At 37.2% G+C, this 72,089-nt stretch overlaps 3 protein-coding genes across 4 annotated transcripts in view; all 3 read right to left on the bottom strand.

The window, feature by feature from the left end:
• Positions 1-17,195: 17,195 nt before the first annotated feature.
• LOC142340493 (centriole and centriolar satellite protein OFD1-like) lies at positions 17,196-55,839 on the bottom strand. The gene is made up of 12 exons (XM_075391068.1): positions 55,730-55,839; positions 55,026-55,283; positions 54,363-54,540; positions 42,440-42,653; positions 41,812-42,009; positions 24,725-24,857; positions 24,307-24,426; positions 24,030-24,107; positions 23,552-23,660; positions 23,229-23,299; positions 17,676-17,872; positions 17,196-17,412 (listed from the first exon to the last, which is right to left on the bottom strand). The coding sequence occupies exons 1-12, from the start codon at positions 55,799-55,801 to the stop codon at positions 17,196-17,198; spliced, it is 1,845 nt and encodes a 614-aa protein (XP_075247183.1). The 5' UTR covers positions 55,802-55,839.
• Positions 55,840-59,438: 3,599 nt separating this feature from the next.
• On the bottom strand, positions 59,439-61,057 carry LOC142340244 (sestrin-3-like). The gene has a single exon (XM_075390769.1). The coding sequence runs from the start codon at positions 61,015-61,017 to the stop codon at positions 59,650-59,652; it is 1,368 nt and encodes a 455-aa protein (XP_075246884.1). The 5' UTR covers positions 61,018-61,057; the 3' UTR covers positions 59,439-59,649.
• A 5,038-nt stretch (positions 61,058-66,095) lies between these two features.
• The window catches only part of LOC142339620 (uncharacterized), a 62,809-nt gene continuing 56,815 nt past the window's right edge, over positions 66,096-72,089 (bottom strand). For both annotated transcript variants that reach the window (XM_075389790.1, XM_075389791.1), the window contains exon 10: positions 66,096-66,651. In XM_075389790.1, the coding sequence (XP_075245905.1) occupies positions 66,585-66,651 (67 nt within the window). In that variant the 3' untranslated portion in view covers positions 66,096-66,584. The remainder of the gene's footprint in view (positions 66,652-72,089) is intronic.

The following is a 72,089-nucleotide window of genomic DNA, read 5'->3' as shown; positions in this document are numbered from 1 at the left end:
GTTAAAGGTGTAGTACCTGTTAGGATTAAAAAAAATCGAAAAGTATGAAAAAATTTCAAAAATTAGCCTACGGAAGTCCAATACAGCAGAAAGGAGGAGAGCAGTATTTCTTTCTAAGCTGGGTTTCAAATTAGTGCAACAAGTTATCTTCTTCTGTTACAATTACCTTACAAATTAAAAAATGTCAATAAACAGTACAGCAGAAGAGTTTATTCTGATTCCAAAAAAACGGGACCTGAGAATGCAACAAAAAGATGAGTCGTATGTTGGCAGAATTTTGAATGATCCAAATGTAAGACACAAGAACCATCAGCTGTCATTTCTATAGCGTTTACAAACACGAAAGCAGAGTTCAGACACAGTTAATCTTGGCTTAGAAAGTGAACCTGAGCAGTCAGCAGAGGAATCTGTTGAAACTGTGCCAGATGAAAAGCAGAGCTCAGGACAGTACGAAAAAGTACTTTTTGGTTTATCAATTCTTGAAGGTCATAAACTAGATAGGGTTCAAAATATACTTGAAATTGTTAAAAATTCTGATGAAATTACAATTGATGAAATCAGCGGCAACTTTGTTTTGACATCGCTTGGCGACACAGGTTTGAAGGCAACAACATTTCTGTACAACATTCAACAACCAACAAAGAGAATAGATAAAAACTTGACTCCCTATGAGAACATTTTGAATGCTATTGACATTGAAGAGGAGATGGTAATTAATAAATACGCAAAAGCTGTAGTCAGGCGAAAACTTGAAAGGCGAAACTCAATTGAGGTCAGAAAACGAACAACCTTCAACTTCCACGCGAAGTGAAACAAATACAATATCACTTGAAAATGAGTCCAAATTTAAGACCCAGGACGATGAAGAAGAAGATGAATTCAACGCGCCAAAGATAACCTCTTCACCTCACCAACCACCAGAGGAATCAAGCAATGGTTTACGTTCAAATAAAACGTCAAAAGTTGTAGCGCCTGACGAAAGATTGAAAAAATTATACGGAAAGGGTCCGGCAGCATACGGCAGTGTAAAAAGTCTTCAAAAGGCATCGAAACTCCCAGAAAAGACAGTTGAAAATTTCTTACACACACAAAACGATTATACCAAACACAAACCTTACCGTAAAAAATTTCCTCGATTAAAGGTCAAAGTGTTTGATCTGAATGAGATCTGGTCTCTGGATCTGGCCCACGTTGACAAACTTGCAAAGTACAATGGAGACGTAAATTACTTATTGGTTGCTGTCGATTGCTTATCTCGATATTTACATGTACAACCAATGAAGTCAAAGTATGCTACAACATGTATGGAAGCATTCAAAAAAATGATAAAAGTGAAGCAACCAAAGAAGGTCTGGGTTGATCAAGGAACAGAATTCAAAGGCTCGTTCAAAAATCTATGCGAGAAAAAAGGAATAGAACTCTACACAACTCACAGCGAAAAAAAATCGGCATTTGCAGAGCGAAATATCAGATCATTGAAAAACATAATCTACAGATACCTCGAGGACAAATGGACATACTCTTATATAACAAAGCTACAAGAATTTGTGAACACTATTAATGGTCGTACTAACAGGGTTACCAAAATGGCTCCTAACAAGATAACAAAAAGAGATGTGCCGTAACAACCTAAATATAGTGTTGGAGATTTTGTGAGGATTTCGAAAGCAGATACAACGTTTCGAAAAGGTTATAAGCAAACATTTACCGATGAGTTGTTTGAAATAATAGACATTCCAACTAAAAACCCACCAACTTACAGTTTATTAGACAAAAACGCTGAACCAATTCTGGGGAAATTTTACGAAGCGGAGTTGAATAAGGTTGTCGTGAAGAATTAATACGACAACGAAACAAAATTCTAGTTATCATACGATTCTGCCAATGAGTCGAAGAGATTTTGGAGAAGGCGAATTCACAGTTCATCTTGTTTCGTCTGCTTCTATGGGTGTTTTCACAGACAACAAACTTGCTAACTTTAAAAATTTGTTTAGTGCAGAAATCATTCTTGAAGGTGACTGGCGCGTGGCACTGAGTGAAGTAATTTTTCCTGCGTTTATTTATAATGTTGTCGACACAGAGGTAAGAGTGTATAGAAAAAAAGAGGAACTAGAAAACCGAACAAACAGTGAATTTACTGTTAGTAAACCGTACATTGGAGAAAGAGGAAGTGTTGTGAAAGGGGCCTACGAAAATGTTGAAGAATTGATTAAACAGCTCAATAATCAGTTGAAGCTGGAAATGAAAGCAAAAGTTAACAAAGTAACTGGTCATGTCAACCTAACATTCAAAAACAAAGAAGAGGGAATAACGTTCCCCACGCCGCAAATTCCCAGTCTGCTCGGTTTTAAAGGATCTCAAGACGGAGGGACAGGTTTCCACATTGGCTTCAAGTCAAAGCCTCATCTGCAGTTGACAAATGATCTAAATGAACACGACTCAGATTACCCTTTTGACCTCTCGGCTGGAATTGAACTCATGTTTATTTACCTCGATACCATCGATTACCAACACGTGGGACACTCAAAGGCTCCTTTGTTGAGAATCATTGACACAAAAAGACGATTGAAAAACGGTAACAATGGCATTGTTGAGCCGTCAGAGAATAGTATTCAGTAATTTGGATTACAAAAAGCTGTTAACAAAAAGTATTCAGTGTGTTGCAGTTCAACTCCGCAGTGAAACAGGTAACTTAGTCCCATTTGCAGGGACCGAAAAGTTATTCTGACCTTACACTTTAAAAAATTCTACCCATAGTTTTTGTATAGAGGCATACTACGCGCAACAAGCAGTATCGCCTTATTTTTCGGGACACTATAGACAACGAGGAAGTGGTTTCGGTGCTCTTGCTGCTGGAATTGGGAGAGCAGCCCTACCTATTGCCAGGAAATTTGTGCTACCTGCTGTTAAACGTATTGGAAAAGAGTTATTACTTCAGGATGCTCCCGAGTTAATTGAGGTAGCTAGCAAGCGCAAAACACCCAAACAAGCGCTCAAAAGCACCGTCAAGAAAACTGTAAGGAAACAAGTTGGAGGTTCGATGGGAGCTTACCGCGCAAGAAGGCGAAAATCAGTTCAAAAAAGAGTCAAAAGACCATATGGGAGTGGAAAAAAAGCACGGTTTTCAAAAGCAAGTAGAAAAAACAATTCTCCTACAAGAGTACCGACGTCAAACATTTCACGGAAAAAAACCAGGTCACGCGCAGTCGCTCTGATTTTTTCTCAAATGTGAACAATGATTGCTAACCTGTTACCATCCGAGGCAACACACACAACTCTAGATCTTTTCGAGAAGCCACCGCTTCTGGTTACTTTCGAGAACGCTTTCACACAAAAAATTGGAACATCTTTCTCGCCCAATGGCCCAGTCTTAGAATTTGAGGTATTGGGTGATCGAAATAACTTTATTGACCTTCAGAAAATTGTTTTGGAGATCAAATGTAAAATTACCCAAGCAAATGATGCTGACCTACGAGCAGGAACTGAAGCCGCCACCAGAGATACCCCATATTTTGTGAACAATACCCTTCACTCCCTCTTCTCTGAATGCTATGTTTCAGCTAATGGTATTAAAATTTCTAACACAAATGGTAAACATAACCGACTAACGTCGGGCGAATTGCTCTCAAACGACCGGCGAGCGGTTGGCTTCGTCAGTAGCTAGTCACGGGGGGGGGGGGGGGGTGCACCGGGGGCTGATGGGGGGCAACACTGGGTTGGGGGGGGGGCAACAGCGCGGTGGGGGGGGGTGGCGGCAATAGTGGGGGTGGGCGGTCAACAAGGGGGGGTCTCAACTTCTAAGAACCGCCCTTCACACCATTAGTATAAGTATAAGTCTCCATTAAAGTTTGAGCTGAAACAGAGCTGAAAGGCTCTAAGAGCACTTAAAGCCCGCTGGGCGCTACCTGTTTATCCCGTTTTTGAGGACGAAAAGTCAAAAGCGTCAGACGAAAAATTGGTCAAGCGAAAAATCGCATAAAAAAAAAGACAACAGGACTAATATAATTGCTACAAACTTCGTTTGAGAGCAATTAATTATGCACACAAGGGATTCATTGAAACTGAATTTTCTCATGGAGACAGTGCTAAAAACACTTGGTTGGTCTGTCAAGGATATTATTACGAAGACGAACCTCAGAAAGTTGACGGCGCCGATACCCGTGCAACAGATGTTGGTGAGCGTAAGGCACTGGTTTCACAGTCAGTTGAAGCCACTTTTATTGGTAAGCCGGCTTGTGACATTTTAACATGTGATAAACATCTTCTGAGTGGTGTAACTCTACGATTTTCTTTCCGAAGGAGCTCCAATGAATTTGTAACCAAAGAAGCAGCAGCTAAAAATTATAAAGTTAAAATAGTACAAGCCAACTTATACGTTAGAAAAATGACAATTACTGATAATGTTCTGGGAGCACATGAAAAACAGCTAATGAAGACACCTGCTGTGTATGGTTTCACAGAAGTTCTACCTCGAGCGTTTCTGGCTACAACAGGTGTTCAAAGTTGGCGTCAAGAGGATGTATTTTCGAAAGAACCAGTACGCCGGATGATCATTGCAATGACAACTAATCAAGCTTAACTGGGTACAAACAGGACAAACCCCTTTCATTACCGAGCCTTCAATTTATCCGAAGTCACTATATACCGTAACGGTTTACCTAATGTAGGCACTCCTATTTCAACAACACAGCGTAAACGAATTTACTGCAACACAATTGAAGCCTTGGATTTTCTACAGAAGGGCACAGGACATGGTATTCCTCTTGGAGATTATGATAATCATTTCATTATGGCTTTTGATCTTACATCTACTCAGGAAGCTTCTCACGATTTCACTCATCCAGAACTAACCAACTGTTCAATATCAGTTGATCTCACATTCTCCCGAGCACTAGCTGACAATGTAGAAATTCTTCTATTAGGAGAACGCAACTCTACGTTTTATATTACTTCGGACCGTAAAGTAACAAAAAATCCTCTGGTAACTTACCCAGGACATGGATAGTTTTGAAATTTTTGACTTTGTGCGAAAATGTTGCCATCTCAAGCATAAATTTTTGGGTGTCTTTGCAGCTGACAACTTTCCTGGACTCAAACCAGAGAGTTTCATTATTGTTAATGCATCCGAATCGTCAGAACCAGGAACGCATTGGCTTTTATTATGCAGACGCCAAAACAACGTGTACTTTGCCGACCCCCTGGGATACTCTCTCGAAAACTATCAAGAAGTTTTCAAGCGATTGTGTCAAATGTATTTACAAATTATTGAAGTATTCAAATCACAACCTATTCAACCCATGGACTCTGTTCTTTGTGGTCTTTATTGTATTTAAATAGCTCATATTTTGTTCGATTCTAAATTTTCATCATTGATTTTCAAGAATGACAATGATTTAATGCGATTTAGTAAACACATGTTGTAATTTAACTTTTGAAAATTTACCACTCTTTTCCAAAGTTACAAGAGGTAAAACATCCAAGGAAAATTTTAATTGAAGTTAGTAACAGTACTATCCATAGAAAATTGGAATCTGTAGTCATCAATCTTGAAATCAAACTCTCCATAACCACTTTAAAATTCTACTTAAAACTGCACTATGAGGAGAATTATAAAGAACATTTGTTATACGGTTGATAGTAACAAAAGGCAATAAGTTAGTTTGAGTCTGTTGAGTCCGTTTGCAGTTCCATTGGACACATACTTGTGGTAATTTCTTCTTGGAACGCCGGCACGGTGTTTCCAGGCTGTGATGACTATTGTATAAAACCGCTGCAGTCAATTTATCCATTATGGGTCCCACTGCAACGTGATCTTCCACATTTGAAATGAGTTCTTTAAAACATGTAAAAAGGCATGGAACGTTGAAGAGTTTTGACGTCAATGACTTTCGGTCTTCGGCTGAAAATTTTTCAATTTCAATCAGAATGTGATAGTGAAATTGACTGTCAAAATTAAATCCATTTTTAAAGGTGCATGTGTCATCCCTTGAGTGCTTTGAATAAGCATAACTAACTTCCTTGTTTGTTGGAGAGAACAACAATTCGGGCAACGTATTAGAAATACAAAACTTGAAGGACTTTTGAAATTTTCTTGAAAATTCTGGAGACTGTTCATACATAGCTTCAACCATATTGCGATAATTGGAAAACGAATAGCAATTCTCTGAGCACGATCTCACTTTATGTTTCAGTTTTCAGTAGGTGACAAATTTTCTTTCTCCTCATCTGACTGAATCGTTCTCTTTTTCAATCTTCCTGAGGATTTTCGCGGCAGTACTTTTTCTTAGCTCTTCATCTGGTTCCTTGAATTTCTGATGAAACTGATGGTTTTTCGACAACAAACGCTTTATTTTGTCAATTTTACTGCTAAGTTTTGAAACTCATATCGCCATCTTCATTGCGCTTGTATAATGTCAAGAACACGTATGTATACCATTATTATCATAAGTTTTCACATAAGCCCTTACAGTTCGTTTGTCGCTCTCACAAATCGATAAAGAATAGTCAGAATAAGCACAATCTTTTTCAATTGCCGATGTCATAGCTTAACTAAACCTTATCAATACAACCTACTTCAAATGTCTAAATTAAGGAAATGAATCATTTTCTTTGCTGTGATTCATTCGCTACTACGTTTGCTCTTAGACAAGCTCGTAAAACCCTGCACACATATAAAAATTCTCGGATCACAAATACACCTATACACACACACACACACACACACATACACAAACAACTATTCTTCAAATACATGTACTAGACACCACACCCTGTAAACGTCTCTGTTTAGCTAAAGGCTAGTCTAATTGAGTATTGTGCTACTTACAAGTTTAAAATTGTTCAATTCTAAATATTTGTTCGTTTTACTAGACAAAAATAGTATTCTCAGTAATGATTCTACAAAAAACAGGCTTTTTTCACCACAGATACCTATTTCTAGAAAATTATCAACGTCGGTGTGCGGCCGTCATTGAACAAAATCGCGAAAACAGTCAGTGGGTGAGCATTAATAAGATTACGCTACCAAAATACGTCTACGATCACTTGATCCTCTTCTTATCAGAAACCAGATCCTCTCTCGGAAATCTTGCACCGATCGACCTTATTCCAGGACTTGAAAGAGAATTTATTTCAGACCCCTCTTCTCTCAGTAGCTCAACTTTGAAATCACTGTATGAAATGGATTGTTCAACCGTCCCCTTTTGTGATAATCAGGAAGGGACAATTCGTGACTTACATCAGTTAGATTCAATTTATGGAATAAAAAACCTAGAAAAAGCAGATGATTTATTACAACAAGGGGTCTCAAGCTCGTGTGAGAAAAACTCAGTCGATGATTCTCAAAGAATTATGGACATCGTTAGTCCAACGTCACCCTCCCTTTTCGATAATTATACGCAAGACTCCCCAATTTAAACGTCTACAAAGCATGTCAACCATTGCTGACAGTTCTGAAGAGAGTACTATAGATATTCCGATGCAACGTCTGTCACCACTCAATGAAGAAACACCCCCCATTACTTATGCCCCGGCCAAAAAAAAGTTGAAGCGAAGTGATAGAGTCCTGTTCTACGAAGATGATGCAGGCAAAAAACGAAAACTCTAATCAAAACTATGATTAAAATTTGAATTAACACTGTTTGTGTGTCTGTGTGTTGCATTAAATTATTTTATGCATGAAAAAAACAAATTCAATTGATTTTTTTTAATGCTTCATCTACTCTATTAAGGATTTCGAGACTTGTAGTTTTTTAAGTTAATGTATCGAGCAACAAACTGATTGATTTCACTATAGTCAGAGTTTTAAAAGTACTGTAGAGGAGTCGAAATGAAATGTTTCTAATTCAATATATTGTATTATCTAAAAGACAAGCATAAAGGTTATTATTTGGTATAAGGAAAATCTGGGTTAGTAAATAAAGCAATTAGTTAGAAACAAACTACCATAGTCAGGATCGACCACAGGTCGAAGCAAGATGACCCCATCTACCACATCTGAGGCATAGTGGGCGGCCGGCACTCTGCATTTGAAGTACCTCCACTAGCCTCGCACTCTGCCATCCTTGGAATTCGATGGCAGCGGCAAGACGATTTTGAGAAGCAATAAGCCTCTCCATCTGATCGCCCTGCCCAATACCGTTCGAATTCCCATTCTCTCCGCCCACTGGAGTCTGTGTTGCAGCATCTCTACGTCTGCGATACGCAGCAACACCTGTTATGCTCCAGCGGGACGGACTTCCCTCTGATGAGGACATCTGAAAAAAAGAAAGTTTTCAAACATAATGTCTATTAGTTTTTAACTTAGTGCAGTTCTATGTTGTCCTATACTATTCAAGTTAGAATCATACCAAAAATTGTTTGTGAGTAATAAATGAGTAATCAATGCCTTGAGACCAAAAACATTATATCAACAAACACTTAGTTATATTTTCCTAACGTTCAACCGCACCGAAATAACTTTACACTCCTTCAGATCTAATATAAACAAGCACTTTATTTATGGTATGTATTCAATTAGGTGTGTATAGTTGTATGCGTAGGTTAAGTATTAACAAATTATCAGTGACTTGTATAAACTCTTGTCTCAGGAAACTACGGGAACTGGAATTAGAAACTCAATTCTTAGTCACTTGTTCCGCGAGCAAAATCCCACACAAAAATTTTAACTTCAAGTAAACAAACACGGATCCAGGAGCTATTGTAAAAATGATAATAATAATAATCAGAAGTTGATCACAAAAACTCTGAATTTCTCAGCAATCAGTTGGTCTTTCTCTTTCTTGTCGAAGAACACAGAAAACAAAATCACAACAAAATGACTCTCCCTTGTCCTGATTGCAATCGAGAACTCTCTGATAAAAGAAGTCTGCGAAGACATCTATATTTGATTCACAAAATTGACCGGAGCGTCCTACTCTAATTTGTAATCAATGCAATTTCCAAAGTCAAACCCTACTTGGGATCACTGGTCACTGCCGCAGCCGCCACAGAGGGAAAACAGTCGAGAGTGTGTGCATATACTGCAATCATTGCTTCATGAGCAAAGATAACTTTGCCCAACACATGAGAAACAGGCACGGACTACCTGTCTAGGATACAAATGAAGCAACTGAACCTGAATCTCCGAACCAAGCTGGACCGTCCCGAGCCCGGATGTTTGAAAGAGCACCACCAAGACAGAGGGACAGTTGGCCAAAACCTGTACATTCAGCCTTTAACGGCCCTGGTGTGGAGATTTACAATATCAAGCCAACATTGGAAATTGACCTCACCTGTTGGCTTATCTAAATTCGGTGAAGCCGGAGATAGATGAAATTCTACTGAACAAAACAAGTCATGGAGCTCAGAAAGTTCAACTGACAGCCGAGTTGAAACTATTGAAGCCACGAGTTGATGACGAAGACAAACACATTACAATTTTTGCCAAGACTGATATGAAAACTGTCTACTACGATGGTTTATCCGAAGAAGAGTTTTTCACAATGGCTCAACAAATGATCTGTGCTCTGAACTGCTTTGCATCGAATGGGAGTGGATGGGTGCTACAGAAAAATATCAATTTGGAATTAAAAGTTGTAAAGTTCAACCCTATTCGTGGCTCGTCCTATCTAGCGCTGCCATCAGAACTGGTGAATAACCGAAATCTACTAAACATCCGCAATATAAATGACTCGAAATGTTTTCTCTACTGCTACACCGCAGCTTACCCCATGAAATTCGGTCCTACTCTAGAGTAACTCTTGGCGACTGATTACCAGCCCAGCCCTGTATAACAGTACGAACGTGAGTGCTCATCAACCTCAAGGCGAGTATGAAATGCCAATGGCTGTCGACAAAATTGATTCCTTTGAGACATTTGAACAAGTAAACGTTAATGTTTTCCGATATCATAAAAAACAATTGTTACCTCTCAGAGTATCCAAGAAAAGATACAATTTTGTTATCGATTTGCTTCTGATTTCTGATGGCCAACGCTTTCACTATGTTCTGATAAAAGATCTAGAAAAACTGGTATCAAACATAAGAGGCACAATCGTTAATCACCGCTAGGCTCTTTGTAGAAACTGTTTCCACCTTTGCAGCAGCTCGGAATTATTGAAAAAGCATCAAGAACTGTGCTATGATTATGACGCTGCAATTATCACAATGCCTACGAAGAAAGAACTGGTCTTTAAAAAACATAAAGCGAAAATTTTTTCCCCAATTGTTGTGTACTTTGATCTTGAATCAATATTGGAAAAAGTTCATAGCGTGCCAAATGACCCAGAAAAAAGTTATTCCAGGTTAATAGAAAAGCATACACCGAGCGGATACTGTTTTGCTGCAGTTGAATACGACTGCTCAAGTCTGTTCAGATACCGACTGAAACGAGGACCTGACTGCATGATAGATTTTGTAGACCAAATGGAGAAACTAGCGCGTGACATTCACTACAGAAAACAACAGCATCGTGTATTTTCTGGAACTATTCCAACAGACAAGCAAAAATCAAAAGCAAAAAGTTGTTGGATTTGTGAAAGAGATTTTGATGACAGTGATGTAAAAAATTTGGACCATTGTCATTTCAAAGGTAATTTTCTGGGCTGGGCTCATGAAGTTTGTAATGTCAACCGAAAAACCCAAAACTTTACTCCTATTATCGCTCATAATTTGAGTCAATACGATTTACATCACCTATGCAATGCATGACACAATTGTCACTCCAGGAACAAGTTTACAATAATACCGAACACAGATGAGACAACTATCAGTTTAACGCTTAAAGTTTTTATAGAAGAACGTCCAGGCCGAAAGAACAGGCTTATTCAAGTTTATGAGGATCTTCGTATTTTGGATTCATTTCGATTTATGAACACTTCGTTAGAAAAATTGGTCGATTCACTGCCAGACGACAGTTTTAGAATATTGGATAAGCATTTTGAAGATTATCAGACGAGTGATGTTAAATTGTTACACGGCAAAGGATTTTATCCTTATTCTTATATAGACTCTTTTGACCAATTCAAAGAATCAAAACTTCCGCCTCTAAGCAGTTGGATCAATTCATTGTCAGGTAAAAACAACATACCGTCTATCACAAAATCTGAATTGGAAAAAGCACAAAAAATTTTTGGAAACTTTGATTGCTCCAATTTGGGTGACTATCACGATCTTTACTTGTCAGTAGATACGTTGCAGCTAGCAGATGTTTTTGAAAAATTTCGTACCCTACGCTTTCAAACATATGGGTTAGATTGTGCTCAATATTTTTCGGAACCAAATCTTGCAGGCGATGCTTTCCTGAAAATTTGTGAACCGGAACTTGAATTACTCACAAACAGAGACCATTTAGATTTTGTGGAAAACTTGATGCGGTGGTGTGGCTTCTGTGTTTGCGAAAAGGTTTTTTGAAGCCAATAATGAATATCTTCCCAACAGTTTTAACCCGTACAAGGAGCATAGTTTCGGTCTAATGATAGATGCGAACAACTTGTATGGAGGAATCATGAAGAATTTCCCACTACCTCTTGGAAATTTTGAGACTTACACAACAACAAGCCTGCAAACAATTCTCGAAACCAATGATGAAAGTCCATGTGGTTTCATCGTGGAGTGTGATCTTGAATATCCTGATGATTTACACGATGACCACAAGGACTTTCCGTTGGCACCAACAAAAGAGTCAGTCAAACCTTTCTGGTTGAGTGAGTATCAATTTGAACTTTTGAATGACATCAATCTGAAGGGTAATTTCAAAGTGAAAAAACTGTTACAAACTCTTTACAACAAGGAGCGATATACACTGCATTATATCACACTGAAGCTTTATGTGTCACTAGGTCTAAGGGTAAAAAAAATTCATCGTTGTCTCAAGTTTTCCCAGAGCAAATGGTTATCGGCTTATATTGATCTAAACACAGATATGCGCCAGCGTGCAGCTAAAAAATTTGAAGAAAATTTTTTCAAGCTGATGTCAAACTGTGCTTATGGTAAATGTTGCGAAAGTAAAAGAAATCATCAGTCAATTTCACTGGTTCGTACTGAAGAAGAATTGTGGACGAACACAGAAAAGTTTAACGTTAAAACATTAAACGTTTTCAATACCGATCTGGTTTCGGTTACAATGCGGAAATACAACATTTTTTGGAACAAGCCAACAATAGTGGGTGCAAATATATTGGACTTGTCAAAAATGTACATGTTTGATTTTCATTATAACACAATGAAGAAACATTTTGACTGTTTGTTATTATACTCAGACACAGATTCGTTGACCTATGAAATAAGAACAATCGACCTGTACAAGGATCTAAAGGAATCAAACGATTTGAATGAGAAATTTGACTTTTCAAACTATGAGCGGGACAACAATTTGTTTGATGACAAAAACAAGATGGTGATTTTGAAATTTAAAGATGAGGAAGGGACGACCGATGGAAAGCTTCTGCGCTCTCAAATCGAAAATTTACTCCATCACAACTGAAGGTTAGTTATCAACTTACTTTCTTTTTTATGATAGCATCTACGATATCCTAAGCAGTGTGTTGACTAAGGAAAGTTTTTTATAAAAGCAGAAAATTGATTAGATTTTTGACATTTCAAAACAAAAAACTTTTACATGAAAAAAGTCTGAAACTTGAAGCACAAAAACGTAGTCATGATACGGATAGCTTTTTATTTTGTTTACAGATGAGCAGAAAAAATCTGTTAAGGGAATCACTAAACACGCCCAGGCTCGACTCACCCACGATGTGTTTAAATCAGTTTTGATGGGGGATCATGGCTTAATTAGAACGCCAGACTACAGAATCGGTTCGATTAATCACCAGCTTTACACAATTGAGACAAACAAAATAGCACTGACCACCTTTTGTGACAAGCGACATTACATTGACTCAATACACTCACTCCCTTTGGGTCATAAAGCAATTCGGGAGAACGCGGTGTATCAAGAAATAGCACTGGATGAGGAATGGGGTTTGACAGACATTGAGGAACAAATTGAGGCAGGGGACCAATCTAACCCGAATGCTACATTTGAATTATCAGATGGAACCATTGTTCAGCAAGATGAACAACCTTTCTTCACACCTCCTGATCCAGGTTTCTATCAACAGATCAGTTACACTGAAAGTGAGTTAGAGGGAGACTTAGTAAACTTTGATGAAGAAAGTGCAACTAATATTAGTAGCGATAACAGTGAGGAGAGAAACCCTTTCATTATTCATGAAGCTATTGAGGAGTCTGGAGAAGAAAGTGAATTTAAACAACAAATAGAAAGTAGTCGTTCTAAATCTAGAAAAAAGAGAATGAAATCAACAGAGCAGTCAACACCGAAAGGGGAGGAAACACCAATTCAACAAAATTATAAACATAGTCGTAAACGACGACGCATCTATTTAATCGAAAGTGATTCAGATTGATGCTTGAAATGTATTTATTTTAATGACAGTTTGATTGATCTTAGCTCTATTAACGACTTAAAATGTGCTTGATTAATTTACTGTTGAAAATTGAAAAATTTCAGAAATCAGTTGTTCGGATTTTAAAATTAGACTAACGTTGTGAAAAGTGAAGAGACTATAAGCAATAAAGAAATTACCTTGCCTGCTGTGGCCTGTCTTTGGACGAAAGCTGTAGAGTTTTAAATAACCAAAAGTTTCTGAAAGAAAAATCAATGAAAAAGATTTGTTCGACTGACAATTACTTGTGAAAAATCTAGGCAGAGTGTTTGAAAATTTTGTCAGAAGAGCTTCTTGTGTTACATAGATTATCATTTCGAATAAAAGAAAAACTCGAGAAATTTTAAACATTTGTTGATTTTTGCAATTGCAATTCTCTTACACATTTCAGGAGAAACTACTATTGTTTGAACTTTTATTATCAGTGCCTTTTGATGTATTTCAAGACCTTGAAAAAGTTAGAACTTTTAAAATAATTGAAAATTTAACTGGAATACAAGTTAGAAACAGATAACTTGATACCAGTTAGGTGGTCCGTTCAACAGATATATTTAGAAGTAATTAAGGCCTTCAAACCCTATGAAAATGTTTGCTTTTGTCGGAAACCTAACAAGTTTTAGCATTCCTTAGGAGAAATTTTTTGAAAGAAGTAATAGTAGCGGTAAATTGTGTGACACTCACAATAAACAGTGTCTCTGCCTTCAAGCAGCTTAAAACCTCCTATCAAGTTTGCAGCTTGCAAAAATTTCGCTTTATCTTGCTTCTTTTAAACCTTAATACACAAGAATTCCCTTTTGGTACTATAGGCAGAGATAATTAAAAATTTGGGTTGCTTGAAATAGCTGCGGTGCTTAATTCATTAGAGACAAAACAGAAATGATTCACACTGTTTTCTAATTAAATGCCCGCAAACAATCAAATGTGTTTGCGCTAATAACAGACGGGCTATTTTGTTGTTTATCTCAACAGCATTCTCAAACCAGCGCGGTTACTTGTTTCATAGTACACTGAATACAGTTTTATTACACCCAGGCAATCCTTGTTTGAAGTTTTCCCTCGCCGCTTTCAAGCATTCAATTGTGAACATTCCACTTTGTAATTAAAAGAAAGTATTTCAGGCGAAATTGACAGAAAATTCCTTCAACTATAATTAGTAAACAAATAAAAAAAGTAGAACACTGAAATGACCAGAACGCAATTACAAAGTATTTGAGGGAATTATAAATAAAGTCGAGAGTTGAAACAAACAATCAAAACAAAACCAAATAACAAAATGAAATGACCGATAAGTGTTTGGAAAATTTGAAGGGAAAACCAGAAAGATTTATCCGCTTGTTATTACCATGAAGTGTACGAATACAATTTCTTTAGTAATAAATAGGTTCCCTTTTTAACCCATGAAAATTTTTTGAAAGAAATCGTGTCTTACTTGGCACGCAATGGGTGGCGGACATTTGGGTGTTAATGTGTTCGCAACGGGGGACTGTTCTCGCCAAAACGCCGAAAAATTACAAAAAATTGGGAAAAATTTTCGTGTCCCCCCGTTGCGAACACAGTAACACCCAAATGCCCCCCCCCGTTGCGTGCCCAGTAAGACACCTTACAACTGGCATTGTTAGAAAATATCTGTAATTAATATAAAAGGTCTGTGTGACATGTCCCGAAAAGCCTCAGTACGAGTGATATACCCTTAGTTCACACTCAATCCTCCAATTAAAGTAAGCACTTCCATTTTTAGAGTGAGGCACAAGTCAACTGTTTCAAAAAAAATTAAGGCGATTAAACAAGTGACAGCAATAAAAACGAAAAACGACGTCACTCACAGAACTAAGTGAATTTGATCAACACCTGTTGCGATAATAGCAGTTAAATAAACTGCGAGTGTAATAAATTTTAATGCCCGATCGACACTGGAAAAACACTTCAGCATAAGACTTCGAGTTTATCACACTCTTTTATCGCCACTGTTACTAAGTAAACAGTGGCGATAAAAGAGTGGCGATAAACTCGTAGTCTAATGATGGAAACAGTTTGATAAACTTGTAGTCTAAAAAACAAACATGATCGCAACAGGTGTTGATTAAAAAAAATTACCACACGGTTGTTATCGCCCTCGAAGTTATCATAACACGTCGACTTCGCCTCGGAGTTTGATAACTTCTCGGTGGCGATAACAACCGTGTGGTAATATTCATTTATAAATGAATCATGTACGCATTTCATGTTATGGAGCGTCCTACATTTTTTGCAGTTTCAGCTGTCCAATGTGTAAGCCTTGTATTAGATTTCGTTCTCTCAATTAAACCAGTAATTTTAAGCAGAATTCTTTTTTTTCAAATCAATTAAACTATGTATGATCAATAATTGAGCTCACAGCCAATTGAAAAACTGACTCTTAAGAATGACAAAATCTAATACAAACAACATTTGGAAAAAAGCCGAAGGTTTACAAGATAGCGACGGATGATAGATGAGTTTAACGATTTGACATTTGATTGATAGCCGGCGGATTGGCCTACAAGATTTGACCTTCGTCAAACCCTTCAAAAATTGACCTTCACGCCATGACTTTAAGTCTCCTAAGCTTCGGCATTTCGCATATTTAGAGACTGAAAGGCTCTTAGAATTGCTCAGCAACTTAAGGCAATCGGGATTCACCATTTTTTGCCATTTTTATGGTCAAAAGATGAAAAATTGAATAAAAGACATGACAAATATAATTGCTGAACTTTGTTTGAGAGAAATTAATCGAAAGACTAAAAACAATACGTAAACACTTAAGCTGAGGGATTTCCTCTTTCGGTTACTGATGTTGATTACGATCAAACACAAAACTATGGTCGGAAGAGCTGCTCTCCAGCGATTTACGTTGGCTGCTCGAGTCTCTTTTTCCTGCTTCAATCAAGCCAGGGGAAATGAGACGTAGCAGTGGTTCAATAAGTAAAGGAATTCAAATGATGTTATCAGGGGTTATAAAAAAGTGAGATTAAAAGTTAAGAAATGCAGACAATTTTGGCGCTTTTTTCATTCGACGTTTAGTATTAAACTCCCTCCAATTGAGTTGGGGCGCTTAAAATTGTGAAGGAAGGAGCAATTTAGATCAGGTAAACTCAAGCATGATTAATTTCACTGGAGAAGTAAAGATCACTGGAATCCGTCAGACAAATATGTACAACCTGACTACAATAATTCCTCCGAACATCGTTCGAGAAGACAATTTTAAAACATAATCGACTAAACGTCGGAAGAATTGCTCTCGAACGACTAATGGGAGCTCTAATCAATTGCAGACTGCTTCAGTCGGGGGAGGGGGAGCCTGAGTGGAACTAAGAAGCTCAATAGTGGGCTTCAACTAACCACATTAGAGGATAAAAAATACCACTATCAAGTGAAAAATGGCACCAGTTTCCGCCCCTTTTAGTATCAAATTGCCGCGAATTGAATTCAGCTGCTTGAAATTGTGATCGAGAGAGAATTTCAAATCACGCGAAACGCAAAAAGTCAAGGGCGTAAAAGTCACTCGAAAAGTCAAAACCGTCAAGCGGAACTTTTGCATAAAAAGACACACACGTTTACAATAATTGCCATGAACTTCGTTCAAGAGCAATTTGAAAAAACTAGAAAAACAAACAAATCAGAAGATGCGAGCCTCAATAAGCAACCACCTTGCAGCTACAAAGAACAAATTCAAACAATCAATGAGACAATTAATGTTTAAAATCGCCTTCCGCTGATAATTTTATTCGAACAAGGCTAATAATTTATTTGCCAGGTAGATACGAGAGTCGCTATACCTGATGACGTAGTAGATATATCCGGGAGGTCATCGTGAAGCAGAGTTGAGTCGTTGTGAATATTCGCAGAGGGTAGTGTAGGTGGGACTGAAGCTCCTACATGTGGCTGTACAGATGAGGGAGCCATTGCACTTGGACCTGGTGCCGAGGGAACGTGACTGGTAGTCAAGTGAGACCTGTAGCAAACACCATAATTATGAGAACCACAAATGTAACCTATAACCAGCGTCTCCATAACAGACCTTAAAATTTGTGAAGAACTGATTAAAAAACGCTTTACCAATCAATTTTTTCCCCGCTCAAAATTTATTTGTTTTTCATGATCACGTAATTTTGTTTAATTAAACAATTAAATTGTATGCCACACAGTCAAACCTCACGTTTAAAATTGCATGTACTTTTTAACCCATCAAAATGATATTGGGCGAAAATTTCTAACCCGGCCAATTGGTTAGGCAAGGGTGGCTGTTGCCTGGCGTTAGCATTCATTTGCATCTTCAGTTGAGCTAGCTCAGTTGCCATCTGTCTAATCACAGCTGAGGTCTGACTGTCTATCGAGGCTTGGGCAACCATTGGTCTGCTGCTATTTGCCTCATCATCTATGTTCAGAGGAGGCACACCTCGAGAAGTCGGTTTCTGTAGCAGATAGTGAAATTCAATTTAATCAGTCCCCCCCCCCCCATTTTTTGCTTTTATGTCGCATTGCCAAAAACAAGTATCGGTAACTATAGCACTCAAGTATCTGTAACTACAGCTCGTACAATTGATGTAATTGAAAAATGAAAATGGTATCTTGGCGTGTTTTTTTTGCTATATCAGGTCTTCTTTTACGACTAAACGTTAAATTGACACACACAAACAAACGACTAAACGAAAAAACAAGCCTGACATGAAACAAATTGTATGCCAATAATTGAAACAATAATCTTGAAATAATTCGAGAAACTTAAAAACCAATTAATCTGAATTGCTCTTAAGAGGAATTGCGGAGCACACTAATATTTCAGACTTAAATTTTAAAATTGCACCTCGACCTAATATTTGTTCAAGCAAGGCGTATAAAAAGGGATCGTGACTAAAATCATGGGAAAAACTTATCAAGAGAATTTTAAAGAAGCATTAAAAAACGCGAAGGAAGGATTAATGATTTCTTTTGCTAAGCTACCTGCGTGCCGTAGAAAACAGGGAGCTATAGTAGACATGAACTGATTTGATGAAGTTTCCCAAAAATAGTATTAAAACGTCCATAGTTATTATAAAAGATACATTAAATCGGTCAACCTATTTAAAAATTCAAATAATTACATTTTTTTGAAAAACCCAATTTAATTATTGAAATTGAACTGTGAGCTCCAACAGTCGTCTTCACTAAAAAGAAGCTCATTGACATTGAAAGAGTATACAAATAACTGTAGTAATCTCAATATTGAGATTAGAAACCTGTAGTAAAATCTGACCTCAAAATTTGAAAACTTTGTGACGCAACTCTTGCTGAAACGTAAACAGTGATGTCAACCAAAGCTTCCGAAGAGGGACGTGTTAGCCCTTTTGAATTTTGCGGAATGAAAGCACGCAAAACCAAAAATCAGCAACAAAAACACCCACTAACATCGGAAGCATTGCTCTCCAACAACAACTGGGAGTACTAATCTATTGCAGCTGGCTTTAGTAGGAGGGGAGGAGGAGGTGTAACTAGACCTCTAAGGATTAACTAGTCACTAAGGAGGGTTTCAAATGACATCATTAGAGGTTAGTAAACACAACTAATGAAATTAAAAGAAAAAATTACACCAATTTAGGCAAACTTTTCATATAACTTGAGGAAGTCTTTTTTGCGAGTGAGATAAGTCACGTGTTACCAAAAATTTAATCACGCGAATGAACAACAACACTCTCCACTAAGAGTAAAATACGACGTCACGCACGCGATTCGGCTGAAAATGCATGAACGAACGAACAAAAGCAGATTTGAAGTGATTGTGACGTCTTATGGGTGTAACAAAAATCCTGTTTAAATAAAAAACCAAGAGAAGGCCAGTAATATCCTCAGCTATCGCTTTGCGGCTACTAATAAACATGTCATAATACTATATGGAAAAACAGCTTTATTACGTAAAACTTATGTTGCCAAACTAATAGAACAGGAACTAATCTGCACTAAAACGCAGCAAAAAGAAAATAATAGCAACGGAATCAAATTTTGAACATAGCCGGTAGATTGCCGGAAAATAGCCGCCATAGACGCTTGTGGCCTTCCATGAACTGAAACAACCAAAGAAAACATAGCCGGCAGATTGCCGGAATAGCTGCGAAAGAATAGACCTGCGTGCCATATAATAGAGATAGAAACAGATACAGATCTAAATTGAAAAAAAATCGACGCCGCTCAAAAAACTAGGTAAAAAAAACATTCAGCGATAAATTAATAAAGTTTGTTAAAATTCAGTCCGCAGAAGCCTCTTATTAGGGCCCGTTATTACACATATGAGTTCCTTTGACCTTAAACAAATTCAAATTAAACTTAAGTTTTAAAGTGCAAAAGTCATTTTATTGAGTGAGGTAAGTCACTTGTGATCAAAATCTAAGAGAGTGTGAGAAATGACGTCACGCGCGCAAATGCCGCTAGTGAGAGGAAGAAGTCATTCAGAAAATTTGACTTTTTCAGCTTTGCTGTGTGAACAAATGTAAAACGAAAAAAGAGCGTCAGACGACGAAACAAAAAAAACCAAGAGCACCGCAATATAGCTACGCTCAGCTTACAGCTTCGCAGCTATAATAAGAGATAGATCGACCACCAGTCCTTTAATAGACCACTAGGGATAGATTCGGGCTGTCAATTTTATGACACATACGGTCTATAAGGCAAAAGTCAGAGAGCTTTTTCAAAATTGATATTCAAAATCAAAAACTCAAGACTAATACTCAAGAATTAGGGCGTATAAGTTTGGCACTACTTAGATGCACACTATTGGTCTTTAACTAAAATGTTCATGAAATTTAAAGTTCCATAAATGAGTTCAGAAGTCATTTTTTGAGTGAGGTAAGTCACGCAATTGGCCTAAAAGCAGAAATGACGTCACGCACACAAATTTTAACTGCAAAGCAATAGAAGCTAGTGAAAAAGTCAATTCCAAGAGTCAGGTCGTAAGAATTATCGATGGAGACGACGAATTAAAAAAAAACAACCGGAAGAATTCCGGAAGCGACTCGAAGCGTCAGAACTTCACTGACAAAACCGTAATTGCAACGGAAGCCACTACCTTTTGTATTAAACCATTAACTCACTACCTCCCCAGGTCTGCTCTAAAAATTGGTGAAACTTAAACCACTGTTAACAAGAAACAAAATGCAGCAAAATTTTTATATCATTGAAAACGTTTGGTAACGTTAAAAAATCCATAGTAATTGAAGTGGTCAAAAACCTGATAGTCTGAAAAAACTGACAAGGTTATCAATAGCCCTCAAATAATTCATGATTCTAATCTGAAAAAGATCGCGAAAGCAAACGGCAGATAATAATCTTAGAAACTAAGTTAAATCTTTTCAAAAAAGAAAGCTCAAATTTAAAAATAAGAAAACACCTATAATTACACTTCTAATCAATTCAATTAAGACAAAAAACAACACACACCTGTTCCTTCTAGACAAAATGATTTCATACTAAATCAAAAATAAAATTGATCATAGAAAAGACATAAGCAGCAGAATAGTCAAAGGCAAGAAATTGTTTTAAATAATACCAAGGCCAAAAGAAAGCTGTAGTAATTAGTCATAAGTGGAAATTTTGGAAAAAGCTTGCTATCAAACTCTCAGTACTGCCTTATGTTGAACGAAATCAATTGCAAACCAAAGAAATGACGAAAATCTAAGAAAAAGCCGAACTCATTCATTTTTTTACAACTGAAAAAATCAATATACCGGAAATAAATGTAGGTGCCAGGAAAAAGCTAGAATGATACTAACTAGAATGTAAATATGGGCACAATGTAAGGAACACCGTAACAAAAAGACATTTTTGATTTTTGAAAGTTGAAAATCAATTTAACAAATTCAAGAAAAATGAATACATTTCGTTGTTCAGCATTCAAGACATAGAAAAGATAACTAGTCATCCGATACAAAGATCTATCCTCCTGAAGAGAACAAAAAAAAGAAAAATCAGAATTCATAAATACGAAACATTGAAACATTTTGCAAAAAAAATGGTCAAAGAACTTTTAAGTTAAGACTGCATTTATGAAAAAGTTTTAACTGTTTTTTCAAAACTTAACACCAAAAAATGATTGAATTTTTATTGAAACAAAATTAAAGTCCCTCATGTTGCACAAAAAACTATTTCTAGCAATTACAACCAAAATACAAACGAAAAACTGCCGAAAATCGGAAAAAAAACTACCAAAATCGGATTAGCATGTGTACAATTTTATGAAACAAAATTACATCGAGGTAGAAAGACGCGCTGAGTATAGGAAATATCAAAGAGAAGTTGCCATATTAACTGATTTTTGACAAAAAAGACGGTTAATAGAGCCAAAAATGAAGAAATTAATATTAAAAAAGCCAAAAATTAGTTAAAAAATCAAGAATTATGTGCCAATTTTCAACTTGAAACACATTTTCAGGCTCTGCAAAACACTGTGGTATCAATTTCCGAGGTTGACAATTCAATATAGTATCGAAAAAAAACTATTTCTACAAGAAACCAAATTAAAAGCTAAAAAATTGGGCCACTTAGACGAAAAAACGGCTAAAAACGGTCATCTATATGTGCAATTCAGTCAAAAACTACTTTTTAAGTCAAAAAGTCATTCACTAAACGCAGCGCATGATCAAAAAATTCTTTCGCTTAGCGAAAATCTGTTCACTAAGACAGCTTTTCTCACTTTCGCTTTTAGGTCAAAATGCCGCGTGAACAAATCTACTTCCTGTAAAAAAAACCGAGAGAAAACCAATACTCCTCTTCGAGTCGTAAAAAACCACGATGTCCCCAATAATAGCCGCTATCGCTTCGCGGCTATTAATAACAAAAACTATTATAATTGGCCAAGAATTGATAAATATAACAGAAATATGATTGACTGCGATGTTTTTGGGCGAATTTTCTTAATACTGTTAGTTCGTCTGAGATATATATATATATATATATATATATAATATATATATATATATATATATATATATATATATTTCATCTTCATGAAAAAAAGTTGTGCCCGGAGTGCACTAAGTCGCTGAGCAGTCCTAGCAGCGCTCTACTAGCCTCTAAGAGCATAAATCCCAAATACTGCTTAAAATATATGAAAAAAGTATCGCGCGAGGGACAGTCTTTGCGGTTTAGACACCTTCACTTCATAACCCCGAACAATGCCCTCCTCACACTCACGAGTTAGTATGAGCAGGGTATTGTTGCTCAACTTCGCTTGATCAGTTGAAACGCGTCAAAACTATCATAGCAGTTAAAAAGATAAAATTAATCAACAAGTGCTTTCAAGTACCCAAAATGTTGAAAATTGCCGGACAATACTTTACAATACAGGCTAGTGGATCATTTTGGTATAAGTTGAGAAAACAAAAAATCTGATTTGAAAAGAAAATGCCGCACGTGAGCAAAAAATGTTTCCACCCAGCGGAACAAAAATTATTCAGAAAATCTTGTACTCTTCTCGCTGCTCTTGAATTTGACGCAGAAATTTGACCTAAACACTTGCGTCACGTGCGGCATTTCCTGTTTCCAATACCCTTCAACGAGTCGTAAAAAGAGCGCTTAAATAATAGCAGTTTCATTAGTTGACAAGGGCTTTTAACTATTGAGCATTTGAAAAATTAAAACCTCTGTTTTCGCTTTCGACTTTATACTTTGTCGTGAAAAAATCAGCACTGGAAAATCAACCCAAAATGGGCGAACAAAGGGCCGTAAAAAACCAAGTCATAACATCTATCCAAGTTCTAAACAATATCAGTTCGAATTAGAGCATGGTGATAAAGTACTCACCCTAGCAGAGGCGTATGAGCCAACAAGAGAGGGTCCCTGCTCTGATAATGCACGTGACATCATATTGCGCTCTAAAACGAAAAAAAAACATTTCAAGAGATATGCTCAAGAAATATGAATCGTAACCGCAAAATGTATTAAATGTAAACAACAGTAATGCAGCCTGGCCTCAACGTTCTCGAAGAGTAATGGGAACCGGATATACAACTATAAAATTTCAGCAACCTCAACTTTTTTCATACCACAAACAAAATCGTACCCAGTCTACTGGTAGCGAGTAGGGATTAATTGAGAACTAAGTGTTACTGAGACTAATAACAAACCAGTGTTTAGTTTGGATGCAGCTATGATTTCGTCCATGTTCCTCTTCAGAGTGTCTACCTCCTCATTCAAGTAGATATTGTCCTGTCTGATCTTGTGGTAGTCCGACATCTAACACACAATCAGCAAACAATTAACTATTTAACGAAACAAACAACAAACGTCTGAATTGTCTCATATATCAAGTGTCATTCAATTGTTACAAAATAACCAAATAACGAAACAAACCCTAAGAACCGCCCATCACACCATTAATCTATGTCTCCAAAACAGGTTCGTTGAAACGCACACGTAGAGTCAGTCCAGCAAGACGCCAAATCTCAAGGGTCAGACGAAAAATCGGTCATGCAAAAAATTGCGTAACAAAAAGACCACAGGACTAATATAACAGCTACAAACATCGTTTGAGAGCAATGAATAACGTAACTTTAATGACCCTATGTCCTATGTATGATCAGGTTAAATACATTCTTCAATTACCTCTTGAAGTCTTTCCTGATTGATCTCATTTTGCCTCATAGCACTGTCCAGCTCCACTTTCAACTGCTCCATGTTCAACTGAAACAAGACCATTATGAGAACCCACAAATAATTTTAAAAAACGCCTCCATCACTACGTAGAAAGATAAACATCCAAATTCAAACCAAACTAGCAGAATCGAAAATTCTCAGAATTGGTGACGCGGTTACCACTAAGCTTCAAATCAGATTTCAAGCTAAGGGACCGGTCAAGTTCAAATTAAGGTAAATTGCTGACCTCAATTTCGGTGAGTCGTTTGAGCTTCTCGTTGGATGCTTCGATGGAGCTCTTCTGTTGTTTGAGTCTCTCCTCTTCCTGTTCCAAAGAAGCCATCCGAGACACATACTCCGTCTTCACCTAAAACACGACACCGGTTTCGTCAGAAAAAATGTGAAACCAGAACTACCATTTCCAAAGTCAAATGATCGATTAAAATGCACTCAAATAAAGGCACTCTCAAATGTTTATAACAGAGAAAACGTCCACATTTTCAGAATGTTTCTAAGTGAAAAAGTTATACATTATCAGTATGTTTCTAAAAAAACCTCATACATTATCATCCCTGAAATGCTCCCTTTTTGGTTTCACTTATTTTCATGGCTTTTTTTCGAGAATATACCCCCAATGCAGAAGTGTCAAAGTCAACGGCTCTAACCTCATCTCGGATTCGTTTCTCGCCCTGGTATAGTCTCGCCTCGTAATTGGCTTCCAGCTGGCGCAGTGATGCTTCCCTAGCCTCCAGTGCCTTTTCACTTTCACCCACTTTCGCTTCCATTAAGCCAATGTTCCTAAATTGAATATCAAGAACTCAAAATTTCGTCATACTTCTTAGTTTGTCTATAAATGTGAGTCCAGCAGCTCAAACACCAAGTTTTTTATTGATTTCAAAAAATGATTATGATTGGATGATGTCACGCCCCTATTTCGTCCCTCATAGTTACGTGATGATATTCCTTAAAATATCCATAAATAAGTGCCTTAATCTAGTTCATAGTTAGATAGATCTCAAGGCCATATATAGCTAGTATTTCCATCTAGGCCTGTAACCCCTAATTTGTTTATGTTTACTAAAAACAACCGCAGATTGACAGTTTACTGATAAACATATCAAGTGCCTAAAAGCCACAATATTTACTTTTTTGAGTTTCTTGAAGATAAATTCGCATAATTAGTCAATAATTTTACGAGAGATTATTTACTTGGTGAAGTAATTATTCTGAAAAAGTAGGTGCTAATACGGAACTTGTATATGTACTTAACCAACATCAAGACGTACAAAAGCCGGAAATTGCCCAACTTGTAGATCAGTAAATATTTGCGAAGGACCAATACAATTCAAGGTACAGCCTGCGGAACCCACGCTCACCAGAACACCGGAGAACCAGCCTGACAATCAGTTGATTAACATCTTGAAAAACTTTGATAGAACTAGAGAAATTCTCGTTATTAATTGTTAACTTATTTTTGCTGAAATATTTAAAGATTGAACTGGATAAATCTTTATTAATTACTAAGTTAGATCAGGCTTCCTAAGAGCATAATTGCAAACGATTAAAACTCTGGAATACAAGGCCAACTAGTGGATATATCGCACATCCGAACCGCTCAATAAAAGGCTATCACTAGCTAAATTTATTCAAAATATATCGGCTAAAAATCGCACTGTGAAACATCTAAATAAGTCCTTGTAAAATGTTGATTATTCAAGTTAATTACCTCCAATATTAACCTCAGAAAACACCATGAGGAACACGTTAAAATCAGTGCGTAAAATGTTGACAGGAGTTACTAACTGTTTCCCGGTTTAGCGGACCAAAATTCCGAATAATTCTTTGATAAATTCGACATTTTCTTTCTTCTTTTGACACTTTCTTTATCTTCTTCCACTTCATTACCTTAAGAACCTTCAATCAGCTTCCACCACTTTCTTTCCGAGCAAGACGATAATGCAGAAAGCAGTAACAAAGGAAAGAATGGGTGGAAACTGTTTGTGTCTTTGGACAAAATGCAACAATAATTCAAAAGTGTTTGAGTGAGCAACAACTGGAAAAAACTCAACCACAGTCGTCACAACGGACAAAAACAACACAGGGTATTTGCAAACGGGGATATTGTGAGTAAATGAATTTGTAAAATTAATTTTGGTGCTTTATTTATGTCAATTTATAAAGAACAAATTCTCCCCGCTATCAATAATTTCGTGCTTCCCCCAATTTTATCGAACATATTCAAGGAAAAAACATCAACTACATTCAAAATAAAAAAAAACACAAGCTCATATATTAACCGCTTTCTCTTCTTCAGTTTATAAATCCATCGTAATTTATGTGCTAGATAAAGATGATAAACGTGTCGCAATTTATTGGACAGCAAAAAGTTTAAATCAAAAAGTTCACAAATTTGGCCTTATTCGTAACAAACTTCAATCTGATAGAGATATTAAACTTGACAACATCATTACTGATTACCAGATAACATCAGAATAAGCTAAATTTCTGAAACCATCACTTAAATATTAACTAAAAGAGGGCAAAACCTAAATATAAACAGAATAATAAAACAATTATATTTAATTTCCCCACCCAGCTCCGGAGGTTAATGAATCAAACAGTGACTTCGGTCATTATGCTGTTGCCTATTTGAGTGCAGCTTCCACAAGGCCTGTGCGGTTGTGGTCCCCACGAATTTTCCTAGACTAAGGGGCACTCTTTAATGGTGAGACTTCGGCGGCCCATACGGCTTCAACGATATAAGTCTGACGATTCGACCGGAGCTTTAAGTATAGGTTCATAAGCAGCCCATCTTTATTATTTTCTGACCGAATGGTTTCAGTAGTTTCTTTTTCTGATTTCTTGTGCTATTCATTTAACTTCTTTATTGCTATTAACCAATTAATCTCTCCCATTAAGTTAAGTTAAGTGTGCTATTTAATACTTTAGAACGAAAATAAGACTGATTGAACGATAAGTATATAATCTAAACGGGTAAAAAGCAAAATGGCACACGCGCAAATCAACATCACACCCTTCCCATCTCTGGATCAGAAACGGACAATTTCAACGAATTTGAACAGTTAATAACAGGTGCAATCGGAGTCGCAGCAATTGCAGCCGCGCAACAAGCGAATTTTCTGCAATTACATTTAAAAGGAGATGCTTTAAGATACTTTCTAACCCTACCAGAGGCTACCAGACTAGTTTTTGCGGATAGTATAACAGCTCTAAGAAACAGATTCACACAAGACGACTTGAGAGAGATCAGAATAATAAAGTTGGAGAACCAAAAGTTTAATCCAAAAACTGATAGTGAAAAATTTCTTAGTAAAGTTAAGAACTGAAGCAAATAAAGCATATCCAGCACCCGAAATAGTAGTGGCGGCAGCAGGAGGAGGTGATGCTTAGGCTCGTAGATTTGAAAGAGAGACAGCAGCAAGGGAATCTGCCCTTGAAATGTCAGAAAACAGGAAAAATGAACAGATAAAGCGCTTCTTCATTAAGTCTATGACAAACTGACTTAAGCCTAAGCTGTTAGAAAGGCCAGATACTGATACAATTGACCAATTATGCACCTTAGCTAGCCAACAAATTGCAATTAGGGAGATGTGTAACAGAGAAGAGTACTTTGACGATGGATTTAATGAAATAACTGAATCAAATACTGACAAAATGTTGAAAGCAATAACGGTTATTTCGAATAATCAGAAAGAACTTGAACAGAAACTTGAGCAGAGAACAGCAGCTAAAAATGAGCCATCAGAACAAGGCCCAGTAAACATTTTCACACCACATCACCCACAACAAGTCTACAGACAAACTTATAGGCAAAATTTCCGCCCCCAATATCAAAATTATCGACCAAATTACCCTCAATATCAGCCCAATTATCGTCAATTTCAGCAAAACTATCGACCCCAGCAACAGTATGCCCCACGTGCTAATAATTACCAAGAGTTTAGACCACAATTTAACGCTCTTAGACCATATCATCATAATGAACAGCCACAAACTCGGAATTATTGGACCGAACCTTCAGATAGCCCCCCATTTGTTCACCCAGCTTATGTTATTAGACCAATTTACCCTTTCCCTACTAAAAATAACCCTGCAAACCTTCTTCGACAGGGAATAGTTTATGATAGCCCAGCGCCAGCACAAAGCCGATATGGTAGTCAACAAGCAACTCAGTTTAATCGTGCAAGTATTCCTCAAAATAGAACTATGAGAGGTATGAACTATGCATTTAATCAAAAAAAAACTAATAAAGCCACCCAACTTTAAAATACAAAATAAAAATTATAAAAACTCAGTTAATTATTATAACGAAAGCACGTCCAGTCGTAGTTTAGATAAAGTAATAGAACCAGTTTATAAAGAAAGTAACAAAAAGCGTAGAAAACGCAAAAGAAATAGTAACAAAAGTAAAGTGAGTAAATATGTACAACTCCCAACACAATCAGCACATGTTCAGCAGTTATTCAGCATTGTCCCGCAGAACATTATCCTACGTTAAAGTTAAATTTAATGGAGAATTAGAAAGACGCGCACTAATTGATACAGGAGCATTTGCAAACGTGATAAGCCGCGAGTTTTACAAGGAACTTATTAACACAAATATCAATTCAATAACAGAAATAGAAAAGCCTGATCTAGATAAAGTTAAAATGGCAAACGGAAATATAGTTAAAATTGACAAAGCAATTAAAGTTACATTTAAATTGGGCACACAAACATTCAGTGCAGACTTCCTTATTTTAATTGTCACAACTCCTGTAATATTAGGCAACCCATTCTTTGTTAAACATAAAGTTAGCATCTGACCAGGACAAAGCTACGTTAAATTCCCTGATCAAACTCTGCAAATAAATGAAATAAAGCCAGAAAAGCAACCCAGAAAGGTAGTAAAGCGTAAAAAATTTATACACAGAAAAAGCAAGTATTACAACCAAATCAACAAGCAGTACTAGAATGCAAGCTTCAGGACAAACTAGAATCATTCACTGATCTTTGTGGGGTAATAATTCCAAATGAAATCTTTGAAAAAGATAGCGAAATAATATTAACGTCCTCTTTAAGTAAAGCTGCTGAAAATAATATTCTTTACATCTACGTCCTGAACATTACTGAGCACCCAGTGACTATAAACAAAAGTGAAAAAATAGCCAGATTCTCGTTCTTAACGTCTGATCAAGCTGAAAAATTGTTAGAAGTAGACCCACGGTTAATAAAAGTTGCAAAAATGAGTGAAAATTATTTAACAGAAATAAATCAACTAATTTAAGTCACAGATACTCCAAAAAGAAAGTCCAACCAGCAAAGCCAGCTCCAGAACATAAAAATTGTGGTTTCCAGCACCTGAAACGTGCCCTGATCCGACGAATTTGTCGCCCTTGCAGAGAGAAATCTTTGAGCAACTGTTAAAACTGCAAGAAATGGAAAAACTAGACACAAAGGGTAATCATCAGGACAAAATCACTTTCTTGAGCAAATTCCCATGGGAGAAATCGGCCCCTAATGATGACCAGAGATTGTAGTAGGCGCATTATTAGTTGAACTCAGTGATATCTTTGCGAAACACAGATCTGACGTTGTTTTTAAATACAGATTTAAAAATAAAGTTAACTCCAGAAAGAAGTATACCAATTTATGAGCAAGGACCTCCAACGCCTGTCCATCTGAGAAATGAGTTGCAAGTAGAATTAGCATTAATGCATTACTATGGACTGATAACAACTTTGGGTCAATCAAGATATAGTAGTCCGCTTTTCGCTCAACGGAAAAATTCAGGAAGACTTAGACTTTTAATTGACTTGAGAAAAGTAAATCATTTGCTGAAAAACGATTAGGTGAAAACAAATTTCCCAATTTCAAACATGAGTGATGCAATAAATAACTTTGCCGGGAAAAAGTTGTTTACAAAACCTGACTGTTCTCAAGCATACCACTGTGTGCAAATGGCAGACGATGTATCCGTGCAACTGCTAGCATTTAACTTTGCTTCGAGAACTTATGCTTATAAATGTCTTGCCCAAGGATTGAATAAGTCAGTAACTGGATTTAGCCATTTAGCCACTTTCATTAGACATTACTTGGACCCATGCCTAGCCTCAGGAAATTGTACCCAGTTTATGGATGATATCGGAAATGCAGTAACAAGTTTTGAACAATTGGTACCCTCTTTGCGAGAAATATTTATCTGTATACGTCAATCAGGACTGAAACTGTCGCCCGAAAAGTGTAAAATAGCAACAGATACACTGAAATTCCTTGGAAATAACATCAGTGCAAAAGGAATATCACCAGAAAAGTCGAAAATAACTAAATTCCTTGATAAATTTAAAATGCCGAGAACAACAAAGCAAGTAAAACGACTAATCGGCTTCACGCAATTCTTCCGCAAGTACATCCCTTACCTAGGTGAAAAACTAATGTCATTTTACAAGCTCCTGAAGAAGGATGCAGTAATAGAAACCACAGAAGAACATGTAAAAGCATTAGAAGTAATAAAGAAGGATCTAATGGAAGCAACAAATGTAACATTGCGATTGCCAAAACCAGGCTTACAGTATGTAATTCTTTGTGACGCTAGTTACCATGGTGCAGGTTTTGCACTAATGGTGGAAGACTATGTAAACGAAACTGGAAAGAAAGAAAAGAAAACATACGCTCCCGTATCGTTTGGATTGCATTTGTTTAACGCAACTCAATTAAAGTTTTCAATTTATTACAAAGAGTTCCTAGCCCATTACTATGCACTGGATTACTTTTCGCACTACATTTGGGGATCAAGTAAACAAGTAATTATACTCACCGACAACAAAAGCCTTACAAAATTCTTTCAGTCAAAAGTAATACCGCCATCTCTTTGGAATTGTCTAGATAGAATACTTTTCTTTAACATAGTAATTGCTCAAATTCCTGGACGTGCTAATTACGCAGCAGATTTCCACTCTCGAATGGAGAACGATAAAACAGCAACAATGTCTTTGAAATAAACAGATAGAATTTCAGTTAAAGAAATAGAAATTGATACAGAAGCACAAAACCCTGATGTGGAATTAAATGTACTACTAGATGCTGAAATACCCAATGATGAAATAAACGTAGACGTGCTCTCAAAAAACTCGGATATTACGAGGATTACAAAAAACGGCAAAGTAATTTACCAATAACAAAAATTCAAGGGCTATTTAAACTATTCAAGAAAACAAGAAATAAATTCAATTGAGTCCCAAATCCATTATATGAGTTCCCAGATCTTACAGACAACTTAATTAGCCTCAATTTAGCAGACGAGCAGCAAAAAGATGCAGACATTAGAACAGCAATAAGCTGGATTCAACAAAACAATCAACAACCAGACTTAAAGTATGCTACAACCAACTTAAAAAAGTATCACAAACATCTAAGATTAATTCTTGAAGGGAATGTCTTATACCGGAAATTTTATGATGATACTGGAAAAGTACTTCATAAAGAATTCTGTGTACCTAAGCATTTGTGGAAAAAGACTATATATAAGCTCCATAATTCACAAACAGCAGGTCATTTAGGCATCAAAGCAACAATTCAGGAATTTAGAAAGCGATTCTATTACCCAGGTTTCACCGAACAATTCATTAGTTTCATTAAAAACTGCCTCACTTGTCTTCAATTAAACAGAGCTCCAAAAAACCACATCACACCTAAGTTGCAACCAGTCAGTTCATTACAATGATATCCAGGAGATATGCTACAAATCGATTTAGTAGGCCCCCTAAAGTCCTCGCAATTTAAGTATGTTTTGAGCGGAATAGATATTTTCACAAAGTATTTATTTGCAATCCCATTAACTAATGGATATGCTGATACAGTAGTTCGAGAACTAGTAAAGGTGTTCTTCCAACACAGCTACATTCCTCAAACAATACTTAGTGACCTGGGAACAAACTTCACTTCGGAATTAATGTCAGAATTAGCAATTTTATTAGAAGTAAAGTTGAAGCATGCCTCACTAACGCACCCTCAGACTATTGGAGCAGTACAGCGATCTCATGGACTACTAAAAAGAGTATTGAAACAATACTGAAGAACAATGGAAAGATTGGCATAAATATGTTCCTCTAGCAACATTCATTCATAATACATCATATCATTCAGCTACAAATTGTTGCCCTTCAACTTTATTCCATGGTAGAGAACCAATAAAACCCCTTGATATTAGATTCTCAAGAAAAGTAATGGTGCAATGATGCAAACGCCATGATGCAAAAGTTTGGGGAAAACAAGGAAAAACTGACAACCGCATATTTGAAGTACAAAAAGTATTATGACCAAAAAGCTTCAGCTAAACCCATCCAGGATAAATCATTTTGTCTACTTTTAAACCCCAAGCTATTAGAACAATCAACAGTAATAGCTTCTCAAGTTCAGAAATGGCTACCGCTGTATAAAGTGGAAAACGTCCTTACTGACTCTAATTACATCATTCGAAAAGTAAACACGAATTACACACAAGGTGTTCATCGCATCAGATTGAAACCAATTAAACCGAGTGAAACACCGGAAGACCTCGAAGTCACCAACCCTACAAACTTTCAACCTGATCCATCGAGAAGACAACGTATGGAACCTGATTTATTTGATAAACATATCCCAGAATTGATAAATGAACAAAAAACGAGTTACAACAATATAAGAAAGTGAAACCAGACCCAGTCAGAGTGACCATAAACGTCCCGCTAGAAGGACCAGCAGCAGCAGCACCTCCAGCAGTACCACTGGCCCAACCAAGGGTAGTAGCACCAGCAGTTAGACCACGAACAGCACCAGTCCATCTTACAGTATTTGATTCTTCAAGCTCAGATATAGCAATTCCAAACTTATTTGATAAGAATAGCAGTTCAGATGAAAATATAGCTGACCTGAACCTAGATGCTGAACAAATAGCAAGAATCCGTTAATTGCTGATGAAATTAGACAGCAAGAACCAGAAGTTCGTGTCCCTTTGGTATCATCCTCATCAGATGATGAAAGGTTCCCACCTGCTCGACATTCTCAACCATCAATAGTTCCATTAGACATTGAATCGCCGCCAGAAACACATGAAGAACAATTTGCGTTAACTGACAGTAAGATAAGAGCCCGACCCTATAATCCTAACGAAAACCAGAGAAAAGTGCATTCAAACCACTTGACTACCAACAGCGGAAAAATGTACGCGGATTTAAATTACATAGACAAATAATGTTGCATGAAGAAGATAGAACAAACCCTTACCTAACCAAACAAGTTAGAAGATCAGGCAGTCCTAGACCGAAAAATGCACGAGCTAGATTGGAGCAAGAAAAAACGTGAAGCAATAAAAGCATCAGCACAAGCATCAAAACAGTCAAATACACCAAGTAGAGAGACAAAATTTGATCAAGTTAGAGCTAGTATAGCAAAATATTAAGGGAAAAAAACCCAGCAGTTCAGCAAACAAACCAGTAACCAGATCTCAAACAAAAAACTCTTCACCAGGCTCATCAAACCAAAATTTAAATCACTTTAGTCAAGAAATCAAAGCAATATATCTCAGTTCACCAACAGATATCTTACACTCTCCACGCTCTTTTGCACACTGTACATCACCACACCTTGCAATGGAAAGGGATTAGCCAGGCAAGTCAAAAGCTGGTACCCAGCAGCCCCAAGTGCAATCAGACTTAGATATCCAGCAAATATTGGCCCAGTTTTAGTATACTTTGACCCACAAATTGAGCGTTATGTCTTCAGTTTAGTTACCAAAAATCGACTCTACCACAAACCAAAATATGAATCAGTACTAGCAAGTCCTTATGAGTTGAGAGAAATAATAATAGATGCAGGAATCCAACACTTAAGTCTTCCAAAACTCGCCAGTGGCTATGATAAATTAGATTTTAACATCATTTTTGAGCTTATATGTCAAGTCTTCGACCCTCTATCCATATTTTATAGCCCTAGACCATCCTACTGCTCACGCTTGACGTCCCAGTACCTAAAAATCCCGTCAAAAATTAATAAAAGTTGACAAAAATAACGAAACCTACCAAAGTGCGTTAAAATTGAGTAAAATGTAGTGTAAACTATAACCCATAAATACGCCAAAAACTGTCCCAAATGCCTCTAGCAGCCACTCCCAGCTGCCACCCGCATGGTACAACCTCAAACAACCATAAAAATTCAATATTGCCAAGTATATGTTGAAAAATGACGAAAAAACGAAAATTGCGCTTCTGCTTCAATCAACCGCTCCAAAAATTTTGTCATTTTATTCCCCACCTGACTCGATTAAAGCCACCTATACCCCCTACAACCCTAGTGCTACCCCCCATTAGCCTTGTAGTACCAGGCTCATCCCAGTATCAACCATGAAGACAAACCCAAATAAGCTCTGAAAGTGCCACAATTTTGTCAGAAAAAATTCAGTTCTTTCCCACTAAAGTCAAAATTATTAACTTCTGACAGCAATTAACCACACCATCAGCACTCCCACACCTATATCTCTCAGAATATGCACTCCCAGCCACCTAGTGCCAATAGAAGCTGAGAAAAGACTGCCAAAGTAACGAAAATCACAAAAAATCGAGTGTAATTTCTGAAAAAAGTGATCAAAAATGCATCTTAATACCCGAATATGCCCAATTTTATTGTTCATTCAGTTAGCCCTACTCATAAGCAGTCCAACCAAAGCTATATCAACCACTTTGAACAAGTTTTTCATAGCCTCATAGCCAATAACCTATCCCCTATCTGAGCCTTTTTAAAAAACCCAGGTTCACTGCAGCAAAAACGACATAACTCGTGAAAAAATAGTTAACACCGCCCTGCAAGGTTTGCGCTGCAGGGTTTTTTGAGCCGATAAAGCGATTCACCAATTTTGAGCTCAATCGAAGCATTTTAAAAATTGAGTGACGCTGGGGCCCCCAATTTTGGAGACTTTTTGAAAATTTACGAACATGTTCATAAAATCCAAAATATTGATCTAAAACCCAATATTATTAGCTTAAAACATCCGTATGCTCAAGCGTTAGAAGCTCATATCAAAAATATTGAAAATTGTTGAAATGTTGAAACAAAAGCAAAAAACTGAAGCCTACCAGACTCTTCTCAAATTCGTCAAAATAGAGCCAGATTTAGACTAGAAAAAAAGTACCAAATAGCCGACTTATGAGCCCATATCCGATATTCAGTCTCTCTAGTAGTTGTCAAAGCCCAATTAGCCCATACAACCGCACAGAAACGCATAAATGTTGAAAAAAGTGAAGAAATCGAAATCTGCACATCTTTGACCAAATTTAGTCCAAAGTTCTAATTTGAAAAATTCAACACAATGACCTCAAATCATGCATCAAACTGCACCAATAGCTGCCACCAACATAGTACTCACTAAGTAGAAGCGATTCCAGCTATAATTGACCCCTTTTGACCCCTTCTAAGTAACAAAAACTTAGCCTAAAATTGACCTTTCCAAAAATCCTAGGTTCACCTCAGAAAAACAGTCATAAAATTGTGAAAAATGCCCCGATGATTCCAAACTTTTGCGCTGCGGCATTTTTCAAGCCGAGGAACCGACAAGCAAATTTTGAAGCGATTTGAAGAACTTTAAAAATCGAGTGATGCTGTAGCCCCCGATTTTTGGCACTTTTCGAATCCGCACGACATCAATTAAAACTCCTACAAAAAACCCCCAATTGACCTATTTTATAGCCCTAGACCATCCTACTGCTCACGATTGACGTCCCAGTACCTAAAAATCCCGTCAAAAATTAATAAAAGTTGAGTAATGACAAAAATAACGAAACCTACCAAAGTGCGTTAAAATTGAGTAAAATGTAGTGTAAACTATAACCCATAAATACGCCAAAAACTGTCCCAAATGCCTCTAGCAGCCACTCCCAGCTGCCACCCGCATGGTACAACCTCAAACAACCATAAAAACCCAATATTGCCAAGTATATGTTGAAAAATGACGAAAAAACGAAAATTGCGCTTCTGCTTCAATCAACCGCTCCAAAAATTTTGTCATTTTATTCCCCACCTGCTCACGCTTGACGTCCCAGTACCTAAAAATCCCGTCAAAAATCAATAAAAGTTGAGTTATGACAGAAATACCGAACCCTACCAAAGTGCGTTAAAATTGATTAAAATGTAGTGTAAACTATACCCCATAAATACGCCAAAAACTTGTACCAAATACCAAATAGTACCAAAAAAACAGCACCAAATAGCCCACTTATGAGCCCATATCCAATATTCAGTCTCTCTAGTAGTTGTCAAAGCCTAATAAGCCCACACAATTGCACAGAAACGCATAAATGTTGAAAAAAGTGAAGAAATCGAAATCTGCACATCTTTGACCAAATTTAGTCCACAGTTGTAATGTGAAAAACTCAACACAATGACCTCAAATCATGCATCAAACTGCACCAATAGCTGGCACCAACATAGTACTCACTAGTATGACCCTCAGTTACCGTCAAAAATCAATCATCTCCAACCTATGTCAACTTATGCACCAAACATGACGCACCTCAAGTAAAAATCTAGCAAAATCTACAAAACTGGAACAAAACACATGTTAATCACTTCCAAAGCTACTAAATGGTACCCCTGATAGACGAAGATATCCGAACTAACAGTTAGCACCCGATTTAGGTCACTAGAGCATCACCACACCGACATGTCTTGAGAAAGCTCGAATAGTGAAAAAATCATGCCCGAAAATTAGCATTTTGGACTCAAAAATTAATGTTCTGACCCGATAAATAGCTTCAAACCCTATAATTCAGTAATATACATTAGTACCAAGCATAGACAGTACCATTTTAACCATTCAATACCGATAATGTATGAACAGTGATGACTTATTCAGCCCGAAATTTCATAATTCAAAAATAGCAAGGTTCAGATTACGAAAATAGTCATAACTTTGCGAAAAAAGCTCAAATTGCGCCAAATTTTGCGCCATTTTTTGAGCCACTGATGCGATCTGCCAATTTTGAGCCCGATTGGAGCAATTTAAAAATTGAGTGACGCTGGGGCCCCCGAATTTTCGCATTTTTCGTTTTCTCAAACATGAATAAAAAATGACCAAAAGAGTACGCGCAGTATCCCAGAGTGGTATCATTCGGGCCGACAGCAATAATAAAGCACAAAAATCGAAAAAATATGTAAAGACAGCACAATTCGACTCCCCCCCCCCCCCCCCCCCCGACCACTATCCCCATAACCACACACTCACCATTCAATCAAATACCTACACTTCAACATGTTCAAACACCATATTTAGTAGTAATATCAATAAACACACACACAAACACACATGATATAAAAGCAGAGTACACCTGAAACAAATGAACACCACATAAACAAGTGCCAAACTAGAAGCCTGAGTATATTAAACAAAACAGCAAACAAACACCGGAAAGTCATACAGAAACCAGTTGAACATCCAGAGCTACATCAGTAGAAGATTGTCCTGAAACATAGTCGTTATTATTGAAACAAAAAAAATGCTACTTACACTAGTGTTAAATCTCGTACTTTTCGGCCCCACTTGTGAGACTCCAATCAACGCAGAAGCGTTGGCCCAAGGAATAATCTTTCACAAGGAAGGAAAGATCAATCACCGAGAATTTCATCAACGCGGAATTTTTAGTCCCGTTTCTCCGTTATAATTCTACGATACGACAAGTAGAGACTACTTCATGAACTCTCAAAGAAATGGATTACACAGTCAGAGTTTTGCAACATGACGTACAGTACTGAGTGCAGAAACCAGACAGATGTTTTCAATGTAGACTGGCTTTACACGAAGATCCAAAACGAAACAGTCGAAGCCGAAATTGAAGTCTTTAAACTACGCAATGAGACTGAAAAACTCCTCACCAGAGTCGAAGAGGACCCCAAAACAGACAGAAAAGAGCCGCCCCGCTTGCTATAGCAGCCGCAGTCGCTGGAATTGGACTTTTCGGTACAGGAATAGCAATGAGCAGCGGAGGATGCGGTGGAATCACAGGAATTTTCGGCTCATGCCAACGAACGTCTCAAAATGCTGAAAATATCGATAGACTAGCTAACAGTTTTAATAGCCTCAATGAATATGTCATGGAAATCGGTGCACAAACCGATGAGAAATTCTTTCTAGTTGCTGACGAACTTGCAAAGGTTTATAAAGTTCAAAACGAAATGCAAGAAAACCAGAACAGAAACTGGAAACTAGTCGAGGAACAATTCGCAATTGTAGACCACAATCTGAACGGAATAGCAACCTGCAAGGAAATTCAAGCAACACAACAACAACTGAACTTTAATTTTGACACAGCAGCATCCTTACTTCTTACTTTATATGCAGATATCAAAAGTTATCGAGCAGCCTTATATTCTTTCCGAATTAATGTTATAAATGCAATTCCTACTTTACTTGACAAACGCCTTCCAGTCTCTTTAGTACCCCGAAAATCGTTGATAAAGATCCTTGACGCAGTCCATGATAGCCAAAAGAACGCACCAGATCGTCTAACTTTGGCAATACCCATGACTGACGTCCTTTCGTATTACGATGCGAAACTCGTACAAGAGATTTCAACAGTAGAAGACGGACTTTTACTGACATTAGCCATTCCCCTAGCCCCTAGCCAGACAGTGTTCGAAGTTTATCGTGCAAGTGTAATCCCTATGCCCCAGAAGGACTCTGTAGACGCCTTACAATGGGTGATTGAGGGAGACTACTTAGCAATCTCAGGTCAAGTGGAAACAACAGTACTGACGAGATCCCAGTACGACAACTGCCTTGGATCGCGTCGATACCGAATCTGTCACGAGACAATGGAAACCCACCTTGGATTCTCCTCGTGCCTAGCAACCCTCAAGTTTCATCATGCTATTACAGCATTGAAAGTGTGTGACAGAGAAGGTTGTGTTACCCAACCCAGAAAGAGCACAGAACCTTGGATACGGAATATGGCTACTCACATCAGCTTCAAGTGATTTTACCCTTGGTGAGATTGGTACGGACGAGAATGGCCGACAGACCAACATTCCTCAAAAGTTGTAACATCTGTTTAATCACATTAAAATGTGGACACACAATGTTCAGTGATCACATTAAAATCAGAGCTGATTTACAAAGTTGTCAGTACCTTCCAGCAAAGAGAATCAATGTTAAATTGCCTGATCCACTAGAACATTTAATTGACTCAGTTCCAAACATAAACGAGCTACCAAAATAAGAAACAAGCACTGATGCCAACCTTGATTTACTGAAAAAAGTCAAAACAGAATTCATTTATTCCAATCGAAAGTTATCAACAGAATCATTAGACGACATAGCAAAGCCCATTACCACTGAAATGAAATCATTCAAGCCAGCACTAATTGACAAACTTGAATCTTACGTACCAATTAAGCTTTCTCTCTCGCTGACAATTATTGTCTTTATTGGAAACCTAGCCCTACATATTCTCTTCATGTACTTATACCATAAAGTAGCTTTTGTACGACGAATGGTACCAAATTTCATGAAGCTTAACGGAACCAATGTACCACTTAACCCAGTAGTCTCAGTACCAAAACATCTGAAAGCAGATGTAGTCTCAAACCTCGCGAAACAACTCAAGACACCACCAAGAGTTATATCGCCAGAAGAACTTGGAACCCTTAAACGTCAACGACGAAACTCAATGCCTGCAATTTCAACAATGTCCATAAATACACTCGACCGATTCAACACAGATGACGAACTGGACAACAAAGCTCAACCCCGAGAGGAAAGTATGCTTTGAGCTCTTGAAAGTCTTATATAGTTCAACAAGTATTAATCAATTAACTGATTAAGTATCCTTCATCCATTAAGTTTTCCTTCTAAGTGCTTTAAATCACCAAACCAGTGCTTCAATCCCAGAAATTAACCAGTGCTTTAAACCATTCATTCAACCAGTATCCTTCTTCTACTCCTTCTCAAAGTTTAGAGCCATTATTTAACGAAATAACCATGATAATTTTCAGTGCTAATTCAATGTCTTCTCTTAATCTTAACTTTAACATTTGTCCGCATGCTTTCCTTCTGAAATAGCGCATCTTCAACATCCTTAATGTTCCTTCAAAGCTTTTAATCTTGTCTTAATCCTCTTCATTATAACCTTATCTCAATTTAAACTTTATTTCTCTTAACTTCCTTAATTGCCTTTAACTTAAATGCTTTCGTTCAAAAACTCTTTTCTAAGAAAACATAAATTGGGTGGCTCCAACAAAAACATAAGTATATCCTCACACTCGCGCAGATTACATATTTTATAGAAAAATTGTAAAACCCAGTTCCTTCTCAAAATTTTCATGGATAATTTTCATAAAGTCCGGTAGTGTCACGCCCCTATTTCGTCCCTCATAGTTACGTGATGATATTCCTTAAAATATCCATAAATAAGTGCCTTAATCTAGTTCATAGTTAGATAGATCTCAAGGCCATATATAGCTAGTATTTCCATCTAGGCCTGTAACCCCTAATTTGTTTATGTTTACTAAAAACAACCGCAGATTGACAGTTTACTGATAAACATATCAAGTGCCTAAAAGCCACAATATTTACTTTTTTGAGTTTCTTGAAGATAAATTCGCCTAAATAGTAAATAACTTCATGAGAGATTATGTACATGGTGAAGTAATTATTCTGATAAAGTAGGTGCTAATACGAAACTTGTATATGTACTTAACAAACATCAAGAGACGTACAAAAGCCGGAAATTGCCCAACTTGTAGATCAGTAAATATTTGCGAAGGACCAATACAACTCAAGGTACAGCCTGCGGAACCCACAATCACCAGAACACCGGACAACCAGCCTGACAATCAGTTGATTAACATCTTGAAAAACTTTGATATAACTAGAAAACTTCTCGTTATTAATTGTTAACTTCTTTTTGCTGAAATAATTAAAGATTGAACTGGATAAATCTTTATTAATTACTAAGTTAGATCAGGTTCTAAGAGCACAATTGCAAACGATTAAAGCTCTGGAATACAAGGCAAACTAGTGGCTATATCGCACATCCGAACCGCTCAATAAAAGGCTATCACTAGCTAAATTTATTCAAAATAAATCTGCTAAAAATCGCACTGTGAAACATCTAATTAAGTCCTTGTAAAATGCTGATTATTCAAGTTAATTACCTCCAATATTAACCTCAGAAAACACCATGAGGAACACGCTAAAATCAGTGCGTAACAGATGATTTTCTTTCCGTAAGAAAAAAGAATTAATTTCTCTGATAATACTTTGAGCAAAAGACTGACTTGTTAATTATAATTGTAACAAAATCACACAATCGTAATATGAATGGTCATCAGAAAGGACAGTAAACAATGTCCTAAGACCTAATTAACACTGCCCTGGCTCAATAACAAATAGGTTTTGAGAACTGATAAGCAAATTCGTGTAATACGAAAAACAAGAAAAGAATTAATTTTTGAGACTAAGTATATTTAAGCGTTTAAGTATACTAAGTATAATTAAGTCAGCGTAAACATGTTACAGGTTACAGCTCAGTTCGGACAGTATATCGAAAGCGAGAAATTGGTACAGTAAATTGAGTAAGAAGTTAAGTATATTGATTGACCAATCAGGTTTGGAAATTTCGAACTGATTGACCAATCAGGTTTGGAGATTTTGAACTGATTGACCAATCAGATGTAGAGCTTTCAGTGTCAATTTTAGGGAAGAGTGAGTCAGTTGTAGACGACTGACCTTTGTTGTAGATCATTCTGACGATTGAGAGCAATTTCTCTTTTCCTAATTGACTCAACTTGTTCCAGAAGGAACTGTCTCTTAGCATAAGCTTCTTTCTCTATCGTCTGCATCTTCACTCTAGTGCTCTCAAGACTAGTCTCTTCTCGTCGCTGTAGCGCTAGCAGTCTCTCCTCGTATTTACACTCCAACTGAGCTCTAAACATTACCAAATTCCTGTAATTTCGCAAACAAAAAAAAACAATATTTGAAAACAAAATGTATATATAGGTTGAAGTCCTTGAGAAAACATTAGATTAAAAGCCCCGACAATCGCCGTTCAGTAGCCGCAGAGCATTTTTTTTTTCAAAAAAAAACCCTGCAGCAATTAAAAGCTTTTCAAACTCAACCGTTACTCAGGCCAATCAAAACAGTGCAGTATGAATACAGAAACGTTAAAACTTTGAGCAAAAGAATGACTTGTTTCAGAGCAAACAACATAACGCAGCCTCAAATTAGGAAAGGAAGTTGAGACAATTCTCCATTGTCCCATCAAATCCTCGATGGACGTGGATTACTTTAATATACTTTAATATTCCTATATTTATATACAAGATAAAAAATTGACACACTTCAAATCGGAACTCACTTGATGGTAGCAATCTCGCCTCTGAACTTGTCCTCCAACTCCAGTCGCACTTTTGTGACCTCATTCTCCCTTATTCGCTGTAACTCTGCATTCAGTTGTTCCTCGTATCTACCCTCCATCTCCCTCCTCATCATAGTCAACTTCTCAGCCAGTGTGACTTCATTCAATCTCTCTCGCTCTTCGAATTCCTCGTCAATAGCTCTCATCTTGTCAGCTGAAATATGACACACGCTTATATCAACATGTAAATCAAGAACGCAAACAGAATATCAAAGATTTTGCTAAAAGTTAAGAATTTAAGCTTAACACACTGATTAAAAATATGTAAAAGAAACGCTGAAAACATTAGTGTCAAGATAAACTAGCAAATTTACACCAACGAGTGGTTGAGAACTTTCTATTTTAAATAACACACCTCACTGTACATGGTGACTGTGATGCTCATTCAAAAACCCTTTAGAACGCATTAGACGATCCATTTTAGCCTGACAAATTACATTTTCCTAATAAAAAGGCGGCTTCAACAGAACAGCTTAGTTGCCTTACCAGAATAATTGAAATTAAAAACAAACTTGGCATATTGCCAAAAAACAGACATTGATTCCCAAAACCAGACTTGATATTGAAAAAAAATTAATTGTTATACAAAAAAAACTCGGAGTGTACTATTTTGCTCGCATTTTGTAGTTAAGCATACTCTTGTTTCTCAGTCAGAGATTCTTCCGATTAGTATTAATACCAAAAACCATTCGAGCTAAACTAAGACTAATTATAGAACAAATTTCAAATACGGGGAATCTAAAACTGGTTTCATCCAGTTTCTTTGAATTGGTTTTGCGATACGGACTGTGTAAATAGACTGCTTTACTGAGAAACTCTGTTTAAAAGAACTTTAAGCAGAATGATCAAAGAAAAGTGAAACTAGCCTCGAGCAGTCAAACAGATTTTGCGCAAAATATTGATCAAGCCGTTATACAAAGCGAAACCAATTTTTTATTTTAAAGAAAAAAATAACAGGACTACAAAAAAGGCAGACTGAGATGACTGCGGCTATTAATCAAGTTTTTGATAATACATAACATACAAACAGACGAAAAAGGTAGAATTTGATCAGTAAGATATTTGTTTGAGCGGCTATATTTTATGAAAAAAAAATTGACAGGGAGGTGTGTATAAAGTTATTTTTCAGAAAACTGTTAAATCTTTCGCATAGTTAAGAGAGCATGTTGCTTATAGTATTGAAAGACATTGTTAAATTTTTTTCTTTAGTTGATATGATCAATTATCGGAAAAAGACATCTGTACGGTCATCATTAAGAACTAGACAACAATTTTAGCTATCACTTTTTAAACATTACTTATATAATTGTTAAAGCGCATTACTAAACGGTGCCTCGTTGTAAAAATTGCCTCAGGAGACTCAGATCAAAATCTTTATAGTGTAGCAGGAATTGATATCAATAATTTCGAAAAAAGAGGACCTCTTCTTGAATGGGAGTAACATGTACTTCCGTGAGTTTGGTGGGGAATTTATCTAACCCCATGTACCGTTGATTTAAGACAATTCATGGCAACTATCGATCGGAACCGAAGTCAATGAAAGATTTTGGTGCAAAGTTTTTGAATGATATGTTATTTTTATGGTGACATACAATTTATTTTTCGCGCAAACCTAAATTTAAATTGATTTGTGTATTTATAAAATCTTCCGGGTTTAATGCGATATTGTAACATCAAAAATTCTCCAAATTTTGAAGAACTTAAAATTAGAAAATTTGCAACTTCTTTACACAATCTGTAATACCATTTAATAAAAACTATTTCTAAACTAACTTTTTGTCATGCTTTGCAAAAAAAAGTTAGCTCCACCGCCATAACTTAACTAATTCACCCGGGGGACTTCAACCAAATAAACATTATCGGAAGACAATTTTTACCACTCTTTCCAAAATAGGCTGCTATTGTAGCTGAGAAGTAAAACAGTCTACCGTTTCAGAATTTCAATTTATTCATAATCCAAATCGATATAAAGCGCAAATTGGACAAATCAACGTATAAGATAGCAACAACGTGTAAGCATTAAGCCGTACAAAGCAACAAGTGATACTTAGACGGCAAGGTTTTTTCGATGCTCTTTTACTGGTTTTTTGTCTGATGTTATTGACGTCAAATCAGTTCGTATTCAATCGGCAATTGTCTAGAAAACCTAAAAATATTAAGCCGAAAACCAGCTTAATCGATACATTTTACTTAAAATTAGTTTAAATGAACTTTTTCGACTTTTTCGGAACTTTCTACGTATATTAGAACGTATTTAAATCTTATTTTAAAGTTTAGAAATACTCGATTCTGATTGGCTGATAATATCTTGCTTACTTATTTATTTCGTAACATCCTCCGGCCCGGAAGGAGATGTTGGGAAAACTGGTACAAGTTTTACAAGCGGACGGACGAGTGAACCGGTCGACGTACGTAAAACGGCGGAGCGCGCGACGCTATCGGAGCCGTAACGGAGTTCCATAATCCGAGCGGTTGGGTAGTAACCCCTAGGATTGGTTTCCTCAACTATCCAAACCAAGTCACCGGTCTTAAGGTGTTGCTCGGCAGGCGTCTGCCACTTAGAGCGTCGGTTCAGCGTCGGTACGTACTCTCTGATCCAACGGGACCAGATCGCATTAGCGTACGACTGCGCACGGGCGTAGCGTTTACGATGGTCAAGCTCATTATTGCCAACAACAGACGGAATACCGGTAGAGTATTCTCCTAAAAGAAAGTGGTTGGGCGTTAAAGCGTTCAAATCGCACGGATCGGCGCTTACGGGTGTTAAAGGACGCGAATTGAGAGCATTCTCCACGAGACAAAAGGTAGTATGCAGTACCTCATCCGTGAGCCGACGCGTGCCAAGAATCGTATACAACACGCGTTTGAACCTGCGTACCAACCTCTCCCAGATACCACCTTGATGTGGTGCGCTGGGTGGATTGAATCTCCACTTTATACCTTTGTAAGCGAGCTCAGCTGCAATGTTGACAACGTTCCACTTTTCAATACTTTCTCGGAGTTCTTTCTCCGCTCCAATAAAGTTAGTGCCATTGTCTGACCAAATCATGGCAGGCGTACGCCTACGTGACACAAACCGCTCAACTCCCATAACACAAGAACTGGTGTCCATGGATGTAACTATCTCGACATGGACAGCGCGAGTAGTGAGACAGGTGAAGAGGAAGCCCCACCTTTTCTCAGTGGTACGGCGGACAGTAACATAGAATGGCCCAAAGTAGTCAACGCCAGTGTTCGTGAAGGGAGGAGACTGGTAAGCAAGTCTCTCCTTAGGTAAGTCAGACATGATTGGTTGCATAGTTACGGCTTGGAATTCTCGGCTTCTCAGGCAGTGTGCTTTGATGGAACGCAAGGATGATCTTAGTTTCAGTACTGTGTAGTGTTCCTGCACAATTGATCTTAGGTATTCAACGCCCTGATGGTAATGCTTTACGTGCGTGTGTTCAAGGAACAGTTTTACAAACGAATGACATGCATCTAAGATGATTGGGTACTTTACGTTAAACCCAACTTCAATTAACCGCTTGATGCGGCCCGAGGAACGGATTAGCCCATTTGGACTAATAAACGGTGAATGTGGAGCAATTCAGCTACTCCGTTTAACGAATTTATTGTCAAGAAGATCTTTTCTTTTGGCTTCAAAAGACTCTCCTTGCACCAAGTACTGTAGATGACGCTCGGCTTCGTCAAGCTCAGTAGGGTCAGTAATGCTACCATCGGGGTTACGGTAGCCGGCATGTTTCGGCAGAAGCCGGAGAACGTATGCGGCAATGCGCAAGTACTTTTGATAAGAACTAAACTTATCAAATGGGAATAACGACGGAACGGGAGTTATCTGTTTTTTAACAGATGTAGCGAGAGAAACATTGTCTTCTATGATGACTGCTTGGTTGACGCCAAGTTTGATGTTATTAATGACGTCTTTGTTCGGTACGAAAGGGAAACTTGAGTTAATTAAAAAATGTGGACCATTGACCCAACTGCTTAGTTGCAAAACCTCAGCGGACATTCCACGCGTGCCAGCGTCAGCTGGATTATCCTTAGTTGCGACGTGGTTCCATTGGTCAACGCTGGTATACTCCAAAAATTCACAAACGCGGTTTGCAACAAAGATTGATTGCTTTTCATTAGAGTTTATCCACTGAAGAACGGTCGTGCTGTCTGTCCACATGAATACTTGGTTAACAGTTACATTAAGTGCCTGAATAATTTCGTTCTTCAGCCGAGCGGAGAGTAGAGCTGCTTGCAATTCCAGTTTAGGGACAGTCATTAGTTTCATTGGCGCTACGCGCGCTTTCCCCAAAACAAACGCAAGCTGTTTTTATCTTGCCCGTAGGGGTTGTTACTCGGGCTCGAAGAAATGCGACGGCACTAAAAATATCCTGGGAACTGTCACCGAACATATGCAACTCTGTATTATCAAAGGGTCCACAAAAGTAACTTCGAGGAATTTTGATGTTCTCAAGCTTTGGTAAGTCCGCACTCCAGACCAAAAATCTTTGAACCATGTCCTGTGGGAGCTCGTCATCCCATTGCTGTCCTGTGACACGCCAGATGTCTTTTAAGAGCAATCGCGCACCGACGGTAAACGGTGCGACAAGACCAATGGGGTCAAAGACTTTCGAGACAAGACTTAGGACCAAGCGTTGCGTGAGGGACTTGGTGATAGCGCAGCTTGTACCCCTACTCACAACTAAAGTGTCATTAGTGTGATCCCACTTTAACCCTAGCACATGCGATGAATCCTCCTGACATGAAACAATAACCTTGGGCTCAGTAGATTGAGGCGAACCATCAATTCGATCAGCCAGATTTTGCACATTGCTTACAAACTTTGTAAGCTTGAACCCACCGAGATGGAGACGATGTACCAATTCCTTCGATCTATTGATGGCTTTCTCAGGATACTCCACTGAGTCAAGATAATCGTCCATGTAGAAGTTTTCAAGGACGGCTTTTGCAGCTTCGGGGTAAAACTTGGCATTGTCTCTCGCAGTGCGTTGTAATGCATAGTTGGCGCATGTGGGCGAGTCTTTAGCCCCGAATATATGGCGCGTATATTGATACACTACAACTTTAGTTGTGGGGTCCTCCCGCCACAGAAAGCGAAGTGATGGTTGATCTGATGGTAACACGCCAACCTGTAGAAACATTCCCTCGATGTCGGCGGAGACGGCATATGGATGTTGTCGGAAGCGAAGAAGTACGTAAATAAGATTTTGGAGCAGATCAGGGCCAGTGAGCAAAGATTTATTCAGTGAGGCGCCATGAAATTTTGCTGCTCCATTGAGCACCCTACGCACCTTGCCTGGTTTGTTCGGGTTTAAAACCGGATGGTGGGGTAGGTACCACTCTTTATCAGACCGGCTCTCAACCTTGTGAGCATCCGGAACCTCAATTACATACCCCTTATTTAGGTCTTCCGTGATGGTACTAGTATACTTCTCTCTGAGGTCTTCATCCTTGGCCAAACGTTTTTCGAGCGATTTTAGTTGCACAAGGGAGGAGAAGTAATTATTTGGGAGCTGAATGTTGTCTGCTGCCCACAGCATTCCGACATCGTATCTCAGGCCATTGTGTATGGTGGTACTCTCAAGGATCTCGTGAGCCCTTGCGTCTGCTGCAGATCTGAAGTCGACCTGCTTGTTTGCTTCGAATGATTCAATGTCGTACCATGACTTTACTTGACTTGCTAACTCATTGTCATGTTCGATATTCACTTTAAAGCACGTTGAGGTTAAACAAGAACTTGACGGTAACGGACCGCTTAAGACCCAACCTATGGGTAAGCGTACGGCAACGGGTGAACGCTTCTCATCGGCAGAGAAGTATTCTAACGGGCGGATGGCATGATAGACATCTTGTCCGAGTATCATCTCAATGTCTTTATAGGAATATGTCATGGGATCAAGGACTGCTAAGTGTGGGTAAGTCTCTTGCAGGGCCTGTACATTAATTATATCTGAGCCGACGTTCAGACTCTCCTTAACGAAAGGGTTGACGGTGAATGGTTCGAAATCTTGTTGTTCTCTTGGTTTCACAGTGACTTCAACAACCCTAGTATCAACTACTTCTTCGGTATTAATACCCTTGACAGTTAGCTTTAGTGCTTTACCGTGCAAACCGAGTCTATCTGCGAGACTACCGGCCACCCAAGAGTTACTGCAGGCGGTATCACACAAAACTAAAGCCTTGGTATCTAAACCGGACGAATTGACCAACTGCAATTCATTCACCTAAAGGAGCCCCTTAACATCAGTAACAGACGACATTGTTGTGGTCTTATTAGGCTGGAGTTGACTAGAAATTGCTTTACTTTGACCTGTGTTGCCAGAAGACTGGATAGTATTGGGATTTGTTGACTGTTTCGTTGGGAAAACACTATCTGCTCCATGCAATAGTGAGTTATGCGAACTATTACACCCTTCTGCTCGGCACTTTCTTGGTTGAGGACACTGGCGGAATGTGTGCTTATCACGTAAGCACGAAAAGCAAAGTTTATTATCGGCCACCAACTTAGCTCTCTGGGTTGGAGTCTTTTCCTTGAAAACTCGACACTCCCATAGCCGGTGGTTACCTTTGCATACAATGCACCGAGAGTAAGTGTTTGTGGAAGAAGATGGCATTTGCTTCTTTGTTTCCCTTTGTTGTGAGTTTGATGCAAACACTTTTGAGGCTGTTTTGGTCTTTGTTACTGAAGTGATGTTCTCTTCAGGTTTGGCCTTGGTTGCGCTTTGTTTCATAAGATCATGGGCCTCAGCCTTTTCTTTAAGCCAATCGTTAAAGTCAAGGAGGGTAGGCTTAACCCAGTGCTTCTTAACCGTAAAGAGTGATCATGACTCTTTCATGTTTGGTGGTAACTTCTGTACCGCTTGGTTAAGTAGGGAAGCGCTCTTCAAATCAGCATCATATGATAGTGACTTGAAAACCCCAAGGAGGCTGGATATGGCTGCAGAATAGTTAATAATGTTATCACTATTGTGCATTTTAAGAGGCGGAAAGTTGCTTAGTTTATCCAAGTGTGCACTTACGACTGCCTGTGGCTGGCCAAATTTACGTTCCAAAGTCCTTAGTGCATCCTTGTACATCAAACCACAGTAAGCAAACTCGGCGATTGCAATCTTTGCTTTACCAGTGACGAGTGTCTTAAGGTATGACAATCTAACGTCATCAGTGAGCGTTTGCGAGTCAATCGCGCTTTTGAATTGACCATACCACTCGTGCCATTGTAATGGATCGCCATTATACTGAGCAAGTTTCCATTCTGGCAAGGGGTCATTTTTCTTGCTGTTTATTGCGTCAGCCAACTTCTTAATCAATGACGCATTGTCCGGTATCGGAGGGGCAGGTGCAGACACCTGCAGACCACTCCAACTCAACGGAGTGGGCCCAACATAATGGTATGTTGGCTGAAAAACCGGAGTGGCCAGACCAGGTACAATATTACTTGTGGTTGCAATCGGGTTTTCCTGATGTGTGCCGGATGGTGATTGCATATCAATCAAAAGGGGTGAATTCGAATATATTTGTTGTGGAAAATTAGTAACTGATGGTGCGATGTGTGCCTGTACATTTGGAGCAACATTATTTACGGTGGTAGCGTCTTGGTTGACTAATGACGGTCTGTGCTGTGGAAAACGCCAATGACTCATATTTGGCACAAAACTTTGGCCGAGAGGGATATTGGGCATATTTGGGACAGGAGCAGCAACGGAACGTACAGCTTTGTGTACTGGGTTATTATTATTCTGGAAAGTGTTGTTGACAAGAGGAGGATTAATCAAAGGGGCGCGTGGGATGGGAGCAGTGAGGTTAGGTGCGAAGACTGGGTTCGGAATGGGAAGGACGTTAGGATGAGCGGGTTCGGAGTTGTGCTGTTGAATGTTCGGACTTGGTGGGGCGCTTGGGTGCAAGGGAACGTTTATTGCGGGGGCTGGATGATTTGTTGTCGGAAAAGGAGGAAGAGTGGCGTTTGGTGCTCGGGGGACAAAATTATATTGTTGTCGTGAGCATGTACTCTGGGCCGAATTATTCTTGGGCAGACTTGATGTTTCCGGTCCCCTGGATTGTGCGTGTGGAAAAAACTCGGATGCATTATTTTGATTTTCTTGTGGTGCGAACGTCTGTGGTGGAATGGGCTGTTGAATGGGTGGTGAAGAAGCCTTTGGGGCGTGTACAGAAGGCGGCTGACTATCTGCGGTTCCTTGGTTGGTTATGCTTGAGAGCGCCGTGCCTTGCTGGCCTGTTTGATTCATTTGCGCCCTTAGATGCGCCTGGTACAACGCCTGTGTGTTAGCAGCAGCCAAAAAATTTTCAGGTGGAGTATAATAGGGGTCGAGTTGCTGCAAGGTCTCATTGCTTAAAATGTAATTGCCTCGACAATTTTTCGGAATGGAATGCCTTGAAATTTCAGTGTTCTGATCTTCCACTGTCTTGCCGTTGTTGTGGCTGGGACATTCTGGAGGGTGAATCGTAACCTGTGGTTCACTAGTTTTCTCCTCATTGTGAAAACTTAAAGCAAGCGAGGTGTTGATCCATTCTTGGACAGCCTTTTCACTTCTCATTGAGCTCCTAGCACTTGCAGTTGTTTCAGATTGGCTACCTTTAGAAACGGCGTCCAGCAATTCAAATTCCTGCAGAGTTGCCTCTGCCAACCGTTTCCTGTTGCTTTCCTCCAGTTCATCTAATTCCATTTGCTTTTTCTGTTTAGCAAGGCGAATGGCTGCCTCATTCTGTTTTTCAATTTCTTCGCGCTTCATTTTGGCAATTACGTAATCATGTTTACGCTGACTAGATGTTTTTGACGATGTCATAATTGAAGGAAGTATAGAACGAATGGAAGCCCTTGGTTCCTGGAACTCACTCACTTTATCATCAGCAGAGTTGATGTAGTTTCGGGCTGAAGCGAGGATCTTGTCGTTCTTAGTTGTCATTGCCTCCAAGTAAGACTCTAATGAAGGAACAAGTGCACTTGGATCCTCCGTTTTTCCAGCAAATGCAATCAGGTCCTCATTTTTGTCTACAACAGTCATAAATGCTTCGTTGCACTTTGTTACTAGGCGTTCAACTTTCACTCGCCTACTTTGACTATTTATACAATGAAGAATATCTTCATGTCTAGCATGCAATTCAGCTTCACGCTTTGACCTGGCAGCGTACAACTTTTTGACTTTTTGATCAAGACTATTAGACATCACGATGTTATTATTTCCAAATACCAGCAAAAACTACCACTGCACACGGTTATCTTTTACAAGCACACTCCAAACAAATCAAACCCACGCAAATTAAACCCAACGGAAAAGACACCAAACACAGCAAACTGTAGACAGTCTGTAAAACAAACCGCCCAAAGAGCAGAAAATGTCGTCGAGCACCCAGTGCCCGACAAAAACAGAAGTGGAGCGCTGAACGCTATGCGCTCAACGCAGAGGGAGACTAAAGACACACGGGGAGTCGAGCGAGCAACGCGCGACGAAACGGAGACGTTACGGACGGGAAGTCGAGCGAGCAACGCGCGACGCAACGGAAACGGGACATACGGGAAAGCGAACGAAAATTGCGCAACGCCACGAAACGGGACGGTGGGAAAAAACAGACCGAAAATGAGGTTGGAAAGAACTTTGTTAGCAGACCACAGCAAAAACTCAACCAAACAACCTAGCCGTAACTCCAGAACAAACTTAAGTCACACCCTAGGAAGAAGGAGAGAAGCTACTGCAAGACAATCTAACATAGTCCATAATGGGTCTATAACGACAAATTTAAAGGCAAACTAATTTACGGCGATGGAGTAGTACACTAAAAGGAAGTAAAGGTCAAGAAATTTACTAGCCGTAACTCCAGAATAAACTTAAGTCACATCCTATCAAAACCCAAACCAAAACAAACAATCAGCATACTAACGGTATTAAACAAATTGAATGAACTACAATAGTGTATTTGTAGACTAAGACAGTTGGAAAAGTCAAGAAACAATCCAGCCGTAACTCGAGAATAAACTTAAGTCACACCCTAGAAGGTAACAAGACCAAAGCAACTAGCAATCATACAAACATAGAGCAGCAAAATCAAAATACTACAACAGGAGGGCTAGTAAATTAGTAAAGTTGAAAAGTCAAAGAACAATCCAGCCGAAACTCGAGAATAATTTTTGTGTTTACGAACCTTCTTGCTGGAAAATTAATTTTTTTGACAAATTTGTCAAAATTTTATGCTTTTGTTCAATTTTTTCTATTTTTGGTCAACATTTCTGCAATTTTTTGAATGCGGAACGGTAATCCAGTAAATTGGGCGCTTTTATGCCTGAAAGTACGGTTTTTCAATATTCTATATTGATATTCTATGTTTTTTGATTTGCATCAAAATTGACCAAAAATTTTCAAAATTGGACAAATTAGCATAATTTTCTTTCAATTTTCTCTTTATCAGGGGTTATTTTTGATATACGAACCGACTATATCAATTTTCTTGAATTTTTGGTGAATCTACCGAAAATTTTCAAAATCGATGTTTTTTTTGTCTCAAAAATTGTGGGCCCCCTTATCAATGTTTTCTACAAAATTTAGTTTAACTCTACTACACCAATGTCAGAAAAAACTTACGGGTTCGGTTTCTTGCCGTCTAGGTGATAAATCTAATTAATTCACACAAATCAGCGCAAAAAAAAATTCACTTATGTTCTGTCTTACAGTTTTTGACTGAAGTCCGTGGTAGTCTTTTTTTTGCTGACTGTTGTCCAGATAATTGCACTTGCACCAACTCAGTTCTGAAGTTAAGTCCAAATTTTTGGTTTGTATTTTGTCTCCTGAAGTGGTGTTTTTGACGAATCGTGGCATCAATAAATTCAAGAAGTGAGTTGTCCAGTTGTTATTTGAACGTCTGAATTGATGCCAAATGAGGCTATCGTTTTTCGGTGTCCTGTAGAGTGATTGCATTATGTGTACCTTGCGTTCACTGGTTCCAGACGCCGACAATGTTTTCACTCTTAGGTCAAAAATTCAATCTAATGCGTTAACTGATGAACCAAAACACGACTTGCTTTAGTTTTGGGTCGCCGTCGTACACATAAAGTGCAGATCAGGGTGAGTTAAACTAAGAATCAATGATTGTAATTGTAAGCTTTGGCTTCCGCTTGGATTTTCCACGTGTGAATCACTCTGCCTCCCTCATTCGCTGGAACTAGAGGGTCGCGGTACCATATTGTAGCTGAGAAGTAAAACAGTCTACCGTTTCAGAATTTCAATTTATTCATAATCCAAATCGATATAAAGCGCAAATTGGACAAATCAACGTATAAGATAGCAACAACGTGTAAGCATTAAGCCGTACAAAGCAACAAGTGATACTTAGACGGCAAGGTTTTTTCGATGCTCTTTTACTGGTTTTTTTTGTCTGATGTTATTGACGTCAAATCAGTTCGTATTCAATCGGCAATTGTCTAGAAAACCTAAAAATATTAAGCCGAAAACCAGCTTAATCGATACATATAGTGGTTATATTTACTTAAAATTAGGTTAAATGAACTTTTTCGGAACTTTCTACGTATATTAGAACGTATTTAAATCTTATTTTAAAGTTTAGAAATACTCGATTCTGATTGGCTGATAATATCTTGCTTACTTATTTATTTCGTAACAGCTGCTGAGACCCAAAAGCTACCGGAACGTGGTAACGCAAGTAAAAAGCTCCTTTATTTGGCTGTAATATTGCGAACGCATAAGTACATTTTGTTGAACTCTTTTTGTCAGATTTTCTGCATCAGCATAAAAATGAAAAGTTACTCAAAAATTTCGCACCTGTTGGGAACAAGTCTCGCTTGATGCTGTGTTTGAGGAAAAATGTGAAAATAGTTATGACTTACAGAAAGTGAGTGCACTAGACTTGTCGAAGACGGATGAGCCTGTCTGAACCGAGACTGAGTTCTTTGACCCATCATGTTCTCCTCCAAAGCAGGAGAGGAGACTCTTGATCACGACCCAAAGGTCACTCCCTCCGATACCAGTTATGTCACTTCCCTCATCAGACACCAACACATCTTTCTAGAAGAAAAAAGTAAAAAAAGTCGACATATTATTATTATTCAAAATTTCAAAAGAGCATGTTAGAAATACTATCAGAAGAAGGAGAAATCTGTTTATGTTGAGGTAAAACTCTGAGTTTGCTTTTCTGATAATGGAGAAAAGTTAACCACTTAAGATTGTATTATTATGTGGATGTTGGTAGCATCTTTTTTATATGGATAACACAATTAATTGTTGATCAAACTATATACCCAAATGATTTCATTTCATTTCATTTCATTGAAAACATCCATTGGAAACAATGAAAACTTTTGTCAAAAATCATAGTGATGTCATATTGCTACCGAATCGTAGTGACAAACACCAGAAAAATTACGTTAAAATATATCAAAATATCAAAATATTAAAACAAGATTCTATCAAAAATATATCACACATCGGCCATATTGATAACAAAGTTACGTTACTAGAACTATTTCGATGATGACTAGAGAGAAACTCACAATTTTCTTGAATGCCACAGATCCAGGGTGCACATTTAGCAACTGCAAAATCTCTTCCAGGCTAGAGGACAAGTCGGCAGTTGAGAGTCCTGCCTCAGGTGCAAACAGGGAGAGTGTGTAGCTGTACCTGCTCTTGTGCAAGTGTCTGTACACCAATTTGTCACATATTTTCTGACTGAGTGTTGATGATAGTTCGTGTTTTGGTTGGGGTGTTCCTTTCTGTTGTAGGTTCTTCACTAGCGAATTTCGCATATGCAGCTAAAGCGACGAATATCATAGCTCATTTTTCATCCAAGTTTCACATTTTTAACTCAATCATAATCAACGTACACAGATGAATCACATCGTGTTGCAAGAGTTTTATTTTTCACTGCAATAATGACTGCTTATACTCTGTTTCAAGTGTGTACCTATATTTATTAGAATGCTATTTGCATTTTAAGCAATTCGTGGAGGTTTTTGACTGTTTGGTTTTGATTTTAAACTGAACCGTTACTCATGATCAGAGCAGGCGGCTTTGATAAGAAGAAACAGTCTAGCTTAAGTCAGAACCAACAATTCACGATGACAAACTTCTTGAAAATAAGCTGCAAACGGCGTTGTAATAGTATTTTTACGATTCAGACTTTCTCGACTTTTAAGCAAAAGCTCGACATTTTCTCGAGACATGGAAACTAATTATAAACGGATGCGTGTCTGCTCACCTTGAGAATGTCGGGAATTCCCTTGGCTGCGAAGGAGTGATACAGCTCCTTCCTAAATGACTCCTCGTCCATTATCACATCTGAAAAAAATGTGCACTAAATCTCAATACAACTTTCTTTTATGAAGAGACAAATTCGATTAAAGACGTTCAAATTATGTTGCTGTAATTTTCATTAAATGGGCAGAAAAAATTCTCCACCTCGCAATAAGTTGGAGACTTCATTTAATATTGTCTAATTTTAGTAGAATTAAAAGTTTTATGGATACTACGGTGCCCCCATGTAATCAGTCACAAATAACTCACTGACTAATTAGTCTTGACCTTCGTCAAATGTGATGCAAAATTACCGCTAATTAATTCAAAAATAATCGTCCAACTATAGCTAAATAATCTCTCATTTTTGCAAAAACAATTCCAAAAAAACTGCTTGTAAAATTCAAAATTTAGTTTCTCCATCTTCCACATCAACCTTTTAGACAGGGCTGCAATATTAAGGTATTTTGCCATTTCAATTAATCTAAGGTCACTTTCATCGATTTTAGCAATTTCTCCCCCACTTCAATATTTAATTTCCATTCTTCAATACCTTTAAAGTCATTCTCCTCTGATTTGAATTCTGGTCAATAATAACAACAGCCGATGAACGGCTACTACTTCATTCACATCCGCCGCAAGCATAAGAATTTCTTTAAAGTTTTCACATTTTTCAAAATGTTCATATATTTTAAATTTTCACATTTTTGAAAAATGGCTGTGGTCCCAGATGAAAAGACCTTTGTGATTTCAACAAGACGGATCATACGAGTCTGCGTAGCACAAAATGTTCCAAAGTACATCTCAAGTTTGCGGAAACAACTTTAAAATCGGTCAGATAATTGGTTGGGAATATACGAAAGTAACTTGTATGAATTGGAGAAACTTACTTGTTGAAATATCATATACCGTCTTTCTTCTGCAGACAAAAACAAAAACTTTACTACACATTCTAGAAAGATGAATGTAGCACAATCTGAAAGATCGCGCGCACGCGCACTCACAAAAACAAACCGAAACAATTAAAAAAAAAATCAGACAATTTTTAGCTGTCACCATTTAACTATGTCTTCTTTATCTTTTATAAAAAAAACGAGGTGCGGACTTTTTGGCGCAATTGTATCGGTGATCGTAATTGTAACACAGAACTTGGAAATTATCTTTGAAGTTTGTTCAAAAGTTTTTTAATCATTTTTGCTGTTTCATGGGCATAAAGGGCCAATTAATTTTTAGGACCAGCTAGATTTAAAACACAATTAGGTTTTTTGATCATTTTTGAAATCGAAATTTGCACCAAATATTAAGTAAAATCTCTAATTTTTAAGATTGCGCACTCTGCCTGTGTGTCTAATATTTCGTTTAATAACATTTCTAAAAATAACAGAACGTTTTCGGTTAGCCTACAAAGCAGCCATTTCCTAGAGTCGAGGGATATTGGTTTTTATCTAAATTAAGTTTTGGCATATTCGTTAAAATTTATAAGTTTCACTGTCAATGACCTATTTAATATTTCAAGTGATATAAATGCTCAACGACTAGAACATGTCAGTTTGAAAATCAATTTTATTACAGTACTCAAAAGATAATTCTAATTTAATTTTTTGAAATATCTGAAGATGGATATTAATTTCTTGAACCTGGGAATCCGTGAAGAATCTGACTCTCCAGTTATTCTGTATTGCATTATGCTTAAGAAGAGTAGTTTGAGCGATCTCTGCTGACAATATAGTTAATACGAAACAAAAAACTTTTTATCTTAACTTTTCAAAAAAAAACTTTAATTTGTGCATTTCAGAAAAACATTTTTTTTACGTTTCAGCGGTTTTAAGTTTAATAAAATGATTAATTCCTATGAAATAGGAAGATTTGTTCTGATTGGTTTTTATCTAAATTAAGTTTTGGCATATTCGTTAAAATTTATAAGTTTCACTGTCAATAACCTATTTAATTTTTCAAGTGACATAAATGCTCAACGACTAGAACATGTCAGTTTGAAAATCTATTTTATTACAGTACTCAAAAGATAATTCTAATTTAATTTTTTGAAACATCTGAAGATGGATATTAATTTCGGAAGAAATAGGAAGATTTGTTCTGAAAATAGAATTTAGAAACAAAAACAATTTCCTGCTTTTAATTAAAAATAATTTCAAAGTTGATTTTTGCCATTTCGAGACTGTCAGTTCCCTGAAGTCCTGTTTTCCAAAAATCTTTTTAATACAGGAAAACAATGATTCTTGGGCTCATTTTTTATCAGCCAAAACCATAAAGGGATATTTTTGTTAAAAGAAATTTTGTTTCTCAGGAAAAATACAATTGCTTCTTTTTTCAAAAATTTTGGTAAAAGATTTAAATTGTTAGCTTTTGGGCTTGAAACTCTAAATAATTACTTATGACAATCAAAATTCCATTTAAACTAAACAAATTTTTTACAAGTTTCTGTTTGTCAGGTTTAATTTCAGCTCTATTTACACCCCCTCACCCGACGATGTTTTCTCTTTTTCAAATGTCCCTTTGAAATTCAACAAGTTCTTCTCCAAATTTTTGAAAAACTTAAGATTTTGAAAATCAAAACTAGATGTTTTTCAAAATGATGTTTTTCTTTTTCTCTACGATACGAACACAAAACAAAAATTTACCTGAAGGAGAAAGCCAGCCTCGCATATATAATCCCCATATTGGAACAATAACTGTCTCTTTGATCCAATGATAATAAATCTTTAATGGTCCAAAAAGATATTAAATCATAAAAAGCTATGAAAGATTTTTGCGCCCTAACAAATCAATCTACTCGAGTTGAACTTCGGCGTAAGACTCTTAGGCGAAACTCAACAAGAAAAAATTAATAATTTGGATAAACCGAGATTACAGAAATCGAAAAAACTTACATTGTCAATTAGACTTGTTAATTTTTTTAGGCACACTGATTCAATTTTCTGCTGTGAAAGACAACAAGGCAATCTATGTTAGATTGTGTCAGCCATAATAACTATTTTAAAAGTAATCCTGAAGTATTTGTCAGAACAATTTTTTCCCTGTTCTTATTTTTACGTCTCTGCTATTCCTCTGAAGCTAACTTTTCATAATAATTTATGAACCAAAGTAATTTCATTAATTCTGTATTCCAATTTTTATTTTTTTTTGTGGTCAGAAACCTATGAAAGTCAATTTGAAAAAAATCATTCCTGGTTGCAAGTGAACTTTGCTGAAACAATTAACATGGAATGAGTAAAGCAGCGCAATCTTCATTCAAATTTGCAGAAATAAATTAAAACTATCATTGCTTATGTTAAAGCTGTCCTGTCAAATGTCTAATCTTTACCTTGAAGGTATTCTCTTATTCAATATCACAGTTTTAACGCCACAGACGCAGATCTCCTTGTCATTATTTATCGAATGAATTATTTCACAAATTTACAGCGAAAGATCAATCTTATTTGAGGATATTCGACATCTGATATCGCCCACAATCAACATTCAGGGACGGTCAGTATGATGGAAATTTCTGTGCCAGGCAGAGACTTGCACGCGTAGTCTTGTTTAATATTAAATTATTAAAATTTTAATGAATCTCGGTTATTCGCACGGCTCTTGAGATCAGTATTATTAACAGCTCAGAGATCAAAAATTCGTAACCTTTTTGGTTTAAACTCTAAGCTAGTAACAAAAATGAGGATTTCTTGAACATTTTTTACGAAAATTTAGTGAAAAATAAACATTAAATCAGGAGACAGATTCACCCAACGTGGGTTCAATTTCCAGTCATTTTAGCACCAAATAAAATACGAAACAAAGTTCTATTCCAAAAAATGTTACAGTAGAGAGAGCAAGATGAGTGTAATTTTTATTGTGATCTGGTTTATTGTGCACTTTTAAGTTAAGTAACTAGTCCTCTAATTCATTAACATTGCATTGATGGTCATAAAAGGCCTTGAGTGAATAAAGCAAGCTGACATGCAAACGCGCAATACACACTAATAAGTTAATTGCAAATCTTTCGTGTTTCGAGAAACACTTCAGCGATTCATTAATCAAAGTTTCCGTAACTCGATCAGGATAACATGCTGCAGCTTTTATGAACAACTTCAGGTCGACCTTCAAAACTTTGTTCACGTTTTCATGTTCGAAATCCTGAAACTGAATACCGAACAATATATGCACGTAATTCCAAATATGATCGCGGAAGTCTTCGCTGAAGAGAGTTAAGGAGGGAACAGACTGTATAACTTCGTCAAAACAAGAAGCAACTGACTTAGCTCCGTTACTGGAGTAAGCCGAATGAAGTAAAGACGAAACTACGGCATAACCATCCGTTTCCCAGTTAAACTGTTCAAAAGAATTGTAAGGTTGATGAACCTTGGGTGCTGAGGAATCGCTACCTTCGTATCTCGAAACCCCAAACATACAACCAATTCTGCCCTTTTCTATTTCCCGATTAGTTTTCTCACTTTTTCTAGGTTTGAAATCAACATACTGCGTTTCCAAGTTATCTGTAACGAATTTTGATGCCTCCGCGACGAACTCTCTCACCTTCGATTCGGCATCGCTACCAATTCCGCCAGGATCGCTATCGAGACACATTGAAGCAACGCTTTTAGACCTCATTCTTCTGAAATACTGAAGCAATGTTTTGTTACTAGCTGAGCTGCATTCTGCGGCATCGGAGCACTTTCGAAGTCTGTACGATACATCCTCTGAACACTCATCATTCGTGTCTACGTTACTAGATTGAGGAATTTCGAAGGCAACCTCTTTAAATTTGGTCAACGTTGACGTTTCTACCAGACTATCCAATGAAATATCCTTAGCCACGACTATACTACACAGACTATGAAAAAAGCATAGAACAAGAGTTGCATGTAATGATTCCGAACTAGACCAGCCGAGTTCAGACAAAGTAGCGTAATTACTAGAACTAACTTTCCACGGATGATGGGCTAAAATGACATTCAAGTCACTTATTGCTTTTAATTTAGGCGGTACTGCCTGAGCACCTTTGCTTAGCCATTCGGTGATAAACTTGGAGCGAACCCTTAACTGTCGAAGCTCTTCTTTCGTTTCTTCGATTAGACTCTGTTTTAGAAATCTGGCAGAGGCCATAATGGATATGAATTTGGTCCACTCCTCTGGCAAGGAACTGCACCTGGAGTTCATGAGTGAGTCAAATGTGACATGCAGGCTGTTGAAAACACTGCTTGAGGTAGCTCTCTGTTGACCTGTGAAGTCGAAGTCACTTTCTATGTCATCCTCCATCACTTAAACTCTGAAAATAGCTGCATTGAACAGTTATGCTAGACCTGAAACTTTACCAACAGATTGACGGCAAGAAAATCACGTTTGGGCTTCTAGCTTGTTAAAAAGCTATAAGCGAATGCACCAGTAGAGGTCACGAATGCAACAGAACCCGGTTCAGAGCAAGACTGCCATTAAGATCTTAAAAGTTTATGAACTGCAGCAAACTAAGCTTCTGGAAGCATGCTTTAATTTTCACCAGCATAAAAGTTATGCAATTAAGTTTATTGAGTTAAGGTAACGATGGAATAATAGCCCAAATAAAACTCATTCTCATAACTGAGCACGATTGAAATTCTAACAATTCAGCTAACAATATAAAATTATCAAAACCTATCACCAGAACCTATCAATAATTAAGAACAGCCTACGGAAAAATTCTCCTATAAAATGTTGCAAAGACACCTTCAGTTAATTTGGGAATATTGCTGGCACACAATATGGAAAATTGTACCACGCTATACTAAATAGTATAGAAAAGATCCCAACATTTCACTAAAGTGTTTCTGGATTTAATTTCTTTCAGTGTCACTACAGGACGATGACTAAGTTATACACGTCGCAAAAACGCGGGAATAATTCCTCTCAAACGACTGGTGTGGCTCAATTCTGTTTAAAAAGTTCAGGTGGAAAAACTTCACAAGGGGCTATAAATGATGGCGATGTGAACTTATATTTCGATTACACAATTATACTCAATTAATCTAGACTGAAAATTAGCATCCGTTTTTTATTAAATTTTGATACCCTGATACACTATGAGCGCTTGGCCATGCTTTAGTGGTTTATCCTTTTTCTTTTCAATTCGCTCTTGTCAACTTGACCGTATTCACTATATTGCACAAATTTCTTTTGAATGAATTCCAAACACATTCAGTTGAAACAGTGCACGAAGTAAATCAGAAATCAAGCGTCAAAATCGTGACGTTTTTGATATGAAACAATTTAAGCCTACGACAAACCTAAACATACCCGGCATATTGCCGGAAAATAGCCGCAGTTGATTCCCATAACTCTATTGGGATTGAAAGAAAAGAAAATATCAACAAAAATTGATTTTTGTATAAAAACATTTTTAAGTGCAATTTATTTTGATGTCATTTCGTAATTGAACATACTATTTCACGCAAAATGTCGAAAAAGCGGCAAAATGGGTAAAGCGAAAAAGTTCGACGAAGTAAAAAACATAGCAGGACAAGTCCTGACGTACAATTTAAAGAATTTTCATTGACTACACAGAAAAGTAGACCTAGAACGGACTCTGAATGGATTGGTAAAACCATTTAGAAAAAAATCCAACCAAAAAATCGAAACAGGAAAAATCAAAGTGAAATTGCCGCATGTGAACAAAAAACCACTAGCGAGAAAGCGAATTTTTGTTCAAACACCGTTTTCTCACTACTTTAAATTTAGAGCGAAAAAATTTCACGCCGCAAAACCACTCGCTTTTCCGCTCCACTTCCTGTTTCGGCGTGACCAAAATCACTACTCCAATTTGACTTCAAAAATCATGTAAATGTGTGAACAAATCTTAAAAAAAGACAGCTCCCCAATACTGAGAAGATGAGGGCGGCTATTAATAAAAAGACTTGCTAAATAATCGCTATTTGAGTAGCTGGCGGCGGCTATCAAAAACCAACTAAAATTGGGCGAATTACGATCTTGCTTGAGCCGGGAGCAGGGACTAGGGAGGTTGAGTCTTCAACTTCCCTGAGCGATGCCAAATAATTTTATGAGCATATTGTAGACAGCTGTAAATATTCGAGTTAAAAGAAGACCAACTTCGGAACACTTTCAATTTTACTTGTAGCAGTAAATTTCTGCCAATTGAATCCAGATGCTGAAATATGCAAATGATGGAACAGTTTGATGCAAGCAAAACAGAAGTCAAGGCGAAACAGTTAAAATGAAAAGTCAATTTGATCAAGAAAGAACTTTTTTGATTAAAAAACACGACTTCAGATAATTGCATCAAACTAAAAAAACTACCAACAACTTTTTTTTCGTTCAGTTTTGTGTCTGCTGTTGAAAGCAATGTCTACAGGTAAAATGTAATAAACACAAAAAACAGCCAAAACAATTGGGTGTTCGCACATAAAGTTCCGACCATGATCATTCGCCCTCTTGGCTGTTTTTTTTTAAACAAATCAAGCAGAGAAGGGAAATCAAAATAATGAGCAATTCATGTACAACATGACGAACTCTCAAAATCATGACGCGCGTGCGTGAATAGCAACGAGGTTATAAAATGTGAGCGCTTTTATTCCACGAAAAGGTTTCAACATTCAATTAGGCAAAGCATTTGGTTGACAAAAAAACATTATCTAGAAGAAAAAATTATGAATTGAATACCTAATTAGCCAAACAACGGAAAAGCAGTTTCTACATTTGAGTACTATCTCACTTTCGAATTTAATTTTAAACGTTAATGTCTTTCGAGATACACTGCTTTCCTTTCAAAAAATCTAGCTGAGGTGGCCCTTATTTAATTTCAATTGCGTTTCAATTCTCAATTCAGATTTAATCATCGGGTGCAGAAGACACGTTCCTGAGTGAGGTAAGAAACTTCGTCGCCCAATTTACCTGAAAACCGATATATAATGAACTAACAAAGAAATTAACGAGGAACACGGTACTCAAGGAACATGACGAGCTCAAAATAACAGGTCCAGAACTACAATAAAAAAAGCGTAAAATAATGAATTCAACATCAACAATTTTGGGTCAAAAAAGATATTAGAGATTAAAAATAATTCACTTCGAAAACAAATAGCGGCGAAATTATCAGAGCTGCGTCTAACGTAGACAAGTTCATACAGAACAATTTTGCGAAAAAAAAAAGGAGCGAAAAGGAAAAAAAAGATAGTTGCCAACAATCAAACTGGTTTCAAAAATCAGAGGCGTCAAAGTTAATAGATCACGACCACAATAGGAATTATTCAGACACTTTAAAGTTGGAGAATAGCTATCGTCGTTTCTCAATTCGGCTAATAAACACAATAACAAAACGAAAAGCAAGATAAACGAAACAACAAACATAACCGACTAACTTCGGGCGAATTGCTCTCAAACGACCGTCAAGTAGCTAGCCACGGGGGGGGGGGGGGGGGGGGGGGGGGGTTGCACCGGGGCTGATGGGGGAGGGGAGGTGGGGCAACAGTGGGTGGGGTGGGGTCAACTCTATGAGCACTTAATGCTCGCTGGGCGCTGCCTGTTTATCCCGTTTTGAGAACGAAAAGTCAAATGGGTCAGAGGAAAAATCGGTCAATCGAACAATCGCATGAAAAGACCGACAGGACTAATATAATTGCTACAACCTTCGTTTGAGAGCACTTACTAATAGCCGCAATAGCTTCTTAGATCTGTAGTCTCAAAAAGATAGCAAGAGAAACAGACCAAAAACATTTTTTTTTAAATTAAATGCTGAGATGCTATATTTTGATTAAGAATATGTTTAAGCTATTGCTGCTTCTATTAATTCCTCTCAAATAACTTTCAATTAGAGTAACACGCACTCACTTCACCTTATCTCTTTGAAACAAAGTTAAGAAAAGTCAGTTTCTGAGTCAGGAACTCATTGGGGTAAATCACGCGCGAAGAAAGTCATTTTGAGAGTGACCTGAGAGAGAGGTAAGTCACTATAACTTGACGATAAAAATTTGCAACTTTTATTGTCAAAAAATAAGAGGTATAATAAGAGACAATTCAGAAATATGTCTAATCTATACTGCTTAAACAAATTCCTGAATTATTGTCACTTTTATCGACTTCAACATTAAGCTATCTTCTCCAGCGTGATTAAAAACACTGCTCTAATTTGACTTCTCATTAAAATAAAAAACATAGCCGGCAGATTGCCGGAATAGCTGCGAAAGAATAGACCTGCGTGCCATATATTAGAGATAGAAACAGATACAGATCTAAATTGAAAAAAATCGACGCCGCTCAAAAAACTAGGTAAAAAACATTCAGCGATAAATTAATAACGCTTGTTAAAATTCATTCCACAGAAGCCTCTTATTAGGGACCTTTACTGCACATATGAGTTCCCTTGACCTTAAACAAACTCAAATTAAACTTAAGTTTCAAAGTGCAAAAGTCATTTTATTGAGTGAGGTAAGTCACGTATGATCAAAATCTAATCACGCAAATAAATTAAAACCTTTTTGCTAAAGTGAGTGAGAAATGACGTCACGCGCGCAAATGCCGTCAGTGAGAGGAAGAAGTCATTCAGAAAATTTGACTTTTTCAGCTTTGCTGTGTGAACAAATGTAAAACGAAAAAAGAGCGTCAGACGACGAAACAAAAAACCATAGCAGGACAAGTCCTGACGTACAATTCAAAGAATTTTCATTGACTAAACAGAAAACTAGACCTAAAACGGACTATGAATGGATTGGAAAACCATTTAGAAAAAAATCCTATCCAAAAAACTGAAAAAACAGTAAAAATCAAAGTGAAATTGCCGCATGTGAACAAAAAACCACTAGCGAGAAAGCGAAATTTTGTTCAAACACCGTTTTCTCACTCCAATTTAAATTTAAAGCGAAAAATTTTCACGCCGCAAAACCACTCGCTTTTTCGCTCCACTTCCTGTTTCGGCGTGACCAAAATCACTACTCCAATTTGACTTCAAAAATCATGAAAATGTGTGAACAGATCTTAAAAAAAAAGACAGCGCCCCAATACAATTCAAATTTGTAAAAAACCAAGAGCACCGCAATATAGCTTCGCTCAGCTTACAGCTTCGCAGCTATAACAAAAAACGTGATCAAAAGGTAAGCGTAAACAAAACTTAAAGACAGCGTCTTACTGTCTTTGGATTGTAAAAAGAAATCAAATTTACTCCTCTTCGAGTGGTAAAAAAAACCTGTAGAAAACCAATACTCCTCTTCGAGTCAAAAAAGGAGAGCGCATTAATAATAGCCTTTGTGAGGCTAACGTCGGCTATTATAATTACGTTATAATAGGACCATTCAAAGGCTGCCTAACTACTTTCAGCAAACTGTGGACCCTCACCGTGTTATCTTCTAAAACCGTGGTTTATTAAATATTAAATAAGAGGCATAAATATTTCTATAAAATTCAAAATCATCACATATTTAAAACTAAATTTACAAAGTAGAGGAAAATATTCAGTACACCGCTTCAATAATGCATAGCACGTATAATAATCCCTAAATGGTTAGGAATACATTAAACTACCCCAGGGTACAGATGACACTATTAACAACCAACTCATTGGCAAACAACCGCTTTGCAGTGCTAATAAAAATGGCAGAGAAGTTGATCAAAATTTTCATTGCCACCAGAAAGACATGCTAAAACGCGTCCAAAGCATGCGCCATGTATTTATTATGAATAAAAAGACAGGCAGACTTCGGCAATCTATTCATTCATGTCAATCGTACTATTAGTAGCAGTTGTAGTGGTTGCAGGAGTAAATTGCTCAGAGGGTCACTTGCGGGCATTGTTGCGTGTCTTAGGCGTCAGTCAGGGTCAGTTAAGGTAGTCTCTGTTGTTTGACGTCATTCAATTGAGGTCTTGGAAACAATTTTGAGCAGTTGCAATTCGTGCAGCTGATTTTGGGCATGTCTAAACAACTTAATATGAAAACCAATCAAATTGAGTCAAAATAAGAGTATCTAATACACGTTACAACAGTTTGTAGATGCAAACATAGCATGGCATAGATTCCGCAAAATGGCCCAATCCTTATAAGTTAAGACCAGGACTCTCGATCGAAGGTAAACGTTCAAAGAGTTCGATCAGTGCATACAAGTGGCAACATAATTTGAAGGACTTCAGTATCAATAAGTACACGAGAAAAGTGAATTTGAGATCAAATCAGCACAGAACAAACATAGCTGGCAGATTGCCAGAAAATAGCCGCAATAGCTTCGTAGATCTGCAGTCGAAAAAAAACAGTAAAAAAGACAGACCCCAAAAAATAGACTTTTCATTGAAGGCTGAGGTATTATATTTTGATTAAGAATTTGTATAAGTTAACGTTGCCTCTATTAGCTGCTCTTAAATAACCTTCATTTAGAGTGACATATTCACTTGACCTTATCTCTTTGAATTAAAGTAAGTAAAAGTCAATTTCAAAGTGAGGAAGTCATTTTTGAGAGTTAGGTAAGTCACGTGTGACAAAAAATTCGAATCACGTGAATGAACATACAAACTCGCTCCACTAAGAGCAAAAAATGACGTCACGCACGCGTTTCAGTTGAAATTGCATGAACGAGTGAACAAAAAGTGGTTGTGACGTCATATGATCGCAACAAAAATTTTAACGACCAAATAAAAAAAACTAAGAGAAGGCCAATAATAGCCCCAGCTATCGCTCCGCAGCTATTAAAAATATTTTGAAATCAAACTTGTACTGTGTTCCGCTGATCAAATTTCAAAGCTTACCAATTTTTTTTCTATACGAAAACATAATTCAAACAACTTAAAATGCTGTTTATTTAGTTATTGTATTGTTAACAGCCTCTATTATAAAGCAGGCTTTAATTGACCATGATTAGACATAGAGTAGTTACCTTATGTAATCTTAACATTAGCCTTAAAAGTCAGTAACAGAAGGAGGTTTGTCAACGATAAAAAAAGTATCATGCAATTCAACTTAAAACTCACTGCTATTTTGTGCAACAAATGACATCAAGCACACAAAATTAGTTAAACAACCGTGAGAAAGCGGCACGAACGAGTACTGCAATATAGCTACACGCTCTTAAAAGAATCCTGTAAGGGATAAGAGTAGAAGTATCTAGTTTACAAGTTTTATTTAAAAAAATCGCTAAAATTCGTGACATTAAAATGTTGAAAACCACTCCATAACCACTAGAAACTATGCAGTAATATAACATAAAAACCCTAGAGGAGGTTCCTCGGCTCCTATGGCTGGCAAAATTTAAATAACGACGATGTCAAAATCACAACTCGCTCCACTTAGAGCAAAAAATGACGTCACGCACGCGTTTCAGTTGAAATTGCATAAACGAGTGAACAAAAAGTGGTTGTGACGTCATATGATCGTAACAAAAATCATGACGACGAAATAAAAAAAACCAAGAGAAGGCCAATAATAGCCCCAGCTATCGCTGCGCAGCTATTAAAAATATTTGAAATGAAACTTGTACTGTGTTCCGCTGATCAAATTTCAAAGCTTACCAATTTTTCTATACGAAAACATAATTCAAACAACTTAAAATGCTGTTTATTTAGTTATTGTATTGTTAACAGCCTCTATTATAAAGCAGGCTTTAATTGACCATGATTAGACATAGAGTAGTTACCTTATGTAATCTTAACATTAGCCTTAAAAGTCAGTAACAGAAGGAGGTATGTCAAAGATAAAAAAAAGTATCATGCAATTCAACTTAAAACTCACTGCTATTTTGTCCAACAAATGACATCAAGCACACAAAACCGTGAGAAAGCGGCACGAACGAGTACTGCAATATAGCTACACGCTCTTAAAAGAATCCTGTAAGGGATAAGAGTAGAAGTATCTAGTTTGCAAGTTTTATTTAAAAAAAATCGCTAAAATTTGTGACATTAAAATGATGAAAACCACTCCATTACCACTAGAAACTATGCAGTAATATATCATAAAAACCCTATAGGAGGTTCCTCGGCTCCTATGGCTGGCAAAATTTAAATAATGACGATGTCAAAATCACAACTCAAAATAACGTCAAAAAATTTGAAAATTGCAAGTTTTATCAAAAATTTAAAAAAAATCGGTGATGTTAAGATTTTGGAAAACAATTAAATTACCACCTGAAATAGTTCAGCAACCTACTATATAATCCTAGAGGAGGTTCCTTGGCACGTAGGGCTGGTAAAACTCAGAATGACAAAAACTAAAAAAAAAACTTGTAAAAATTAGTATATATTTGCGTGCTAAGTTTGGAAAACCAAATATACAGCTCACAAAAGTGACAAAAAAGTGATAATGTGTTGCAAAAGACCTTTATCAACTTTTACAAACCTCAATTTCAGAGTGGTCAAAAAATTGGACTTTAACACGAAATGACATTTTAACCTTGATTTACGGCCTTCCCAGTAGCTTCACCACTCTAGGCACTTGGAAGATTACTACACGCGGCTAAGGGCCTCTAATGAAAGTTGATTCACACTGAGCGGTCATCAACTTTGATTACCTGTTTATCCCGTATTCAAAAATCAAAGTCATGAAAAAAGGTGTGAAAAACAAAAAAAAAACATCTTACATAAAAAATAGCCGAAGGACTCCGCAATTGACTCGAAGTATTATTAAAATATGCCCTACCCAATAATTAACTAAACTATCAAATTTTTTATCTACTTCATCATAAAACTAAATTTGAAAAAAAAGAGGAAACAAATTAGAAAAGAAAAGGAAAAGAAAACTAAAAACATATTTTTGACAATTATTCACGAGTCCAAGAACACTTTACGAAAACAGAATGCCTAATATACCCAATTTCTGTTCAAAATAACTGCCTATGTTAGAAAACAAAAACAACTGCTGGAAAAATAGCCGCCATTTTCATAAACCCGATTGGGATTGAAACTCAACTTCTGTTCAAAATAACTACAAATGTTAGAAAACAAAACCACCAGATTGCTGGAAAAATAGCTGCCATTGATTCTCATCAACCCGATTGGGATTGAAGGAAAAACGAAACTGATGTGTTTAAAGAAAACTAAAATATGAATTATGTTGATGTTCTTCTAGGGTTAGAAATCCTACTGTTTCCAATGCCAATAAGGATAAGAGATGGTAACTAAGATATATAAGAACAAAGTGCAAGTAGCGGGCATCTAAAATTGGGTTTCATCAAATTATATAGTTTCCATTTTTGATTTGCTTTTTCGCTAGTGACTCTATTGATTCTAGATTGTTTTTCTGACCACCTGCAGCTTAATAGCAGCTTCCAGAATCAGAGCAGAATAAAATAGCCTACAGAAGTCAAAAAGATTTACGCAAAACTTGTAACAAACTGTGAACTAACGAAAGCAAAACAAACTTTTATTCGACGAAAACAATAGGGTGCTATTAGATGAAGGGGGATATTAAACAAAAATCAATCGACACATCTCGAAAAAAGGAGAAAAACCGCGCAAATAAAGTTAATGAGAAAACGTAAATTTTTTTATAATGTTCTCTAAAAATTGTAGTCTCAATAGATCTTTTCAACACAGAGTAAGAAGCACGTTTTCTTTATTCGCTGAGCAACCACACGACACTCAAAAACACTGACGAACACTTAAAACAAGAGAAAGAAATAAAAACCTCAAAAAACTGCAGAATTGATTTATTTATTTTATAAAACCATGTGCTATCAAACCTTCAATTGTTTTCGCGTAGTAACAAAAACCCTACAGCCAACCCTAAGACATTAAGTATGACATTTTTTTTCTGAAAGTCAGAAAAAGCAATAAGTCGAAAAAGCCGCACATTATCAAAATATTTTGCCCGCTTATTTTCACAATTACATTTCTCGCTGTCTTCCAAAAATGCAGAATGGAATGAAAATTACTCTCTTCTCTCTGCGTTTCAATTTGTTCATCCGTTTGACCTAAACACTTAGATACCACGTGCGGCATTGACTTTTACATCCTGTTTTAAATACACTCCAAAATATTATAGATCAAAAACCACCCACTAACTGACACAACTGTTAACTTTATAATACTTCTCAATTTGAAACAACAACCGGAGTAAACAAATTATCAACGAAAAACGAATTATGAAAAAATTTTCTCAAAGTTGCATTTAGTGAAGCATTGTGTACGATATATTGTCTGGAATAATTAACTTAGCTCAACAATTGACTATCAAAAGCAAGGAAAAACATTACCGACGATACATCAAAGGAAAAGGAAAAGGTCGAGCAAAAAAAAAATTCCTAAAAAATCCGTTTCATTTTACAATGGGCTTCTGTAACGTACTAAAGTACGTTTTATATAGTAATGGATACATCTTTTCCCCATTTTCACTGATCACCTTATTTAGTGCTATATTTGCTATAATCTGAAGGCCATATATAGACTTCATTTTCCTACCTTATTAGGATGAGAAAACGTATATTTACTTCATTTATATCCTGTAAACTTTCAAGTATATTTGTTATAAAAAACCATTTAATTATCTTTTGTTATTTGATTTACCCATAACAGTGGAATTTGTGATAGTGCTAACCTGTATTTATATTCACAATGTACACTTTACTATGTTCATCTTATTTGCCCGGCACGTGCAAGCACGCGCCAAAATTCTATTTATCTTGAGTTAATCTTGATGTATTTGTATAAGTGATTACTCAAATGTAAATACGGCCCTCAGGTCTTAAAACGTATTAATCAAAGCGACTCAACCAAAACTGTCAAATTGAAATTCAGCAGCCAAGTAATTCAGTATTAGATTGAAATCTTTTCCTTTAGTGACAAAAACTATAGCTGTCGGCCCTGCTCCGAGGCAAAACTAAAACCGCTCAGGCCCTGAACAATTAATCACGCCAAAAAGAATAATTTAGGCAACAAAAGCTATGCTACTAAGCGGTAAATTAAATTAGCGAGAAACATTACTTTGACAAATTTAACAAAATAAGTTAGCTGGAAAAAGGTATATTACATGGTGACAGGAGAGTAGACAACTTTTTCTCCCAAAAATTGTTTAACTTTTAAATGTTACCCAGTTTTCAAAGCCATTGTTATTCAAAACATTACTTACTTATTTGAACGATTCTGAGGAAGTTAGACAACTGCACAAATTTGATTAAACACTCAAATGTAAATACGGCCCTCAGGTCTTAAAAAGTATTAACCAAAGAGACTCAACCAAAATTGTCAAGTTGAAATTCAGCAGCCGAGTAATTCAGTCTTAGATTGAAATCTTTTCCTTTAGTGACAAAACCTATAGCTGTCGGCCCTGCTCCGAAGCAAAACTAAAACCACTCAGGCCCTGAACAATTAATCATGCGAAAAGAAAAATTTAAGCAGCAAAAGCTATGCTACTAAGCGGTAAATTAAATTAGCGA

This window comes from Convolutriloba macropyga, chromosome 5 (genome assembly GCF_964194025.1).
Source record: "Convolutriloba macropyga chromosome 5, txConMacr16.3, whole genome shotgun sequence".
Classification (NCBI taxonomy): domain Eukaryota; kingdom Metazoa; phylum Xenacoelomorpha; order Acoela; family Convolutidae; genus Convolutriloba; species Convolutriloba macropyga.
The sequence above is the reverse complement of the archived record's forward strand: the minus strand, read 5'-3'. Positions and strand labels throughout refer to the sequence as shown.

Excerpts from the sequence above, each read along its gene's own strand:
- LOC142340244 (XM_075390769.1), bottom strand. The coding sequence starts at position 61,017 with ATGGAGGATGACATAGAAAGTGACTTCGACTTCACAGGTCAACAGAGA.
- LOC142340493 (XM_075391068.1), bottom strand. The coding sequence starts at position 55,801 with ATGGACGAGGAGTCATTTAGGAAGGAGCTGTATCACTCCTTCGCAGCC. Across the intron at positions 54,541-55,025 it reads CTGTGGCATTCAAGAAAATT|AAAGATGTGTTGGTGTCTGA; the intron begins GTGAGTTTCTCT and ends TTTTTCTTCTAG. Across the intron at positions 23,661-24,029 it reads ATCAGGAAAGACTTCAAGAG|ATGTCGGACTACCACAAGAT; the intron begins GTAATTGAAGAA and ends ATTGTGTGTTAG.